General features: G+C 44.5%; 3 protein-coding genes and 1 pseudogene across 3 annotated transcripts in view; 1 reads left to right on the forward strand and 3 right to left on the reverse strand.

Annotated features, from left to right (window-relative positions):
* LOC121573823 (proline dehydrogenase 1, mitochondrial) overlaps window positions 1–9,968 on the reverse strand; it is a 12,902-nt gene extending 2,934 nt beyond the window's left edge. Inside the window, exons 1-10 of the mRNA XM_041886138.2 lie at window positions 9,522–9,968; window positions 8,876–9,084; window positions 6,601–6,635; window positions 3,039–3,188; window positions 2,831–2,895; window positions 2,582–2,698; window positions 1,886–1,965; window positions 1,681–1,762; window positions 1,348–1,440; window positions 258–404 (exon numbers count right to left, since the gene is read on the reverse strand). Of these exons, the coding sequence (XP_041742072.2) occupies window positions 258–404; window positions 1,348–1,440; window positions 1,681–1,762; window positions 1,886–1,965; window positions 2,582–2,698; window positions 2,831–2,895; window positions 3,039–3,188; window positions 6,601–6,635; window positions 8,876–9,084; window positions 9,522–9,869 (1,326 nt within the window). The 5' untranslated portion in view covers window positions 9,870–9,968. The remainder of the gene's footprint in view (window positions 1–257; window positions 405–1,347; window positions 1,441–1,680; window positions 1,763–1,885; window positions 1,966–2,581; window positions 2,699–2,830; window positions 2,896–3,038; window positions 3,189–6,600; window positions 6,636–8,875; window positions 9,085–9,521) is intronic.
* Window positions 9,969–23,236: 13,268 nt separating this feature from the next.
* Window positions 23,237–23,929, reverse strand: LOC121574389 (cytochrome b-c1 complex subunit 9). Its single transcript, XM_041887009.2, has 2 exons — window positions 23,750–23,929; window positions 23,237–23,529 (listed from the first exon to the last, which is right to left on the reverse strand). Exons 1-2 carry the CDS (start codon window positions 23,888–23,890, stop codon window positions 23,482–23,484), a joined length of 189 nt encoding a protein of 62 aa, XP_041742943.1. The 5' UTR covers window positions 23,891–23,929; the 3' UTR covers window positions 23,237–23,481.
* A 390-nt stretch (window positions 23,930–24,319) lies between these two features.
* LOC121574388 lies at window positions 24,320–40,265 on the forward strand (annotated as a pseudogene).
* An 11,445-nt stretch (window positions 40,266–51,710) lies between these two features.
* LOC121573822 (calcium-binding protein 7-like) lies at window positions 51,711–55,565 on the reverse strand. Its single transcript, XM_045219264.1, has 5 exons — window positions 55,550–55,565; window positions 55,284–55,427; window positions 55,036–55,148; window positions 52,236–52,383; window positions 51,711–52,039 (listed from the first exon to the last, which is right to left on the reverse strand). Exons 1-5 carry the CDS (start codon window positions 55,563–55,565, stop codon window positions 51,912–51,914), a joined length of 549 nt encoding a protein of 182 aa, XP_045075199.1. The 3' UTR covers window positions 51,711–51,911.
* Window positions 55,566–72,089: the final 16,524 nt, after the last annotated feature.

The raw sequence follows: 72,089 nt of genomic DNA on the forward strand, positions 1-72,089 counted from the left end.
AATGATTTTTTTGGGTCCCAAAAGTTTTTAGTAATAACAATAAAATAAATATACTTATGTGATCGTGTCTCAATGTAATCAAGGTTTGAATTGATTGTTATTTTCAAATACAAATGCTTTTTGGGCTTAGTTTGGGCTTAGTTGTGGTCACTTTGCAGTGTACAAATTATTATAATTATTTTCCGGTCCCCGACCATTCGCTCCGACAAAAATCTAGTTGCCTACCCCTGGTGTAGAGGGCAGTGTCGAGGCCTCACCTTGAGATAGCACTGGTAGGTGTTGAAGATGATGGGCTTCTCTCTGTTGAAGATCCTCTGCATCTCCAGGGTCAGTCTGCTGATGGCCGGCTGGAAGTACGTCTGCTCAGCATCCACCATCAGCCTCACCCCGTTCTCCACTGCATGCTGGGATAGAGGGAAGAACAAAAGCTTTCTGTTAACTTCTGACAGTTAGCACCAACACCCGGTTAGCTCCAGAAAAGTGTGCAGAAAATGTTCTTGATAATCTGAAACCCTTCAGTGATCTTGCTCCTACCTAGGCTATAGAAATGTATGAGTCTAAGCCTTCTATTTCAGAGCATGTTACATTTGACATTTTATTCATTTAGCAGACTATCCAGAGCCACTTACATTTAGCGCATTCATCTTAAGATAGCTAGGTGAGAGAACCACATATCACAGTCATAGTCGTAGCATGTTGAGGTCTTTGGCCATTTGGCCACAGGCATCTTGTGTTGCCATGTAGTCCAGCCATGCTAATGCAATCTCTAGGGACCAAGGTATTCCTTTTATCTATAGAGACTCACTTAAGAGCAAACAGACTTTGGATACAACATGTCACAGTAGACTCTTGGTCCTGTTGGCGCAGTGCAACTACAATTCAAACAGAGTGGGCTGAAACCTTTCCCAACAATGATGACACATTGCTGAAGTAAATCTGAAAATTTGTAACAAGAACAAACAAAACTATTGCCAAAAGGTTTATTTCCAATAAACTCATGTAGTCCCCTGCAGCTCAGTTGGTAGAGCATGGTGCTTGCAACGCCAGGGTTGTGGGTTCGTTTCCCACGGGGGGCCAGTATGAAAAATGTATTTACTCACTAACTGTAAGTCGCTCTGGATAAGAGCGTCTGCTAAATGACTAAAATGTAAATGTAAAATGTAGGGCCTGCTCACTGAGGCAGGGCTGAGAGTAAGAGAATATTCTTGTAAAATCTGAGATATACTACATCCCATGATTCAATTAATATGTGAATAGCTGGGTTAATATACTGTTGTTAACCAATTGTTAAATTGTAAAGCCATGCTAGTTAACAGTGCCCCATATTGCACTCTAAAATCACCCTACCTTAGCCAGAACATCCACTCTCTGCAGCATCCTCTTCATCTGTTTCTCCTCTTCAACGGTGAACTTCCTCAACAGAGGCTCCAGCTGACCAGTCTAGAAGATCAGAGGAAACACACATTTCATTTAGAGTCAACCCTGACCTAAACTACAAAATGGATGTATATACTGTATGTACATGCTGCATAGATGGATGAATTTGTGCTGGTACATAATGCACTTCATGAGTTTCTATGTACAAACACATTCAGGTAGATATCATACAGTAGTATGCCCGTGTGTTAAATATTACAAGGATATGTAAATAAATGTGTGTGTAATATGTGGCTAGCTCGCCTCAAAGTTGGGAATGACGAGCAGGTTTGAGATCGATGTTCTGCCGTTGATCAAGCTATTCCAGTCCAGAAGGTCTATCGTTCTTGGGAACATAACGTAAATGACAGATTCAAAGTCAAATCCAGTCCTGTACACACATCCTATCCATTGAATATTCTATCGTTTGTGTGCTCATGATGCATTCCAAGTGAGTTCAGCCTCTTACCCTGATGAGCCCAGTTTCTCTCCAGTAAACCAGTTCTCAATGTCGTCTTTATTTCCAACACCCAGCTTAGTCAAACTCTCCTGTAGCAAACAAAAGTACAGTATTATATAGAGCCATTATTGCATGGAACTCCCATCTCATATTGCTGAAATGAACAGCAAACCTGGTTTAAAAAACAGATAAAGCAACACCTAACGGCACAACGCCTCACCCCTATTTGACCTAGATATTTTGTGTGTCTGTATTGATATATAGGCTACGTGTGCCGTTTAAAAATGTACAGTATGTAGTTCTGTCCATGAGCTGTTCTTGTCTATTAATGTTCTGTATTATGTCATGTTTCATGTTTTGTGTGGACCCTAGGAAGAGTAGCTGCTGCTTGCGCAACAGCTAATGGGGATCCTAATAAAATACCAAAATAGGTTTGAATTTTTTTAAAGAATACCAATAACTATTAACGATGAGACATTAAAGATAACGGTAATCACTAGCAGGGAAAACAATTAATAAATGTTTCATAATTTTGCTATAGTGTTTGGTGTTTTCGTCTCAAAGGAACTATAGGGCTCCCACAGAAATTAAGTCTGTTAGGGAGTCTTCTTACCAGCAGAGAGACGGTTTAGGTGATTTTTAGCTGGGAAACTGCTTGACCTCATTCACATCTCCACTTTGAGTGTTGCTCTAGGCGACACGCACCTTCAGTTGTTCCAGTTCCAGTTTCTGCTCCAGTGCGTCCATGCCAGACTTCCCCTGCTGAGCTGCCAGCAGGTTAAAGAACCTCCTCCATTTCACCAGCACCTCTGAGAACTGGAGCTGGAGACGGGAGGAGACAGGTCATAACGCCAACAAACAAACAAACTAAAAAGCTGCCCTGTCACGATCACTGCCAATGTTAAATCAAGGGCTAAAAGAGAGAGTCTAACAGGCAGAGGGTGTCTAACTCACCAGGAACTGTGGGCGGCCCAGGGCAGTCATCTTAACGGCAGAAAATCCATCTACAGAGGCCCCCCCTGAGAGTCAGATACAACATAACATTAAATAGATCATAATAATCATATTATGCATGATATAACAACATCTGCAAAGAGTCTGCAAAAAAGATTTTTGGACTAATTGAATTAATTCAATTCACTGCATTTTATTGTGTTCTCACCTGAGGCTTTGATGCAGTTGAGGAAGGTCTCCATCTGGTTGTCACACTTAGCCTCATCAGCATAGAAGTATGTCCTGGCACTGATCACGCCCCCACGACGGTCCCCAAACTGACGGTGGGCCTGGTACTTCTTCTCACGGTGGTCAACGCCTACAGTCAGAAAACAACATAATGTAACAAGACTTTCCTCTAGACTCGAGTATACCCACACAGAACACTGGGAGAGAAAGACAAGAGAACCCTTTCCATAGGAATGACCCTCACCACCATCACCTAAATAATCTAGATCTAAATTGGCATAGATACCTGGAGATCTGTTTTTCAGAAAATGAACAATTGTGACAGCAGCACACTTTTACATGTACCACATATATTAGCCAGGCATGTGCCTCTTGGTAAGGTAACATATCTGCAGACCCATATATATATATATATATACACACATACATATAAAAAAATATTGATATGTAGGCTATGTGTGCCATTTATAAATGTACAGTATGTAGTTCTGTCCTTGAGCTGTTCTTGTCTATTAATGTTCTGTATTATGTCATGTTTATAAACTGGGTGGGTCGAGCCCTGAATGCTGATTGGCTGACTCGGGGCACCCGAGTGGCGCAGCGGTCTAAGCACTGCATCTCAGCGCTAGAGGCGTCACTACAGACCCTGGTTCGATTCCAGGCTGTATCACAATCCGGCCGTGATTGGGAGTCCCATAGGGCGGCACACAATTGGCCCAGCGTCGTCCAGGTTTGGCCGCGGTAGGCCGTCATTGTAAATAAGAATTTGTTCTTAACTGACTTGCCTAGTTAAATAAAGGTTAAATAAAAAATGTAAACATCAGACCGTATACCACGGGTATGACAAAACATTTATTTTTACTGCTCTAATTACACTGGTAACCAGTTTATAACAGCAATAAGGCACATCAGGGTTTGTGTTATATGGCCAATATACAACTCCGCATTGCGTTGTGCCTAAGAACAGCCCTTAGGCGTGGTATTTTGGTCATATACCACACCCCCTCTGGGCTTATTGCTTAAATATACACACCGTCAAAATAAGTAAAAGAAAATAGATCTCTAGATATCTAGTGCCAGGCTCAGAAAAAAGATATGGGGGAGAGGGTTATGTAAATATCCAGTGCCCCAAAACATGCAACACATGACATGAACCAGGGTTCCAGCTGCTCTTTAACTTAACATGCATACCTGTAGGCTTGGGCGATATACCGTTTATACCTCATACTGGGGTAATTCTAAATACCCCCGGATCATAGCTTTATAAGGGACCATAGCTTTCACCTGGTCAGTCTATCATTGAAGAGCAGGTGTTGTTAATAGTTTGTATACACAGTGTGTATATACTGATATATATATATACTGATATATATATATATATACATATATATACACACACACTACAGTTCAAAAGTTTGGGGTCACATAGAAATGTCCTTGTTTTCCATGAAAACATACATGAAATGAGTTTGAATAGGAAATAGGAAATGTAGTCATTGACAAGGTTAGAAATAATGATTTTTAATTGAAATAATAATTGTGTCCTTCAAACTTTGCTTTCGTCAAAGAATCCTCCATTTGCAGCAACTACAGCCTTGCAGACCTTTGGCATTCTAGTTGTCAATTTGTTGAGGTAATCTGAAGAGATTTCACCCCATGCTTCCTGAAGCACCTCCCACAAGTTGGATTGGCTTGATGGGCACTTCTTACGTACCATACGGTCAAGCTGCTCCCACAACAGCTCAATAGGGTTGAGATACGGTGACTGTGCTGGCCACTCCATTATAGACAGAATACCAGCTGACTGCTTCTTCCCTAAATGTTTCTTGCATAGTTTGGAGCTCTGCTTTGGGTCATTGTCCTATTGTAAGGAGGAAATTGGCTCCAATCAAGCGCCGTCCACAGGCTAAGGCATGGTGTTGCAAAATGGAGTGATAGCCTTCCTTCTTCAAGATCCCTTTTACCCTGTACAAGTCTCCCACTTTACCACCACCAAAGCACCCCTAGACCATCACATTGCCTCCACCATGCTTGACAGATGGCATCAAGCACTCCTCCAGCATCTTTTCATTTGGTCTGCGTCTCACAAATGTTCTTCTTTGTGATCCAAACACCTCAAACTTCGATTCGTCTGTCCATAACACTTTTTTCCAATCTTCCTCTGTCCAGTGTCTGTGTTCTTTTGCCCATCTTTTATTTTTATTGGCCAGTCTGAGATATGGCTTTTTCTTTGCAACTCTGCCTAGAAGGTCAGCATCCCAGAGTCGCCTCTTCACTGTTGACGTTGAGACAGGTGTTTTGCGGGTACTATTTAATGAAGCTGCCAGTTGAGGACCTGTGAGGCGTCGGTTTCTCAAACTAGACACTAATGTATTTGTCCTCTTGCTCAGTTGTGCACCGGGGCCTCCCACTCCTCCTTCTATTCTGGTTAGAGCCAGTTTGCGCTGTTCTGTGAAGGGAGTAGTACACAGCGTTGTACGAGATCTTCAGTTTCTTGGCAATTTCTTGCATGGAATAGCCTTCATTTCTCAGAACAAGAATAGACTGACGCGTTTCAGAAGAAAGTTATTTGTTTCAGGCCATTTTAAGCCTGTAATCGAACCCACAATTGCTGATGCTCCAGATACTCAACTAGTCTCAAGAAGGCCAGTTTTATTGCTTCTTTAATCAGCACAACAGTTTTCAGCTGTGCTAACATAATTGCAAAAGGGTTTTCTAATGATCAATTAGCCTTTTAAAATGATAAACTTGGATTAGCAAACACAACGTGCCATTGGAACACAGGACTGATGGTTGCTGATAATGGGCCTCTGTACGCATATGTAGATATTCAATTTTTTTTAAAATCAGCCGTTTCCAACTACAGTAGCCATTTACAACATTAACAATGTCTACACTGTATTTCTGATCAATTTGATGTTATTTTAATGGACAAAAAATTGCTTTTCTTTCGAAAAAAATGAAATTTCTAAGTGACCCCAAACTTTTGAATGGTAGTATATATATTGTTTTATAAATAACGCCCCTTGTGAGCACAAAATCTGGATACCGCCCAACCCTACACACCTGCCCTCATTAACCCCTCTCCCCCTCCTAGCCTCCAGACTAAATCCAGATCTAACCTGATCCCTCAACCATGCAATCTCATGTAACAGCTCTATATTAACCCTTAAATGACCGCTGGCATAGACCCAGGAAGTTAGCATTCAGGAACACTGCTGAAGCGACAGACATTTTGGCAATGCAACCCCACTGCTTTCACACGCACGGTTAAGTGCCCTGTGTGAAAGGGGTTCCACCCCCCACCTCCACCAACCAGATGGCCTGATACATCAGTAATGAAACATTTATGTCAAGTAACATTACTGTGGTCATGCTCCTGCGTTACGAAGAATTCTGAAGCTGGCACTGCAACAAATTATAAAGTGCATAAATAACCAATCAATTACAACAAAACTCAATCATAACCGAATAAATTAATTGTAAACCAAACTGAAAACTCATTTTGAGTTGTTAATCCGTTTCAGTCAACAAATACACACCTGGACTTTCTTTTTCAGCTTCAGAAACACAGGCGCTGAAAGAGAGGAAACACTGAATTAACATGACATCAACTGAGAGATACTTATATCACTACTACAACCACTACTATACAGGCAAAAAGCCTAATAACTACAAGTGTTCAGGTGTTCAGTACCAAATAAGATGTTCGAAATAATGTTGAAGTAAGTAGATGGGGAGGAAAATGGGGTGAGTGTGGTCGTTTCACAACCACAGAGTGAGTGCCAGTATGTTGACTGTACTATATATATGGTACGCACGACAGGGGGATTGGGGGGAGGGTGCTAACATTATGTAGAAGTGCAAATGTCCTGCTAGTTGATCTCTTGTGCCGTCATGGACTTCTGATCACTGAGAGTGTTGACTGTTTCAAAACCTCAGTGCATCACACATTCAGTAGCCTAGGTTAATCCAGTAAGATCCAGGACTCTAATACCCAAGCTTGAATAACATGAAGGAAATTGATCTCATTAGCACATTGCTGTATTTTTTTATTTACTTTTATTTAACCCTTCATTTACCAGGTAAGTTGACTGAGAACACATTCTCATTTACAGCAACAACCCGGGGATTAGTTACATGGGAGAGGAATGAGCCAATTGAAAGCTGGGGATGATTAGGTGGCCATGATGGTATGAGGGCCAGATTGGGAATTTAGCCAGGACACCGGGGTTAACACCCCTACTGTCACAATAAGTGCCATGGGATCTTTAGTGACCACAGAAAGCCAGGGCACCTGTTTAACATCCCATACGAAAGACGGAACCCTACACAGGGCAAGGTCCCCAATCACTGCCCTGGGGCATTCGCATATTTTTTTAGACCAGAGGAAAGAGTGCCTCCTGCTGGCCCTCCAACACCACCTCAAGCAGCATCTGGTCTCCCATCCAGGGACCGACCAGGATCAACCCTGCTTAGCTTCAGAGGCAAGCTAGCAGTGGGATGCATGGTGGTATGCTGCTGGCATCTTTCTGTGCTGTTGGTTGTTTCAATGATTGCCATGGCTTAATGTTATCAAGGGGTAAATATTTGCACAGGCTAACTGCACAATTTGAATGAAAGTTTTAACATACATTAGTTTGAGTCTCGACGTTTGAAAGTAATAGACTTCAGAAACTCAATCAAAGCATGTACTTTGCCAACCATGATTAAAAAAATTAAAGGTTGATTGCAACTCTGGTACTCCCACAATGATTAATTCACAACATGTTGATAATGTATGGACCGTCATCACTTCAAGGGGGTGTTAAAACCTTACTTGTTTGAACAATTCCAGTGAATATGAGTCCTCTTCCTCTCTGGTACATCCAATAATTAACAAGAGAGGAGAGGATGTTGTGTGATACTCCACTAATGTAGGCTGGCTCCAAAAGTCCTTATTAGTCTCCTCGTGTGGAGAGTTCCACAGCAATGAGGTATGGTCAGAATGTTATCAAGTTGGTCTTTAATGGTGTCACTAACCTTTTCACTGTCAATCCCATCCACCACCCCACCCCTCTTCGTTATTCAGCCTGTTAGTTCAGCTTGAATGTGTGCATAGTCAGTCTATAAGAAAATCCCTAACCAAACAGGGGAAGGCTGTTTCCCAAAACAAATGAAAACATAACACTCCCTGGGCCTCTTTTGAAAGGGTGCATCAAGTTACCCAACAGTGCAGGCTTGTCTTAATCCATCGCATGTAACTGCATTCTCAAAGGGACTGGAATAAACTTGCTTCTTCAGCTCAACAAACTAACCAATGGTGGCCGGGTAGTGCTGGGTAATGTCAGATGCTGAAAGAGATGCATTGTTTACAATCCATTTGAACCCATGAAAAATGGGATGGGCATGTTTTATGGTGAGAAGTTGTAAACACAGGTTTTTATGAATATGAAACATGAGTAGGCCTGTGTGTTTGTGAGAGAGTGTGTTTGAGAAAAGTGCAACATATGGAACTGACCATATGACTTGTTCCCCAATAGTATTGGATCAGATAGGATTATTTTGACTGTAGCCTTTTGCAATAGGTCAATTGCAGAAAACGTTTACATAGTGGGCACTGAGGTAAAAGTATAGGCATCTCACTGTACATCACATAGCTACAAATAATCAATGATTCCTAATCAATAAATTATGAAACTAGAAAATGTGAAAGCTTGTATTTGAATTGTGGATACTGCAAGAGTCCTATATCCTCTATTAGTGTTACTTCAGCTGGGGTTGTGACTAATGAGATACAGACTACTACAGCAGACTAGGAGGGCAGAGACTACTTACTCCATCTCCTTCTTCTCTGCCTCCTCCTGGGTCAGGTCCTCCTCCACACTGTAATCCAGGACTGACCCCACACCGAAGGCCTGGTTCTTATGGATCAGAGGCTTGATTGAGTTGTGGTCCTCCCCGGCCACAAACTGCCCATAGAACGTCATCTTCATCAGCTTCTCAAACAGCCGCTGGCCAAACACCTTCTTGCTAAGGTCCATCAACTGAGGACAGAGCAAATAATCAACTGAGTTAGACCCACAACATGCCAGTTATAGTGTTCCTTATAATTTGATCCACCCAGGAACTGATCTACGAAAACCACCACCATTTGATTTTCATTTTCAGTCACAAGATTAAATACAAATGGTATGATAATATAGTTTAGTTAACACCTGCCTCAGTCACAGCTTGCTGTGTAGTCAGTCAGCCAGGATAATGATAATAGGGCTAAACTACTTGTGCACCTGGAAATGTTAGGCTGTGAAATAAATGGAAGTTGTTCTTCTGCATGCATGTTGAATAATGGCCCTTTTGACAGTCAGAAATGTCCATTATGTTATCTGATATCACTTGTATGACAGTTAGCCTACTAACCACACCTGTAAAAACTAATCAAAGGAATGTAGCAAAAACAATCTAATCAAAATAATGTCCCTACCTCCTTGTTCTTGTCAACGAGGAAGTCGAATGTGCAAAGCTTGAAGACCAACAGACTTCTAAGCAGCTCAATGTTATCTTTACTTTTGTAAGCTTCATGAGTATTGTCAAAGTCGATTGCGATCTTCTGTGTTTGAGCATCGGTTGTATTTTTTGATTGGCTGATGAGGTCCGCTTGAACAGCTTTCACCACGGTGCACTCATCAACTTGCTTCTCTTTCCCTCCTTCAACCTCATCACGTTGCGTGGATGCGACCGTGGAGCGAAGTCTCCCCTGAGACAAGCATATTCTCTTGATGTTGTCGTAACTTGACCTGACTAGAGCTGGTACTACCTTATTGTACGACATTTTTAAAAATGTTATTTACTTTAGTATTTAAAATCGTTTTATTGCGTTTGAGGGCGCGTGCTTCCACCACTCTTCGTTCCAGCTAGACTGAAAGCCAGAATTAGTTGTTGCACAGCGTTTATAACCCAACAACGTCTTGTAGTAGGCACGCCTACTCTGACGCATCTGGCAGGACTCCTGCTTCCAGTAAAACCCGTTTACCCACCGTCGTTGTGTAAAGGATTAGGCTACAACATTTCTTTCATAACGAATAAAGAAATCCAAGGTGAAAAATCGGTATAAGCCCTTGTCAAATTTATGTTTATGAACTAGGAAAATTTCAAATTAAACTGAGAAGTATATTGTTGTAATACCAGTAGAAGATATGCATAATATGAGTTTGCTTTTGGTGTATAAAAACAAAAATTGTGAATGAAATAGATAAAAACATTTTTGAAATATAGCCAGCCTAGCATTATACTATTGCCTCAGTGGGTTAAGCCAATTGGCAAGGTGTGCTAGTGTGTTTGACTTAATGGTATCTCCTGCCTGAAAGAAAGTACAGCAATCAATGGGTTTAATTATCCTACACTTCAATACTGTTGCCTAACATATGCCTAAAAGGCCCGAAGAAATGTTGAACAAGTTGTCATCCATCCGACCATAGACATAGTGTGTGTGCGTGTGTGTACTGTGAGAATGTGCTACTTCCTATTTTCAACAACAGAGGGAGTCATTGACTAAGTGCTGAATCTGCTCTGTAACTGACTACGTTTTCATAGGGTAGTCTGTTTTACTGTGGGGTGGGGGGTTTTCTGCAGTCAGTGGTGATGTAGTTGCTGTGGGGAAATCCCAGAGAGGTTTTCTTTTTCCCATTACTTCTTCATACCGAATTTGCTAATTGTCATTGAAGCACAGACTTTAGGCTAACAGTCTACTGGGACATGAACAGGACATGAACAGCGCCGGAGAAGATGGCTGCCGTTTTACAGCCCTCTAACCATTTGTACTACACTGCTCAAAAAAATAAAGGGAACACTTAAACAACACATCCTAGATCTGAATGAATGAAATAATCTTATTAAATACTTTTTTCTTTACATAGTTGAATGTGCTGACAACAAAATCACACAAAAATTATAAATGGAAATCAAATTTATCAACCAATGGAGGTCTGGATTTGGAGTCACCCTCAAAATTTAAGTGGAAAACCACACTACAGGCTGATCCAACTTTGATGTAATGTCCTTAAAACAAGTCAAAATGAGGCTCAGTAGTGTGTGTGGCCTCCACGTGCCTGTATGACCTCCCTACAACGCCTGGGCATGCTCCTGATGAGGTGGCGGATGGTCTCCTGAAGGATCTCCTCCCAGACCTGGACTAAAGCATCCGCCAACTCCTGGACAGTCTGTGGTGCAACGTGGCATTGGTGGATGGAGCGAGACATGATGTCCCAGATGTGCTCAATTGGATTCAGGTCTGGGGAACGGGCGGGCCAGTCCATAGCATCAATGCCTTCTCTTGCAGGAACTGCTGACACACTCCAGCCACATGAGGTCTAGCATTGTCTTGCATTAGGAGGAACCCAGGGCCAACCGCACCAGCATATGGTCTCACAAGGGGTCTGAGGATCTCATCTTGGTACCTAATGGCAGTCAGGCTACCTCTGGCGAGCACATGGAGGGCTGTGCGGCCCCCCAAAGAAATGCCACCCCACACCATGACTGACCCACCGCCAAACCGGTCATGCTGGAGGATGTTGCAGGCAGCAGAACGTTCTCCACGGTGTCTCCAGACTGTCACATGTGCTCAGTGTGAACCTGCTTTAATCTGTGAAGAGCACAGGGCGCCAGTGGCAAATTTGCCAATCTTGGTATTCTCTGGCAAATGCCAAACGTCCTGCACGGTGTTGGGCTGTAGGCACAACCCCCACCTGTGGACGTCGGGCCCTCATATCACCCTCATGGAGTCTGTTTCTGACCGTTTGAGCAGACACATGCATATTTGTGGCCTGCTGGAGGTCATTTTGCAGGGCTCTGGCAGTGCTCCACCTGCTCCTCCTTGCACAAAGGCGGAGGTAGCGGTCCTGCTGCTGGGTTGTTGCCCTCCTACGGCCTCCTCCACGTCTCCTGATGTACTGGCCTGTCTCCTGGTAGCGCCTCCATGCTCTGGACACTACGCTGACAGACACAGCAAACCTTCTTGCCACAGCTCGCATTGATGTGCCATCCTGGGTGAGCTGCACTACCTGAGCGACTTGTGTGGGTTGTAGACTCCGTCTCATGCTACTACTAGAGTGAAAGCACCGCCAGCATTCAAAAGTGACCAAAACATCAGCCAGGAAGCATAGGAACTGAGAAGTGGTCTGTGGTCACCACCTGCAGAACCACTTCTTTATTGGGGGTGTCTTGCTAATTGCCTATAATTTCCACCTGTTGTCTATTCCATTTGCACAACAGCATGTGAAATGTATTGTCAATCAGTGTTGCTTCCTAAGTGGACAGTTTGATTTCACAGAAGTGTGATTGACTTGGAGTTACATTGTGTTGTATAAGTGTTCCCTTTATTTTTTTGAGCAGTGTATTATGTGTGTTTTTCCGCGTTATTTGTAATTTATTTTGTACATAATGTTTCTGCCATCGTCTCTTATAACCAAAAAGAGCTTCTGGATATCAGGACAGCGATTACTCACCTCGTATTGGACGAAGATTTTTTCTTCAACGAGGCGGCCGCGAAGGATATCATACAGACACCCGACAAGGCCCAAATCCCCGTCATTCGCGTGAGGAAGAGACAGAGATATCGTGGACGTAGATCGGGGTGCCTTGTAAGGATCCGACGGCGAGCGAGTAAACTGCCTCTTCCATCAATACTATTAGCCAATCTTCAATCATTGGATAACAAATTGGATGACCTAAGATTACGGTTATCCTACCAACGGGACATAAAAAACTGTAATATCCTATGTTTCACCGAGTCGTGGATGAACGACGACAATGATAACATACAGCTAGCGGGCTATACGCTACATCGGCAGGATAGAACGGCTGACTCCGGTAAGACAAGGGGTGGCGGTCTGTGTATATTTGTAAACAACAGCTGGTGCACAAAATCAAATACTAAGGAAGTCTCGAGGTTTTGCTCGCCTGAGGTAGAGTATCTTATGATAAGCTGTAGACCACACTATTTACCAAGAGAGTTTTCATCTATATTTTTCATAGCTGTCTATTTACCACCACAAACCAATGCTGGCATTAAGATTGCACTGAATGAGTTGTACAAGGCCATAAATCAACAGGAAAACGCTCATCCAGATGCAGCGCTCCTAGTGGCCGGGGACTTTAATGCAGGGAAACTTAAATCCGTTCTACCTAATTTCTACCAGCATGTTAAATGTGCAACCAGAGGAAAAAAACCTCTAGACCACCTTTACTCCACACACAGAGACGCATACAAAGCTCTCCCTCGCCCTCCATTTGGCAAATCTGACCATAACTCTATCCTCCTGATTCCTGCTTATAAGCAAAAACTAAAGCAGGAAGCACCAGTGACTCGGTTATTAAAAAAGTGGTTAGATGACGCAGATGCTAAGCTACAGGACTGTTTTGCTAGCACAGACTGGAACATGTTCCGGGATTCTTCAGACAGCATTGAGGAGTACACCACATCAGTCACTGGCTTCATCAATAAGTGCATCGATGATGTCGTCCCCACAGTGACCGTACGTACATACCCCAACCAGAAGCCATGGACTACAGGAAACATCCGCACTGAGCTAAAGGGTAGAGCTGCCGCTTTCAAGGAACGGGACTCTAACCCGGACGCTTATAAGAAATCCCGCTATGCCCTCCGACGAACCATCAAACAGGCAAAGAGTCAATACAGGGCTAAGATTGAATCGTACTACACTGGCTCTGACGCTCGTCGGATGTGGCAGGGCTTGAAAACTATTACAGACTACAAGGGGAAGCACAGCCGCGAGCTGCCCAGTGACACAAGCCTACCAGACGAGCTAAACCACTTCTATGCTCGCTTCGAGGCAAGCAACACTGAAGAATGCATGAGAGCACCAGCTGTTCCGGATGACTATGTGATCACGCTCTCCGTAGCCGATGTGAGTAAGACTTTTAAGCAGGTCAAACATTCACAAGGCCGCAGGGCCAGACGGATTACCAGGACGTGTACTCCGAGCATGTGCTGACCAACTGGCAAGTGTCTTCACTGACATTTTCAACATGTCCCTGACTGAGTCTGTAATACCAACATGTTTCAAGCAGACCACCATAGTCCCCGTGCCCAAGGACTCTAAGATAACCTGCCTAAATGACTACCGAACCGTAGCACTGACGTCTGTAGCCATGAAGTGCTTTGAAAGGCTGGTCATGGCTCACATCAACAGCATTATCCCAGAAACCCTAGACCCACTCCAATTTGCATACCGCCCCAACAGATCCACAGATGATGCAATCTCTATTGCACTCCACACTGCCCTTTCCCACCTGGACAAGAGGAACACCTACGTGAGAATGCTATTCATTGACTACAGCTCAGCATTCAACACCATAGTGCCCTCTAAGCTCATCACTAAGCTAAGGATCCTGGGACTAAACACCTCCCTCTGCAACTGGATCCTGGACTTCCTGACGGGCCGCCCCAGGTGGTAAGGGTAGGTAACAACACATCTGCCACACTGATCCTCAACACGGGGGGCCCCTCAGGGGTGCGTGCTCAGTCCCCTCCTGTACTCTCTGTTCACCCATGACTGCATGGCCAGGCACGACTCCAACACCATCATTAAGTTTGCCGACGACACAACAGTGGTAGGCCTGATCACCGACAACGATGAGACAGCCTATAGGGAGGAGGTCAGAGACCTGGCCGTGTGGTGCCAGGACAACAACCTCTCCCTCAACGTGACCAAGACAAAGGAGATGATTGTGGACTACAGGAAAAAAAAGAGGACTGAGCACGCCCCCATTCTCATCGACGGGGCTGTAGTGGAACAGGTTGAGAGCTTCAAGTTCCTTGGTGTCCACATCACCAACAAACTATCATGGTCCAAACACACCAAGACAGTCGTGAAGAGGGCACGACAAAGCCTATTCCCCTCAGGAGACTGAAAAGATTTGGCATGGGTCCTCAGATCCTCAAAAAATTCTACAGCTGCACCATCGAGAGCATCCTGACTGGTTGCATCACCGCCTGGTATGGCAACTGCTTGGCCTCCGACCGCAAGGCACTACAGAGGGTAGTGCGTACGGCCCAGTACATCACTGGGGCCAAGCTTCCTGCCATCCAGGACCTATATACCAGGCGGTGTCAGAGGAAGGCCCTCAAAATTGTCAAAGACTCCAGCCACCCTAGTCATAGACTGTTCTCCCTGCTACCGCACGGCAAGCGGTACCGGAGTGCCAAGTCTAGGTCCAAAAGACTTCTCAACAGCTTCTACCCCCAAGCCATAAGACTCTGAACAGCTAATCATGGCTACCCGGACTATTTGCACTGCCCCCCACCCCATCCTTTTTACGCTGCTGCTACTCTGTTAATTATTTATGCATAGTCACTTTAACTCTACCCACATGTACATATTACTTCAACTATCTCAACTAGCCGGTGCCCCCGCACATTGACTCTGCACCGGTACCCCCCTGTATATATAGCCTCCCTACTGTTATTTTATTTTACTTCTGCTCTTTTTTTCTCAACACTTTTTTTGTTAAAAATAAATGCACTGTTGGTTAAGGGCTGTAAGTAAGCATTTCACTGTAATGTCTGCACCTGTTGTATTCGGCGCATGTGACCAATAAAATTTGATTTCATTTCATTTCATTTCATTTACTAGAGCATACCGCCACCCTCTGGATGGGTAACTTTTTGGACAACACAGAAAAATAATGTATGTGCTTTTTGTGAAGAAAGTCAGACATATTTCCACTGGAAAGCCCTTGGAGGGATGGTGTTCATCACAACATGGAAACAACGAGAAATGTATGTGTAATTGTGCATCTAAATGTCTTCTTTTTTTGGATTTACAGCCAAGAACTAAATCCCAGAGGTAGAAATGTATGCGAGGTAAGTGATTGTGTCCCTGTTTTAAATAAGTTTTAGGCTTGACATTGATGGACAAAACTATTACAGTAGCCTGATTCAAGTCAGTGAAGTTAGATAAACATGCATTCAATTGTTTTAGATATAGTTTTAGATTTTCTGAATACCCAAGCCCTTCTACACACAGATAACCTTTTTCAGATCTCAGCTTATTTAGTCTACTTCTACATGTTTTCTCTGTGACAGTAATTCACTGCACTATGAATGCTATGACCGATTTGCATCTGAACGTGATTAGGATAATGTTCAATATTTCGATTTATTAGTCTATCTGTCGTGATTGAAATGTGATCATAATATTGGTTTGGATGGAAATAGTTAAACGTTAGTTTATATGAATCAAATACATTTGCTTCTCCCTCCCATATCTGACAGGCTCCAATGCTGTAGTGGCTGGGCACAGCAAGGAGATGAGTGCTTAATACGTGAGTAGGTGAACGCCTGTATTATACGAATTAACATCCTGAATCAGATCATTGGGAGTAGACACCACAACCATTTCCTCTTTCATTTCTATAAGCATAACCATTTAATGTGAACCAACTCGCCCAATGGTTTTCCTTCAGCAATTTGTGAGAGTAACTTCACCTGCAAAGAGAATTAAGTGTGCAACCCAATGAATGCCGCTGTCGTCCTGGTTATTTTGGAGCCACTTGTGATACGAGTAAGTACCCTGTTACTACCTCACAGCTATCATTAAAGCGGTAATCAGCAGTTGAAACAATAACAAAACGCTGAGGGATGGGGCTGGAGAAATGTAAACACTCTCCAATTCACTGACAGAGCTATGGATGCATGAACTGAGGCTGTATAGTGTTTGTTTACATGTACTCTGTTTACAAACATTGTGGTCCTCTGTAGCTCAATTGGTAGAGCATGGCGCTTGTAACGCCAGGGTAGTGGGTTGTGATGTGGGAACGGGCCAGTGCCACTGCAACCCCGGGTTGTATGGGAGGAAATGCGGTGCTCAGTGTGCTTGCAACAGCTCTCCGTGTGACCAGCTCACCGGTCGCTGCAAGTGTCGACAGCAGCTGTGGGGTACTCACTGCGAGTGCATGTGCCAGTGTATCCATGGACGCTGTAACCAGGCGGATGGATCGTGCACCTGCAGGCCAGGCTTCAGAGGGAAGTTTTGCAAGGAGCCGTGTCCAGCTGGGTTCTACGGACAGAATTGCAGAAACAGGTGTGTGACAGCTTTGTTGGACAAAGATGACTTACAGTGCCTTGCAAAAGTATTCATCCCACTTGGCGTTTTTTCTATTTTGTTGCATTACAACCTGTAATTTAAATGGATTTTTATTTGGATTTCATGTAATGGACATACACAAAATAGTCCAAATTGGTGAAGTGGAATAAAAAAATTACTTGTTTCAAAACATTCTAAAAAATTAATAATGGAAAAGTGGTGCGTGCATATGTATTCACCCCCTTTGCTATGAAGCCCCTAAATAAGATCTGGTGCAACCAATTACCTTCAGAAGTCACATAATTAGTTAAATAAAGTCCACCTGTGTGCAATCTAAGGGTCACATGATCTCAGTATATATACACCTGTTCTGAAAGGCCCCAGTGTCTGCAACACCACTAAGCAAGGGGCACCACCAAGCAAGCGGCACCATGAAGACCAAGGAGCTCTCCAAACAGGTCAGGGACAAAGTTGTGGAGAAGTACAGATCAGGGTTGGGATATAAAAAAATATCAGAAACTTTGAACATCCCACAGAGCACCATTAAATCCATTATTAAAAAATGGAAAGAATATGGCACCACAACAAACCTGCCAAGAGAGGGCCGCCCACCAAAACTCACGGACGATGCAAGGAGGGCATTAATCAGAGAGGCAACAAAGAGACCAAAGATAACCCTGAAGGAGCTGCAAAGCTCCACAGCGGAAGAGTGGCCAGAAAAAAAGCCATTGCTTAAAGAAGAAAATAAGCAAACACGTTTGGTGTTCGCCAAAAGGCATGTGGGAGACCTCCCAAACATATGGAAGAAGGTACTCTGGTCAGATGAGACTAAAATTGAGCTTTTTGGCCATCAAGGAAAACGCTATGTCTGGCGCAAACCCAACACCTCTCATTACCCCGAGAACACCATCCCCACAGTGAAGCATGGTGGTGTCAGCATCATGCTGTGGGGATGTTTTTCCATCGGCAGGGACTGGGAAACTGGTCAGAATTGAAGGAATGATGGATGGCGCTAAATACAGGGAAATTATTGAGGGAAACCTGTTTCAGTCTTCCAGAGATTTGAGACTGGGACGGAGGTTCACCTTCCAGCAGGACAATGACCCTAAGCATACTGCTAAAGCAACACTCAAGTGGTTTAAGGGGAAACATTTAAATGTCTTGGAATGGCGTAGTCAAAGCCCAGACCTCAATCCAATTGAGAATCTGTGGTATGACTTAAAGATTGCTGTACACCAGCGGAACCCATTCAACTTGAAGGAGCTGGAGCAGTTTTGCCTTGAAGAATGGGCAAAAATCCCAGTGGCTAGATGTGCCAAGCTTATAGAGACATACCCCAAGAGACTTGCAGCTGTAATTGCTGCAAAAGGTGGCTCTACAAAGAATTGACTTTGGGGGGTGAATAGTTATGCACGCTCAAGTTCTGTTTTTTTGTCTTATTTCTTGTCTGTTTCACAAAATAAAATATTTTGCATCTTCAAAGTGGTAGGCATGTTGTGTAAATAAAATGATACAAACCCCCCAAAAATCCATTTTAATTCCAGGTTGTAAGGCAACAAAAGAGGAAAAATACCAAGGGGGGTGGATACTTTCGCAAGCCACTGTATAGTATAGAGAAGTGGTCATTGAACCAATACTCATGAGCTCTTGTTGTTTTTTTATTTGTTTTTGTTTAAATACCAGTTCTACAACAACAAACAGTGGCAGGGCTCATATTGGGGTTGTCCCCCAAGCCAAGGATACAGGAGACGAGGCCTAGGAAAAGAAAGGCTGAGTTGGCCACAGTCCTGACAGCCTCACCCCACTAGAGGTTCCTGGAGGACAAGTCAAAAAAACTAAGAGTGAAGGAAGAAAGCAAAGGGAGAAAGAAACCTGTGACACTGAAGAAAGCTGTGGTGCCACTGAAAAAGGTTGTTCCAGGTTCCAAAACCACAACAAACACCCTAAAAGCAGGGGATGCAGAATGCTTGTTCTGTAACGTGCTCTTCTCTGTTACCAGTGGGGACTGGATACGGTGCGAGCACTGTCAGAGGTGGGCTCACGAGCTATGCTCAAATTTAACTGGGGCGGGATTAATTTGCGACCTCTGTGTCAATTTATAAAAATCAGGGAAAATGCCATTGTGTTAAGTTATTGTTATGAAATGTTTCATGTGTGTGTGTGTAATCAATATTTAATCAGTTATATTCCAATGCATTTCTTCAAAATAAATCTAAATATTACAAACTTTTGAAAACCTTTTGCTCTTGAATTTCATTTTAAAGACTGCTGGGGTTTAAAATCTTGCCTTATTCAAATGAGAATGAGTTGAGTTTAACTGTACACAATGGAGTGTAAGGAAAAGGTAAAAGAAGAAAGAGAATGTATGTGCAGGTGAGGTAAAAAATAGAGGGGGGGTCTTCTGTTAAACTGAGTGAGCTCAGCAGTGAATGGTCCTGGACACCAAAAAAAAGTGTCAAGGGAAGCCAGTTTGGCTTCAGACCAATCACATCACATCAGAAGCCAAACTTCATTGACAGAATAAAACTTGAAATGTTGCGTCTTGTTGTGTTGTTGTCCTCCCTTTCCTAAATCAGCCATGGATGGAGATGGGGATTTGGACTTGTGGTTTTACTTAATTCTCAGTACTGGCCAATGATTATAATGACGATTCTGATCCAACCATAAATGAATACATTGTGCCCATGGTCTGAGAGGATGGAAGTTCAATATGTAGCTAGATATAGTATGCTAATGTTAACTAGCTGGCCTGGTGCATCATTGCCCATGAAAGGAAGTTAGGCTAGCAAGCAAGCATTTTAGCCAGGTAGCCTAGGACAACAAAAACTACAAGTGTGTACTGATGACAGAGTTATAGACCGTTTAGGCAACATGAAAGTGGAAGATGGCATTGGTGTTTCTCTACAAGTAGGGTGAGTCAACATGTTTGTTCTACTTACACACACACACACACAAATCAGTACCATGGACAGCCACATCATATTTAGCTTATGTTGGACTAAATCGTTTTTGGTATATTTTAGACTAAGCATAGGTGATTAGATGATGATGAAATGTTGAAGTTGAAATGGTGCTGGAATAGTGGAGGCAGCGCCTGTTTTCTTTGTGACTTGCTGTAACTTGCCATGGTTCTAAATCAATATTTGTTTAGTAGTCCAAAAATGTCGGAAACATTACCTTGCTTGACCATGCTGTAGGTCATGTAATGGTGTTACATGTAATATGTTTTGTGGATTTCATAGGACAGATGTTGCTCTCTGGTTTTGTAAAGAAAAAAATGTGTGGTTGAATTTATTCTGCCACTGTCTAATTATTGTCTCTGCCTTAAGCCTATATATCACGGTGTCAAGCAGTGGAGGCTCCTCAGAGGACGAAGGGGAGGACCATCTTCCTCAGTGAATTTCATAAAAATTAAAACATTGAAAAAGTTATCCTTTTTAGATAAAACTATACTAAATATATTCACGTCACCAAATAATTGATTAAAACACACTGTTTTGCAATTAAGGTTTACAGTAGCCTCAACTGCACTCTGTAGGGTAGCGCCATGGTGTAGCCAGAGGACAGCTAGTGTCCGTCCTCCTCTGGGTACATTGACTTCAATAAAAAACCTAGGAAGCTCATGGTTCTCACCCCTTTCCATAGACTTACACAGTAAATATGACAACTTCCGGAGGACGTCCTCCAACTTATCAGAGCTCTTGCAGCATGACCTGACATGTTATCCACCCAATCAAGGGATCAAAGAATGAATCTAGTACTGAAAGCATAAGATAGCTAGCTAGCACTGTGGTGCATAAAATGTAGTGAGTAGTTTACATTTACATTACATTTTAGTCATTTAGCAGACGCTCTTATCCAGAGCGACTTACAGAAGCAATTAGGGTTAAGTGCCTTGCTCAAGGGCACATCGACAGATTTTTCACCTAGTCGGCTCGGGGATTAGAACCAGCGACCTTTCGGTTACTGGCACAACGCTCTTACCCACTAAGCTACCTGACTCAAAGAATATGACAATAGTTAAATAGTTTTGAACAAATTAATATTTTCAAAAATGAAAAAGCAAGTGCGAGATATTCTTTTTTTTGCTTTCACTTTCACTTACTTAGCTAGCAAATGCAGCTAGCTAGCTAGCTTAGCCTACTCAAACACCCAGCTCAAACAGAGGGATGCTATGTTAGCTAGCTGGCTATGACTATCCAACACAACACTGGAATCCTTCCAGTTCAAGGTAAGCTTTTGGTTTTACTAATATAAAGCCACCGGGGCCCGCCGGTGTAACTGCTAAACTGCTTATTGAACTGCACACTAACGTTACTGCATGATTGTAGCAGGTTTACTAACGCGTTAGATCTATTAGCTATGTTGACTATGATGTTACTTTAGCTAATATCGTGACAATGGCGGCTTAGAATGTTTTTTTTCCCGCCTGGTCACATACAGCTGATGTGTTGTGAAGTCCACAAGCGAAAGGAAAATGTGAGAGGAGGAGAGCGCATAGATGTGAGAAGGAATACCACGTGACTGCTATGAAAGTGAACTCTGTTTACGTGTGATCAGGGGTGTATTCAATCCGCCGATTCTGATGTAAAACTTTTATTAAACAGAAGGAAATGAAACAGGGATAAACGTACCTGGATTTATCCAATAGAAACTCTCATTTACAACTGTTGGACTACTGATTACGCCCTAGATCAGCTAGATGCAGGCAAGAGTGCGCAAGGCGGTATTGAATGTGTCACTGTCTGTCACCTCAAATTTCTCTCGACCTGTGTGCACCTACGTTGTAAACTTTCATTCATAGGCTAGGTTGTAGCAACCTCATGATGGGAAAAGGGAAAATTAGAGGATCATGTAGTAGCCTAAATCTATCGATGTTACATTGAACTGGGTAAATGGAATATGAATGAGTCATCCAATAAATATGCTGTAATTGAAATAAGGCCATGCTCATGAGACAACAAAAAAATAGTCCTCATCTTAAAATGGCACCGACCGCCACTGGTGTCAAGACATATGAATTAACAGGTTATAGAGCAAACAGCAATTATCACATAGGTTGTAATATGGCTTTTTGGGGGGGGCTTGCCTCCCCGGTGATTTTACCCACGCACCGCTACTGCCCACCTTGGATGTGGGATATAAAGCATTACAAACAGGACATGGATAGAATGATGCTGGATGGACTCTCCATACAGAGGAAATGTCTCCATCTTGTGTTTCCAATAAAGAGCAGGACCTGGCTGTCACACCTGTGACCATAGACATTAATGCAGTGTTCAAAACAATTGGGAACTCAGAAATCTCTGACTTCCGAGCGTTCAAAAGAGCTGGGAACTCTGAAAAAACGAGCTCCTACTGGAAAAATCGATTTGAACGTGTCATCCAACTCGAAATTCAAAATCGGGAACTCTGGCCTCTTTCTAGAGCTCTGACGTCATGATTCCACCTCGTATTTTTCATAGTTCCCAGTTGTTTTGAACGCGGCATCAATGCATAGACAGAGATACTATCCCTCAGATTACACAGACCCACAAAGAATTAGAAAACAAATGTAATGTTTACGGTTCATTTTTTTGTTGATCTATTTCACTTGCTTTGGCAATGTTAACATGTCTCCCATGCCAATAAAGCCCATTGAATTGATACTGTATATAATGAGATGATCTTGTCTCTGTCCCAACAATGGGAGTTGTTATCCCAATGGCGGGAAGGCAGGCGGTCTGCTAACCGTGGACAGATTGACGAGTGAACCCTCTCGCCTCTTCCCCTCTGCCATAGACCACTTCTCCCAGTGAGGGGAACGTAAGACAGCAATGCCTTGTCAGAGAAGGGCTACTGCTAGCTTCTATTGAGTATTCTGGTAGAAAACCCTTTGTTCCTACTGGGACTGACTGAAGGGCAGTGCCCACTTTTGACCATAACTGTATTATTGATACTTGTGGATTGGTGCCATTTTTCAAATTTGAGTTCTTCCTCAAGTTATACTATATCAAAGTACTATAGTGAGTTATTTTCTACACTGCAATGCCACTATAGCGCCATCAGTCATACCAGGGAGTACTATTAACCAACAACAGAACGTCAAGAAATGTCAGGTTTACGTTTAATTTATTAACAGTTTTAACTTATCAGTACATTTACAAATGGTGAGGAACAGGAGGGCATGACAATGACAGTTGATAGGAAACACTTCCATGATGTTCTGACAAGTCTAACGCCCATAGAGTTTCTGGTAGCCAGTAGTCAGCCTCGTCGTGCCAGATCAATGTCCATGAAGACCGACTCAGGGTAATGGTACGTAAGTGTGGCGTTGGCGTCTTTTGCGCCGGAACACTTCTATTCCTCCTCAGTTTCGTATTGGTGTTTGATGTGTTTCCAGAGTTTCTACGAACAAAACACAACATTGAAAGTTGAATTATACGTTTAACGACCCATGCTGTATACTTCCTATGAAGAAGAGTTAACTGAACTCGCTAGTTAGCCAACTAGCTAATGGACAGAAACAACTAGCTAGCTAGATTAGCTAAAAGCCGAGGCAGGCGGTTGTTTGTCCTTAATAGCAAGGTCAGACGTATGTTGCGGGAAGATCTGTCAGTAGACTTACCCCCCGATTCAACTGCTCGAATATGGCATCGCCTCCCTGGTCAAACATTCGTTCAAAAAACACTGCTCCGACCATGATGGTAACGGCAAAAGTAGATGTTCTCCTGAAGAGCAAATTGTAGACACCTTTCGCGAGCGACATGTTAACTGATGGAGATTTCGAGAAGGAGGAAATTACGACATGTTATTTAAACCGAAGTATGACGGGAAATGTAGTTCTAAACATGTGCGTCATATCCTTGTGCGCCAAAGTAAACGTAAAAACAAAATACTTACGTGGTCTTTGAGATAAACACTTACTTACTTATCATACAAATATAATGATGCTAAACTGGAAAGATAGCAAACCCGCTAGAGGAGATCCAAACCTGTAGTTGCAGTTACTAGCTGTTCGAGGTCGTCACTAATGACCTCAGCCACAAAGCGATACATATGGCTAAACCCCGCCCATTTCTACAATTTATCTTGTTAAAATCTGATTTTAAACCTAACCTTAACCCCAACCACACTGCTAAATTTATGCCTAACCCTTACCTTAAATTAATTATATAATTTTCACGATACAGCCAATTTTGACTTTGTGGTTGTGGTAACTAGTGACATCCGTTAGAGAGCGACAAAGAACATGGATTGGGGTGTTTCGGATATGGAGGACGAGGACCGGAGGTGAGTCATGGGTTGCATACATGGGGTGTGTTCAGTTCTCTTGAACGTTTGTTACGTTGCGGAACGGTTTGTACTGAACGACACATTTCCCGAAAACTTTGTTGTACGTTCTTGAAGAGACTTTGAGGTGCGTTTGCTCCCGTTTGGTGGATGTGAGGAGCAATTAGTTACTTTTTTAGAGGGCAGTGGCATGCTGACAGTGTTCCCCAACTCACAGTCCAGCCATGGTTATCAACTGTACTTCAGAAATAGAATGTTAATCACATAAAATAGATGTTGTGGTGGCAGAAGAGTTACAAGGCGTGTTGAAGGATAGTGTCCCATCCTCCCATGCTGCTGGCCTGGTAGAAGGATTACTTTTATACTATTCCAGGTATTCCTTAAAGAGGTAGGGTTTCAAGTGTCTCCAGAAGGTGGTCAGTGACTCCGCTGTCCTGGTGTCGTGGGGGAGCTTGTTCCACCATTGGGGTGCCAGAGCAGCGAATAGTTTTGACTGGGCTGAGCGGGAACTGTGCTTCTGTAGAGGTAGGGGGGCTAGCAGGCCAGAGGTGGATGAACGTAGGGCCCTCATTTGGGTGTAGGGTCTGATCAGAGCCTGAAGGTAAGGAGGTGCCGTTCCCCTCACAGCTCTGTAGAAAAGCACCATGGTTTTGTAGTAGATGCGAGCTTCAACTGGAAGCCAGTGGAGTGTGCGGAGGAGCGGGGTGACATGAGAGAACTTGGGAAGGTTGAACACCAGACGGGCTGCAGCGTTCTGGATAAATTGTAGGGGTTTAATGGCACAGGCAGGGAGAGCAGCCAACAGCGAGTTGCAGTAATCCAGATGGGAGATGACAAGTGCCTGGATTAGGATCTGTGCCGCTTTCTGTGTAAGGTAGGGTCGTACTCTGCGAATGTTGTAGAGCATGAACCTGCAGGATCGGGTCACCGCTTTGATGTTAGCGGAGACCGACAGGGTGTTGTCCAGGGTCACGCCAAGGTTCCTTGCACTCTGGGAGGAGGACACAATGGAGTTGTCAACTGTGATGGCGAGATCATGGAGCGGGCAGTCCTTCCCCGGGAGGAAGAGCAGCTCCGTCTTGCCGAGGTTCAGCTTGAGGTGGTGATCCGACATCCACACTGATATGTCCGCCAGACATGCAGAGATGCGATTTGCCACCTGGTTATCAGAAGGGGGAAAGGAGAAAATGTATTGTGTGTCGTCTGCGTAGCAATGATAGGAGAGACCATGTGAGGATATGACAGAGCCAAGTGACTTGGTGTATAGAGAGAATAGGAGAGGGCCTAGAACTGAGCCCTGGGGGACACCAGTGGTGAGAGCACGTGGTGCGGAGACAGATTCTCGCCACGCCACCTGGTAGGAGCGACCTGTCAGGTAGGATGCAATCCAAGAGTGAGCAGCGCCGGAGATGCCCAACTCGGAGAGGGTGGAGAGGAGGATCTGATGGTTCACAGTATCAAAGGCAGCAGATAGGTCTAGAAGGATAAGAGCAGAGGAGAGAGAGTTAGCTTTAGCAGTGTGGAGAGCCTCCATGACACAGAGAAGAGCAGTCTCAGTTGAATGACCAGTCTTGAAACCTGACTGGTTTGGATCAAGAAGGTCATTGTGAGAGCGATAGCAGGAGAGTTGGCTAGAGACAGCACGCTCAAGAGTTTTGGAGAGAAAATAAAGAAGGGATACTGGTCTGTAGTTGTTGACATCGGAGGGATCGAGTGTAGGTTTTTTGAGGAGGGGTGCAACTCTCGCTCTCTTGAAGACGGAAGGGACATAGCCAGTGGTCAAGGATGAGTTGATGAGCGAGGTGAGGTAAGAGAGAAGGTCTCCGGAAATGTCTGGAGGGGATAGGGTCAAGCGGGCAGGTTGTTGGGCGGCCGGCCGTTACAAGTCGCAAGATTTCATCTGGAGAGAGAGGGGAGAAAGAAGTCAAAGCATAGGGTAGGGCAGTGTGAGCAGCACCAGCGGTGTCATTTGACTTAATTAATGAGGATCGGATGTCGTCAACCTTCTTTTCAAAATGGTTGACAAAGTCATCCACAGAGAGGGAGGAGGGAGGGGGAGGAGGAGGATTCAGCAGGAAGGAGAAGGTGGCAAAGAGCTTCCTAGGGTTAGAGGCAGAGGCTTGAAATTTAGAGTGGTAGAAAGTGGCTTTAGCAGCATAAACAGAGGAAGAAAATGTAGAGAGGAGGGAGTGAAAAGATGACAGGTCCGCAGGGAGTCTAGTTTTCCTCCATTTCCGCTCGGCTGCCCGGAGCCCTGTTCTGTGAGCTCGCAATGAGTTGTCAAGCCACGGAGCAGGAGGGGAGGACCGAGCCGGCCGGGAGGATAGGGGACATAGAGAGTCAAAAGATGCAGAAAGGGAGGAGAGGAGGGTTGAGGAGGCAGAATCAGGAGATCGGAGGGAGACGGATTTAGCAGAGGGAAGAGATGATAGGATGGAAGAGGAGAGAGTAGCGGGAGAGAGAGAGCGAAGGTTGCGACTGCACATTACCATCTGAGTAGGGGCAGAGTGAGTGGTGTTGGAGGAGAGCGAGAGAGAAAAGGATACAAAGTAGTGGTTGGAGACTTGGAGGGGAGTTGCAGTGAGATTAGTAGAAGAACAGCATCTAGTAAAGATGAGGTCAAGCGTATTGCCTGCCTTGCGAGTAGGGGGGGACAGTGAGAGGGTGAGGTCAAAAGAGGAAAGGAGTGGAAAGAAGGAGGCAGAGAGAAATTAGTCAAAGGCAGACGTAGGGAGGTTAAAGTCACCCAGAACTGTGAGGGGTGAGCCATCCTCAGGAAAGGAACTCATCAAGGTGTCAAGCTCATTGATGAACTCTCCAAGGGAACCTGGAGGGCGATAAATGATAAGGATGTTAAGCTTGAATGAGATAGTGACTGTGACAGCATGGAATTCAAATGAGGAGATAGACAGATGGGTCAGGGGGAAAAGAGAGAATGTCCACTTGGGAGAGATGAGAATTCCTGTGCCACCGCCGCGCTGACCAGATGCTCTCGGGGTATGCGAGAACAGATGATCAGACGAGGAAAGAGCAGTAGGAGTAGCAGTGTTTTCTGTGGTAATCCATGTTTCCGTCAGCGCCAAGAAGTCAAGTGACTGGAGGGTAGCATAGGCTGAGATGAACTCTGCCTTGTTGGCCGCAGAACGGCAGTTCCAGAGGCTGCCGGAGACCTGGAACTCCACGTGGGTCGTGCGAACAGGGACCACCAGATTACAGTGGCAGCAGCCACGCAGTGTGAAGCGTTTGTATGGCCTGTGCAGAGAGGAGAACAGGGATAGACAGACACATAGTTGACAGGCTACAGAAAAGGCTACAATAATGCAAAGGAGATCGGAATGAAATTAACTAAACATCTGGGAAAGCGAGACGTTTCACTGAAACACTCAAATATAACTCTCCCAACTTCCACTTTATAAATTATAATTGTTGTAAACTACAGCGGCTCAATGTTTTCTAGGAATAGACTCTAACTTAGTTTATTCAGCTAGCTAACTTGGTACAGTATTTTTCAGTGTAAACCGCCCAGGGCACCGTATCCTATGACGCCATAGCTAACTAGCATGCTAGCTTCCAATAACACACGGTTTAGCACCAATACTCGGTTACAACAAACTACCAATAGTGTGTTAACACGCTAAACAGATCATTCGTATCCGTGTCTAACGTTGTGTAAAGTTTTAGGGTTAGTTTTGACAGTTTGAGTGAGTACGTCGTCAACTTATTCAGCCAGTTAGTTAGCTAGCTAGAATAGTTAGCATATTAGCTAGCCATTGCTCTCTGTCAACGAACCAACCCCTCCTCCCACGGTATGAAACACACAGAGAGAGCCAAGCTAACGTTAACTAGTCACCCATGTCTTGAATAGTCACTTTAACTCTACCCACAATTACCTCGACTAACCAGTGCCCCCGCACATTGACTCTGTACCGGTACCCCCTGTATATAGCCTCCCTACTGTTATTTTATTTTACTGCTGCTCTTTAATTATTAGCTATTTTTATTTTTTACTTATCTATTTTATACTTAACACTTTTTATTTTTTTATTTTGTATTTCTTTTTATAACCTTTTTTATTTCTTTTTTATTTCTATTATATTTTTGTTTTCCTTATTTTTTGCTGCATTGTTGGTTAAGGGCTTGTAAGTAAACATTTCACTGTAATGTCTACACCTGTTGTATTCGGCGCATGTGGCAAATAACATTTGATTTGATTTGATATACTGACAAGATACTTGTCTTTCAATGGGAGTAGTTGTCCACAAAGCACCATGGTGGGCTGTCTTGCTCCCTCCTATCCTTTCTTTGGATTGGTGGATACATCTAATTATTTTAATACTTTTTGAATATTCCATGAGGGTTGTTCACGTCAACTGGCTGTATTCAATGGAGAGATGCTATGCTACTAGCCTCATAACATGAAAATGCATAGCCATCTCGAGACATCTATGATATAAAGTGTTTTTTCTCAAAGTTGCAGGGATGTCACGTTTCCTACTTATATCAGTACACTGGTAACAACCTAAGCATTACGAAACTTCTATTCAATCAAATAAACCTAATGTAGCAAATAAGCCATTCATTTTTTTGTTGACCTCCATACAAACACTCTTTGCTTGGTGGGCGAAAAAACACCACCTGCTTGAGGGAGACAGATTTTCCGCTGAGTTGGGCCTCTCTCTTTACCTCTTCCTCTCTGATAGAGGCCTTGACCTGCCTCACACTCCAGTACAGTAGGTAGTGGTGTATGCACCTCTCGGTTGCGATCCGCCAATAAAAATGTAAAGAAGAAGAACATCACGCGATATGATATAGCTACTACCGGAATACATTATACATTTGGACAGCGACAATCTTTGCTGAAGGCTGTTGGGGGAGGAAGTTGATGGTGGTTGGAAGAGCGCGCTTGTTTGAAATGGTAAAGGTTCTTGGTAGCTACTGACAAAGAAGAACATCAAGACGAAGCAGCTGCTTACAAGTGGGATGCACTGTTGAGCGCTACATTCCGAGGGGTTTGTGCTGATCATACAGTGATTGTGACAGCTGGTTAAATGGCGGCCCTAGAGAGGGCAAGAACAAGATGTATGTCAGGAGGAGTGCAGTATTATCATAAGGAGATGTATACTTGTAATACAGAGGAGGAATGGAGGGAAAAAGAAAGGCAAAGGAGGTCGAAGAGAGAGAGGGAGGAAGACGGTGAGCTTGAGTTGGTTAAAAATGGCAGGAAAAAGGGAGATGATTTGTTAAAGAAGAATGGTAGAAAGTGTAAGCAGAGTGAACTGTAAGCCGGATCAAAGACAGGAGGAGAAATGGAAGTGAATGAGGGCGAAGTATCAGAGGTGGTAGGTGTGGTGAAGTTCTCGGAGCCCGAGGCTTGCACCGAGGGTCAGGATAAAGATGAGTCTGTGACAGTAGGAGTGACATTTTTTGAAAAAATGGATCCTTGCCTTTTGGCTGACCTATTTGTGGTTTCAGGGTGAGTGAAAACAGAGTTGGGTGCTGTGGAATTGGTGAAGGTAACCAGAAGTGGTCTTGTGATAATTGTTTGTGTTTCTGCTGGACAGAGGGAGCAGACCCTCCACGTTAAACGAATGGGGACAAGAAAGGTTCATTGTTATGTAGCACTATATTGTATCACTCCAATATGGTATCCTTCCACTCAGCAGGATACATTCTGAGTAAGAATTTCAGATTAATTCTGTGTACCGGGTAGTGCTGCGGCTGACGCCCTTAAATAGCTGCCGCCGCACTACTCCCATCGCTTCCTTTTCTCGGCTCATTCCAGAGAGGATGTGCCTTTTAAGAGCTCTATGTTGAAGTCTGTAAGCGCAGAAGTATACCCGCAGCTATTCAATAGCTTGGAGCAGCTAGGTAGCTAGCCTCTTGTGGGAAATTATTATCTTATATTTTAGATGTGCTGTTAGCTTAATAAGAAAGCATTAATGATTAAACATAAAAGGTTTGTACTGTAATGATATAAATTGTTTAACCTAACAAGCTGTGATTAATGTGAGGAACGTTAGGGGGTAGGATGAGATAAGACTTGTGTCTCACTTACACAAACACAGCCTCTTTGTTAGAATGCTCAAGGACATGTGTTCTGCTACAAAGATGTCTGGGGTTGCTGACTCGGGACAAGTTGTGGAGAAAACAACTGACACCTGGCAACAGTGAAGCGCCAAGGGGCTGGGACAAGCCTGTGCGCCAACGAGAGGCTGACTAAACCACGCTCAGTCTCTACTCTGATAGGCCAGCAGGGAGCGGGAACTATCTCTGTCAGAGTATTTAAAGAAGAACTTATAACAATGGACCAGTTCTCTGACTACCCTGCGCGGCTGGTCCCAGCCCCTTGGCGCTCCACTGTTGCACACTGTTGCCAGGCATAAGTTGTTATAACAACCTGTAGAGTCAGCGCCCATAGACACCGTTCCACTGTACTGTAAGTACCTACGTTCAAGGACGGTTCACAGACAACGGTTCACAGACAACAAAGAGGCAGTGTTCGTATCTGTAAGAAATACAAGTCTTATCTGTAAGAAATACAAGTCTTATCTCATCCTACCCCCTAACGTTCCTCACATGAATCACAGCTTGTTATGTGAAACAATTCATATCAGTACAGTACAAACCTTTTATGCTTTAATCACCTATGCATTCCTTCTAAGCTATTCATCCCTCCAGTTATGAGAAAATAGATCCCCACAACGCGGAGGGGTGAACATCTCCTGCTCTGACTGCAGCTGGGAGGGACTGCTGCGCGAGGACTGGGCCGCCTGTGAGCGCTTTGGGACTGGGGTGGGGCCCGGGTGGGGTCCACGGCAGCACCCGCTGCTCATTGAGAAGAGTAAGAGCAATACGTGCTTTCACGTCAGAGTCTCCAAAAGTCTCCAATAACACCAGAAAAAGTCGCTAGATTTGTCGTTAGTCGCTTTTTTGAAAATGTGTCACTAGAGGGGTCTGAAAACTCGCTAAATATAGCGACAAAGTCGCTAAATTGGCAACGCTGACTAGGTCTGTAGTATCTGACTGTTACAGTATTGCGCAGTATATACTATAGACACACAGTAATATCACACTGTTGGCTTCACTTTCACAGAGAAACTACAGTGGCTTGCGAAAGTATTCACCCCCCTTGGCATTTTTCCTATTTTGTTGCCTTACAACCTGGAATTAAAATTGAGTTTTTGGGGGTTTGTATCATTTGATTTACACAACATGCCTACCACTTTGAAGATGCAAAATATTTTTTGTGTGAAACAGACGAGAATAAAAACCAGAAAACAGAAAACTTGAGCGTGCATAACTATTCCCCCCCCCCCAACAAAGTCAATACTTTGTAGAGTCTCTTGGGGTATGTCTCTATAAGCTTGGCACATCTAGCCACTGGGATTTTTGCCCATTCTTCAAGGCAAAACTGCTCCAGCTCCTTCAAGTTGGATGGGTTCCGCTGGTGTACAGCAATCTTTAAGTCATACCACAGATTCTCAATTGGATTGAGGTCTGGTGTTGGGATTTGTTTTCTCATAATTTGATCTGTATGTGATGAATAGCTTAGAAGGAATGCATTAATGATAAGCATAGAAGGTTTGTACTATACTGATATAAATTGTTTCACATAACAGGCTGTGATTCATGTAAGGAACGTTAGGGGGTAGGACAGATAAGAACTTTTGTCTCACAGCCTGAACACTCTATACCCGAATACCCGAACACTCTCTCTTTGTGATCTGTGAACCGTCCAAGGACGTGTACTGCAAAAGTGCTGACTTTCTGGATAAGTTGCAAAACAACTAGACACCTGGCAACAGGGATGCGCCAAGGGGCTGGGACCAGCCCGTGCGCCAACGGATTGGCTGAGTAAGTCTAAACCACGCTCAGTCTACTCTGATTGGCCAGCAGAGAGGTGGGAACTCTCTCTCTGTCAGAGTATTTGAGGAAGAACCTGTTACAATAGATCAGTTCTCTGTCTGCCCTGCGTGGTATTTCAGTGAGCCCGTATACGAACCAACATACTTATCATACATACATTTTGCATATAATAAATTTAGCTTGGATTGAATATCCCTTGATTATGTTTTCTCTTATTCCAATACCAGATTTGAATTACGCAATTTCTAACAGTCTGGGCTTTGACTAGGCCATTCCAAGACATGTAAATGTTTCCCCTTAAACCACTCGAGTGTTGCTTTAGCAGTATGCTTAGGGTCATTGTCCTGCTGGAAGGTGAACCACAGTCTCAAATCTCTGGAAGACTGAAACAGGTTTCCCTCAAGAATTTCCCTGTATTTAGCGCCATCCATCATTCCTTCAATTCTGACCAGTTTCCCAGTCCCTGCCGATGGAAAAACATCCCCACAGCATGATGCTGCCACCACCATGCTTCAATGTGGGGATGGTGTTCTCGGGGTGATGAGATGTGTTGGATTTGCGCAAGACATAGCGTTTTCCTTGATGGCCAAAAAGTTCAATTGTAGTCTCATCTGACCAGAGTACCTTCTTCCATATGTTTGGGGAGTCTCCCACATGCCTTTTGGCGAACACCAAACGTGTTTGCTTATTTTTTTCTTTAAGCAATTACTTTTTTCTGGCCACTCTTCCGTAAAGCCCAGCTCTGTGGAGTGTACGACTTAAAGTGGTCCTATGGACAGATACTCCAATCTCCGCTGTGGAGCTTTGCAGCTCCTTCAGGGTTATCTTTGGTCTTTTTATTGCCTCTCTGATTAATGCCCTCATTGCCTGGTCCGTGAGTTTTGGTGGGCGGCCCTCACTTGGCAGGTTTGTTGTGCTGCCATATTCTTTCCATTTTTTAATAATGGATTTAATGGTGCTCCGTGGGATGTTCAAAGTTTCTGATATTTTTTATAACCCAACCCTGATCTGTACTTCTCCACAACTTTGTCCCTGACCTGTTTGGAGAGCTCCTTGGTCTTCATGGTGCCGCTTGCTTGGTGGTGCCCCTTGCTTAGTGGTGTTGCAGACTCTGGGGCCTTTCAGAACAGGTGTATATATACTGAGATCATGTGACAGATCATGTGACACTTAGATTGCACACAGGTGGACTTTATTTAAGTAATTATGTGACTTCTGAAGGTAATTGGTTGCACCAGATCTTATTTAGGGGCTTCATAGCAAATGGGGTGAATACATATGCACGCACCACTTTTCCGTTATAATTTCTTTAGAAGTGTTTTCATTTCACTTCACCAATTTGGACTATTTTGTGTATGTCAATTACATGAAATCCAAATAAAAATCTATTTAAATTACAGGTTGTAATGCAACAAAATTGGAAAAACGCTGCTTCAGTGTTCCAAGCACATCAGGGATCGACCCAGTCCACATCGCCATCTGTAGCTGGGAGCACCGCTACGGAGGCACCCCTGGTGGTGATGGAAGCAACACAGGAGCTTTTAGTGAGAGCGACTATCGCTCTTGATATCAAGCTGGGGGTGGTGACAAGCTTCTAAAGGAGGCCACAGAGGTGTCAAGGCTTCTCACTATGCTCCAGACAGACATGGCACGTGCCAACGGCAAGGCTTTGGCTTCAGTGGTGACTTCACATCGCCATCTTTGGCTGGCACAGTCTAAACTGCCACAGCCAGTTCAGAAAACATTATCGGAGCTCCCCTTCACGCCAGGTTCCACCTTTGGGCCAGGGGTCGACAACATCATACAGCAGACTACAAGACTACGCAAAGACAGAGACTTTGCAGGAGGTCTTGGCAACTGCGCGCCCTACCGCCGCCCCTCAGAGGAGCTGGAAGACAGGGCAGGATGTCTCGAGGGCGCTCCAGCAACATCTTGGCCCCCTTACTCCCCCGCCGAGATGGCAGGGAAATGGGAACCCACGTTTTACACTCCGACAGCACAAGGACATGCGTCATGACAACCCTTACAAGCAGAGGCATGCGGCTAAGTAGGATGGGCCCCGGCAGTCCTCCTGAAGTGCTGGCGGTCGGCCGCGTACATTCACAAAGTGCATGGACGCAGTCCTAGCGCCTATCATGTCCAAGGGCATTCTAGTGCAGAACTACCTGGACGACTGGCTGGTGTGTGCTCAATCAAGAGAGCAAGCTACAGCAGACTCAAGGATAATCTTGAAGCACATTCAAGACCTGGGCCTCACCCTAAACAGAGAGAAGAGCAACCTGACTCCCTCACAGACGGTGGTCTTCCTGGGGATGTTGATCGACTCAACTCTTATGAGTTCACGTCTCCCTCAGGTGAGATTGGAGAAGATACAGGCCTACCTAGACAGTTTCCGGCTTGGACGAGCCGTGTACGTCTTACTCGGCCTACTCACGTCGGTTTCTCTGTTGATTCCACTGGACCTTCTTCACCTCAGGCCACTCCAGCGATGGTTCAACTCCACACCAGGGACGACACAGAAATAGTCAGCAATTGATGACAAATGCATGTGTGAGGACTCTGTTGAAACGGCACTCTCACTCCTTCCTGTTGGAGGGAGTGATACTGAACAGAGTCCACCGCAGGGAGCTAGTGTGCACCGATGCCTCGCTAGCGGGTTGGGGGGCAGTGTTCAGAGGCATGGCATCGAGCAGACAGTTTCTGCTCTACTTGGAGGAGAAGCATGTCCTGGTCAGATCAGACAACACCACAGTAGTGGCGTATATCAATCACCAGGGGGGACTGAGATCACCGCACCTCCACGAAATGGCTCGGGAGCTCTTGCTGTGGGCTCAGACCTGCTTAGCGTCACTGCGAGCAGCGCACATCCCCGGGGTCTTGAACCGGGCAGCGGACATGCTTTCGAGAAATGGCCCACCGGAGGGGGACTCGCGTCTACACCCTCAGGGGATGTTACAGCTGTGGGAAAGGTTTATGAGAGCACAGGTGGACCTGTTTGCATCTCAGGAGAACACTCATTGTCCCAACTGGTTCTCGATGTCGGACCCTCCAGGCCCTCTGGGTTTGGACGCCCTCGCTCATGATTGGCAGGCAGCGACATTTTATGCATTCCCACCATTTCCTCTGATCACAGCTAGGCTAGACATGGTCAGTTTGAAGGGCCACTGGCTGCTCCTGATAGCCCCATACTGGCCGAGATGACTATGGTTCAGCCTCCTGTTGGCCCTCCTCTCTGGGACCCCATGGCAGATGCCACTGAGGCCCGATCTGCTCTCTCAGGCTCGGGGGAGGCTCTGGCATCTAGACCCACGTCACCTTCAGCTTTTGGCTTGGCCCCTGAGAGGCGTAAATGGGCAAGTCTAGGCATTCAGGACAATGTGGGGAACACGTTGCAGAACGCCAGGGCTTCCTCCACCAACGCGTTATATCAAATGCGGTGGGGCATATTCTGTACTTGCTGTGTGGGTCATAATGTTGCCCCCGAGTCGTGTGATGTACAAACGGTTTTACACTTTTTACAATCACTGCTTGATGCGGGCCGAGCGGCATCTACTTTCAATGTATTTGGCCGCAATTTCGGCGTGCCATGACGATGGCCCGGAGGGACCCATTGCTCTCCAAGTTTATGAAGGGAGTTAGACGTCTGCGTCCAGTGAAGTCCTGTTCGGTGCCAAACTGGGACCTTGACGTGGTGCTGTCAGCACTTCCTAAGCCACCCTTCGAGCCCCTCTTTGAAGCACCTATCCATGAAGGTGGCATTCCTGTTGGTTATAACCTCTACTAAGAGGGTTAGTGAACTTCATGCTTTTTCAGTGAGCGCTGAATGTTTCCAAATGGGTGCAGACAAGGGGAGTTTAATCATCCGGCCTCACCCCTATTTCTTGCCGAAGGTCCTGTCTGACAGACATGTCAACTGGCCCTTACATTTATCCACATACGCACCTCCCATGGCTGCGAGTGGGCTGGATTTTTCCCCAAGTGTGCTGTGCCCGGTGAGGGCACTAGACACTTACGTTACACGGACTAAGACAATACAGCTGTCGGATCAACTGTTTGTGTGTTATGGTCAGAGAGTTCTGGGGAAGATCCTATCGAAACAGAGACTCTCACAGTGGATTGTGGACACTATTACTACAGCATATCAGCTGGCCGGCCGGCCTTTGCGGTCTGCTTTGGTGGCACATTCTACTAGAGGAGTAGCTACATCGTGGGCCCTGCTCTGAGGAGTTTCCCTTGATGAAATTTGTGCCTAGGCCGGGCGTCGTCTAGCACTTTTGCTAGGTACTATTGAGTCAATGTTGCTGCCACCAACCAGGTCAGGATGGCAGTGTTGGGTGTTGCCTCCACTTCCCTGGAGGGGGATGGAGGGACACAGCAACCATGACTGCCATGGTCTCAGTCCTACAGGATTTTACTCTTGTCTGGACATGCCTAGTTCACCGATTAATCTGGTATTGTGATACCATATTGGAGTGATCCAATATAGTGCTACATAACAAAGATTACATATGTAACCACAGTTATTTGAGCTATTGGATCACTCCAATCCTCTTGTCGGTGATCTACAGCGCCTCGAAAAGAACACGAGGTGGGAGTAGTGCGGTGGCAGCTATTTAAGGGGGTCAGCTGCAGCACTACCCGGTACACGGGACTAATCTGAAATTCCTACTCGGGAATGTATCCTGCCAAGCGGAAGGATACCATATTGGAGTGATCCAATAGCTTACATAAGTAACTTTCGTTTTGCTCTCAAGGAAAGGGCGCCATTGAGAGGAGGCATTACTGGATAGGAGTAAATGTGAAAGTTGACCAATTGAAGGGGAAGATTCCCGATGTTTTTGATGCTTGTCATTTGGTGCGACGCAGACAGGGTGGCGTGAGTGGTGACAGGGTGGCGTGAGAGTCGTTGTCTGTCCTTTTGAGTTTTGATGTTTAATCTTTGCCCGACAAAGTGATGTTAGGATATATAAGTTATCCCGTATGAGCTTTTGAGCCAAGTACATTACGTTGTTACAGGTGTCAAGCTTGTGGGCATGTGGCAGCAGTGTGTAGGAGGGAGGTTCCTAGGTGTGAGAAGTGTGCAGAAGGGCATGAGACAAAGGAATGTGTAGCACTGGAGAAAGTTGTAGTATGTGTTAATTGTTGGGGCTGGGGGCTGGGGATCAGAAATATACTGAATACTTTTACTGAGTGTCCCAATCCTCATATAAAAAGGTTAGTATTGCTTATTTCTTTATAGCTAATAGCGTTAGACAAGGCTGGTCAGGTCATTGGTCAACCATGGTGGCTGGAGTGAACGTAGGTTCTAGACCGAGTTTGTATCACGGCTGTATGGCCTTGGGTTCTCGAGAGCTACCCTTTCTCTGGCCCTGATTCAGCTAACTAAAGTCTTGATGAGCAGGGGGTTGGGGGATTAGTAGCCTATGAAATCAGGTGTGTAGAAAGTAATGTTGGAGCAAAAGCCTGCGTACCCAGTAGCTCTATACAAGAAGAGTTGGCCAACCCTTGACTCACTGCATGGTAAGCACTTCAAGGTCTTGGCACTTCGATTGGGGCCTGTAATGTGATGGTAATTTTTTCAATCATTGGGCTTGTTCGACATTGCATTTAACAGTGCAGTCGACTGCCAACTGACTGATCTACAAATCACCTTGCATCATAAATAACAACTCATTATTATTTGTAGATTAGTTAGTCTGTCACAATTTATGATACATCACGGTTTTGATGCTCTTGAACACAGCCATTGTGTTTGGTTTCAGAGATATGAGGTGACTCTATAGCTGACTGAACTGAGGACAGAATCTCAACCATGGGGGAGCGGTATTACTGTGACCGGTCCTTTCAGGACAACATGCATAACAGGAAAAAACACCTGTACGGTGTTCAACACTACAGATCTAAAAAGGCCTGGTTTGACCATTTCAGAGGTAAGTAATTTCATTTCCCAAGAGTTTCAGTCCAACATAGTTGGGGCCTGGGTCTGAAGAAACATTGTGTTGGTGCGCTCAAGTTGGTAAAAACTATACGTTCATGGAGACTTGGGTTGTATATGGACTGGCAGAAAAAACAAAGGGGATGATGGCCATCGCTTGGTAAACAAAACATTATCGTGGGGCTTACTTTTCCCATCAATTCACTTTTGAAGAACAGATGAAGGAACTTCTTGATTTAAAAAGGCTTTTAATTACTTGGCATTTTGATAGACAAGCAGGACCAACGGCAAGTCGCCAATGTGTTTTCAGAATCACGTTTATTGTCCTACAATAGGAAAATCTTGGCACAGCTCACACATTGCATACACAAAACATATAGATAACGAACCAGGAAACTAACAGTCAGACATGAATAGTACTCCCCCACCTGCCCATAGGAGGAAGCTACATGGAATGTGTTTAGGCTTGGTTTCCTTCATCAGATCAGGGCATAAAGGTTTGACACAGTAACCAATCAGAAGACGTAATATAATTACAAAATAACAGCATAAAGAGATGGTTGGGGTTAAATTCAGAATGATGTGATCAAATACAATTCAGTTCAAGCCCTTTTCTAAAAAGAGTTGACAGTGACCCTATCTCTGCAGTCCATTGTTTTTATCATCTGACACATACTTGTGGTAATAGGCTGTAGATTTTAGTGTACATTTACATCATTTAGCAGACGCTCTTATCCAGAGCAACTTACAGTTAGTGAGTGCATACATTATTATTTTATTTTTTTCATACCCCCCGTGGGAATCGAACCCACAACCCTGGCGTTGCAAACACCATGCTCTACCAACTGAGCTACATCCCTGCCAGCCATTCCCTCCCCTACCCTGGACGACGCTGGGCCAATTGTGCGCCGCCCCATGGGTCTCCCGGTCGCGGCCGGCTACGACAGAGCCTGGATTCGAACCAGGATCTCTAGTGGCACAGCTAACACTGCAATGCAGTGCCTTAGACCACTGCGCCACTCGGGAGGCCAGTGTACACATTATGACACCTCTTCTCTCATCACAGATACAGCAGCCATCCTGTATGATGAACAGACTAAGAAACCCTGCAGGAAGTTTCAAAAGATGAGTAAAGACTACAATTAAAGATACAAGGAACATGTCATGAATGAATTAAAGACCCTTACAATTTATCTGTGTGTAATGCTTATATTTTTGTCCTTTGCGTCAGGCCAGTGTGTGTTTGGCAACAAATGCAGATTCTCTCACATGTCAGAGGGACATGGAGAACCTAAAAATGCAGATTGAAGGTGACTTGTTTCCACAAGATGGCACTGTCTGCCATGGACATGGTCCTCATATGGAGGGTATTCATTTATGAGCAATGGTGTCGTCGTCGTTTTAGTTATACCTTGCATGATGATAAAACATTTTTAAAGTACAATTTACATCATTATGGTGGCAAGTTACTTTGGTGTTTGAATTATGAACACACAATGCCACTCTGTTCATTTAGGTGGTTCAATGAAATCCCTCATAGTAAGCATCTTTACTAATTTCGCTCAGAATTCAAAGTTACCATGGTGATTGTGTTAATTAGATCCATATTAAGGGGTGCAGTCTAATCTCTAGATGAAAGACGGAGCAGAGAGGACCTGGAGCACAGAGCATCCCCTGAGCAGAGCATAGAGGAGTGGCTCACTAGGAGGGAGAAGAAGAGGGCCGCCCTCATCAGTGGAAGGTACAGAATGAATCAATGGTCAAAGGCTGTCAGTACTTACATACAGTGCATGCTAGTGCTAAAGTGTTATTTTCCCTTGCACAGAGTCAGATTTCATACAGTCAGTGTGAAGATGGCTTTTCCTCTTTTTCCTTTTCCTAAAATTGTTAATCTATTTTACTCCCTTAAGTGTTTTGAAAGAGGAAGATGATGAGAATCAACCAGAGAATGATATACCGCCACATTTCCTCACCATTCCTGACCTCCGTCCCTCACTTTTGTCGCCTCCCCCTAGTGGATAGAAAGTCAGTCAGAACTGAATGGGGTTAATTAAAGCAGGTTCACCATTTTTTTCTCAAAGTTCCATGTGGTGATGCAAGAACTGATCATTTCTTTTTAATAGACCTCAAACTTTTACTTGATAAAAGTGAGTGAATTTTTTATCTTCATATTTTAATTGAGTTTCTTCATTACAGACTACATTAGTCTTATGAGTTATGTGCATGCAGACTTGTTGAGTAAGTCCTTGCATTCAAGAAAATGTATTATGAATTAGAAATTTGCAGAATGTGAGGTTGTAATGCTTTTTAAATGATGACCTCAGGAAAGCGGCAGAACTGGAATGGCTACCATTTATACATTTTGAAAAACACTTTTTGTTATCAAGGGGAATGTGATTTCCTTCCCTCTACATATTCTTTATGAGGGTAAAGTGGTTTGTGTATGTTGGGAAGATTTATTTCGAATGGATGGATGTTGCAGCTTTACCTCGTCACTGAGGATGGGGGCCATTTTTGTAAAAACATGGTTTTTGTGTTCCTATCTTCAGGTAATAAAATAGTGTTTTAACTGGACTTTGTTTCCCCACTTTTCATTTTTTATGGGATAATAGAACAAGTGGTATTCAGGACCTTACTTCAGTGTGTTAATGGAGCCCTGTCAGTATGTGCCACACAACTGAGGGCCAGACCAGACCGTGTCTTGGCAGGATGTCACATCACCATGTGACAGGGACCCTTTGCCAGCAGCATCTGCCTTTCCTGTGGCAGTGACACAGATTGAAACCCAAACCGCTACACCCTAGAATAACATTTTCAATTGGTTTCAGATTGCCTCTGAGGGAGATGCCAGGGCAGGGATCCTTACCTGGTTGGTTGGCCAGCAGTGTGAGTACCTCCTCTACTCTGATGAATATTATGGCCATGCTGGCTGTATTACATCTCTGGGCTCTGTGATAAAAACTCACAGGGCCAATTTTGGAGCAGGACTACAGTTAATGACTTGTCTCAAGGCCTTAGTGTCTGCCTACCTGCCACCGAGAGCCCTGATAAGTTTCCCTGGCCCTGAGATTTCCAGGCATAAAATAACTCCACATAACTAAGTTATGACATTTTACTGTGGATAACTTGCATCAACACTTGTAGTTTTGCATGTATTCAAACTATTCACCAAAGTAGTCATTGTACCCAAACAAAATTCTAAGTAGAAAAGTTTGTAGCTATTAATAGTAGCTTTTTGCTACCATCCAACCATTAGTATTCAGCTTGCATTGGTTGCTTAATTGCCGGTACACTGTGCTCTTTATATCTGCTCTGCTTCCCTTTACCATCCTCACTGCTCTTTAACACCTTAACCTCCTCCAATGAGAAGTTGCTTTGCTGAATACTGAGTACATTCCCCGCTGAAATGTGACATATTAACAACGGTCTCTCTTGGCTCCGCAAGAGAATTACAAGCAGAGTCCCAATGTACATTGAGGCTGTCTTACTTGAATACGTGATAAAAACCTACAGTAAGGGAAAAAAGTATTTGATCGTTTGCCCACTGACAAAGACATGATCAGTCTATTATTTTAATGGTAGGTTTATTTGAACAGTGAGAGACAGAATAACAACAAAAAAATCCAGAAAAACACATGTCAAAAATGTTATAAATTGATTTGCATTTTAATGAGGGAAATAAGTATTTGACCCCTCTGCAAAACATGACTTAGTACTTGGTGGCAAAACCCTTGTTGGCAATCACAGAGGTCAGACGTTTCTTGTAGTTGGCCACCAGGTTTGCACACATCTCAGGAGGGATTTTGTCCCACTCCTCTTTGCAGATCTTGTCCAAGTCATTAAGGTTTCGAGGCTGATGTTTGGCAACTCGAACCTTCAGCTCCCTCCACAGATTTTCTATGGGATTAAGGTCTGGAGACTGGCTAGGCCACTCCAGGACCTTAATGTGCTTCTTCTTGAGCCACTCCTTGTTGCCTTGGCCGTGTGTTTTGGTTCATTGTCATGCTGGAATACCCATCCACGACCCATTTTCAATGCCCTAGCTGAGGGAAGGAGGTTCTCACCCAAGATTTGACGGTACATGGCCCCGTCCATCGTCCCTTTGATGCGGTGAAGTTGTCCTGTCCCCTTAGCAGAAAAACACCCCCAAAGCATAATGTTTCCACCTCCATGTTTGACGGTGGGGATGGTGTTCTTGGGGTCATAGGCAGCATTCCTCCTCCTCCAAACACGTCGAGTTGAGTTGATGCCAAAGAGCTCAATTTTGGTCTCATCTGACCACAACACTTTCACCCAGTCCTCCTCTGAATCATTCAGATGTTCATTGGCAAACTTCAGACGGGCCTGTATATGTGCTTTCTTGAGCAGGGGGACCTTGCGGGCACTGCAGGATTTCAGTCCTTCACGGTGTGGTGTGTTACCAATTGTTTTCTTGGTGCCTATGGTCCCAGCTGCCTTGAGATCATTGACAAGATCCTCCCATGTAGTTCTGGGCTGATTCCTCACCGTTCTCATGATCATTGCCACTCCACGAGGTGAGATCTTGCATGGAGCCCCAGGCCGAGGGAGATTGACAGTTATTTTGTGTTTCTTCCATTATTTTGTGTTTCTTCCATTTGCGAATAATCGCACCAACTGTTGTCACCTTCTCACCAAGCTGCTTGGCGATGGTCTTGTAGCCCATTCCAGCCTTGTGTAGGTCTACAATCTTGTCCCTGACATCCTTGGAGAGCTCTTTGGTCTTGGCCATGGTGGAGAGTTGGGAATCTGATTGATTGATTGCTTCTGTGGACAGGTGTATTTTATACAGGTAACAAGCTGAGATTAGGAGCAAGAGTGTGCTCCTATTCTCAGCTCGTTACCTGTATAAAAGACACCTGGGAGCCAGAAATCTTTCTGATTGAGAGGGGGTCAAATACTTATTTCCCTAATTAAAATGCAAATCAATTTATAACATTTTTTACATGCGTTTTTCTGGATTTATTTGTTATTCTGTCTCTCACTCTTCAAATAAACCTACCATTACAATTATAGACTGATCATTTCTTTGTCAGTGGGCAAACGTACAAAATCAGCAGGGGATCAAAAACTTTTTTCCCTCACTGTAAGTCACCTGTCTTGGAAATATCTCAGTAGGCTATTTTGTAACAGGTTGATGTTAGTGTAATTGCATTTTACACAGGTGTCACTGAAAGCAGTTTGTATTTTTTGTTATTCTACAACAGTCCCCCTCCCTACCGATGTTCCGTTATTAACTATGTGCTGTAGGCACCTGGCAGTAGCAGAGGTCCTTCACTGTGAGTCGGTTTGTTTTTCACAGTCCGGTCATTCAAACATTGAATTTGGCTTTCATGGGCTTGAGGTTAAATGCAGAGTAAAATCCCCAAACAGCAAATCAACACTACAATTTAACTTTTGATTTGCAACATGCAGTTGTAAGAGAAATGGCTCTTCAGCTTCTATGCTGAAAGCAAATGCACCAGGAACTGATGAGATTCAGTTGTTGCCAGCGCATGCCAGCCAGGTCAAACCTCATTTCACTGATTGGTCATTAATCATTGTCATATTTTTATTGATATTTAATAGATATCACCCTAGTAGATAGCTTGGAATTAGGGTCAACATATGGAATTATCATGATTGCTTCCTACAGTATGCGTCATGTAGATCATTATCCAGTTCAAGAAAACGGCAACGTAAAGCAACTGGAAATGAATATTTGGCTGATAAGTATCTAATAAAAATTGTTTGGAATTGAAAGGTTGATTGAAAATAAATGGAAAAGGAAGGTTGATTTTTGCATTATGCAGCAATAATGGTTGTAAAGATGCAGTGAGGTAATTGATAATATATTCATAGTGTATGCAGCTGCTAGTTGGACCTGTCATTGGTATGCAGTCCGAGATGCATTAATGAATGAATTATTATTGAGGCTTGGCACATTCTCCCGTTCCCGAGACAAGCACCAAAAGTCGTAACATTTAATTAAGACAAGCAAGGTTCTGCATTGCCTTTTGGGGAACGAGTGCCAGGCTTACCCCCAATTGCTCTGAGTAATTCAGCAACTGCAGGCACTATTCCAAACTTAGATCCTGTTTTAAAACCATCCCACCATTTTAGCTTTCTATTCTAACAAATAAATTTAAGTAAATACTTAAAACAGCTTGACAAATCTCAGGAGAATAACATGTTGTATGAATGTTTAAAACTTAACTGTTGAGTCTTACTCTAGCCACACAATATTCTAAACAAAATGTGTCCCAGTTATATATTTTTGTCGTAGTCTGGAAAGCGGCCTAGATGTTTTCAAAGGGATGTAGATATTATTAGATTTTGTGGTCCCTAGAATATTATTTATTTAGACTCTTTGCTGAGGTGGTATGTGTTACAGTCTATGAAGGGCAATGTGGAGTTAGGATACCGGATATGCAAAATAAAAAAGATGGAAAAGGAATAAAGGCATAGATTACCATCATTCAGTTTTAATTATTTTCTGCATATCTGCACTGCTCAAAGAAACCCATTTCAAACAGCACCATTTTTTATTTAGATCCATTGCATAATAATTTCAGTTGATTGTATTCTTTGGCTATTTACCATCATTCAGAAAATTAAATTCCTATGAAAAATGTACAAATTAATTTCTTTCCTTCTCCCAGGGGATAAACTATACAGTCGTCAATATGATCCGAAGTTGGTCTGAATTGTCCTTCTCCCAGGGGACAAACTATACAGTCGTCAATATGATCCAAAGTCATGTCTCGTCATCTTTGGATCTTTCCCTTAGAGCCATTAGTCCTTTGAGAGATCTTTGGCCAGCTGAAGCAAGCAACTAGTGTCTGCCAAAGTCCCCTTAGAGGAATGTTATAGACAGTCTACCAGACTCTTGTGAGATGGAGGACCTCGAGGGAGAAAGGAAGTGCCTTCCCTGGGTGTGAGTCAAAGAACTGTCACTGTCAGAGGGGTGAAGAGAAGACATGCCTTGTTTGGGACTAAACTTCAGTGAGTGCCTCCATGTCAGATCCTCTCAGGCCATCAGCTTGTCAAGACACGATATCATCAAACAGGAGTCTGACATGTAAACAACGAGAGATATGGGAACCCTTAGGTCAGTAGCTTTGTTGCATGATTTCATGGAAAATCAAGCTGTGTGATCAAATGGATCCTTGCCATTACTGTGTATGGATTAGACTATTGATGTTACATTCATGCTGATGTAATATTAGTGCTCTGAAAAGTTGGCTGTCAGCTTTTAATATCATCCCTTGAAGATATATTTTCATACAACAGCATAGCCATATGTTGTATTGCTGATTCTCTTCTGATAACACGTCACTTTATCAATCCCCACTTGAGTACTCACTGTCTTTTATTATTTGATTCCTGTTAGTAAACAGTGCAGAAAGAACTACCATTATGTATTTGTCAGACCCCAGAGGCTATGGATGGGAATTTCAGGCAGGATTGCTGGTATGTTGCCATATCAATAATTTATGAACAATTATATAGTCACGTAAAACAGAACTTCCAATTCACTCTCCTCTATGGTAATTTGGAGGATATTGATGGTCCTAAAATGGACTTCCCATGGGATTATTCTGGTAGGCTCAGAAGAAAGTGAAATGGGCCAAGAACATTGAGATTCCGATTTCCAACTCCATTCTTTTTCAACTGTCTGTCTCCTTTTCCACCTCTGTCTGGTTTACTGAACATTTTGACCTCTCTAGTGATGTCTGCTACTGCTCTGTATCTAAAGTTTTCCTGTCTACTCATGCTGGGATTTGAGTCCCAGGGACCCAGAGCTACTGATGTCTGTCAGAAGGGAGGGCCACTGGCCTGTTGGGATTCCACCATAGAGCTTCAGCCACAACACTAATGGTGCTACATAAATCAGCTGAAAGAGTCATATTCAAACTTAATTAGAAAGCAGCTACACATTTCTGTATCATTTCCTTATTTCTATCACATTCTAGTAAATTCCCTGAGTAGATTTTGAGGCAGTCTTATATGAATGTGTGTATCACCTGTTGGCTCACAACATAACACACCAATAATCACTAGCCTTGACTTACACACACTACATCTTAAAACATTACAATACTTATGTCTGTTCCCTTAAAAAGCTACAGTATCCGAACGATAGGAATAAAAACATTTGACAAGGCTATTTAGGTTTGTGTTTATTGGACAACATGCATCCAGACATCACTTTTATAAATGTATATTTGATGTGGTGATGGGTACATACTGTATGTGCATTTACATTTTAGTCATATAGCAGACGCTCTTATCCAGAGCGACTTACAGGAGCAATTAGGGTTAAGTGCCTTGCTCAAGGTCACATCGACAGAATTTTCACATAGTCGGCTCAGGGATTCAAACCACTTACTGGCCCAACGCTCTTAACCGCTAGGCTACCTGCCGCCTCTGCGTCTACAGTGCATAGGAAGAGTTTACTGATGCTGAAAGAAGGCAACATTAGACAGTGCTAGGACACTTAAAGGTTCACATGAGGGATAATTTCCATTCACCATTTACCTGTATATTGCATTAATTTATATTTGCAAGACATTAATTTCTGACCCAAAATGTTTCTTTTTCTATCAAGAATAGTTGGTCCATAAAACATTTTATTCTGAAATGATCGATATGTGGATTTCCTCCTGTGTTTGACACAAAGTGCACTATGTTTGACTTGATGACAATCACAATCACAAAACTGCTACATGACACATTGAAGGATAAGAGTAAAACATCAGATCAGCTCTCAACAAACTACATGAACAGATTCTCCTCATTTATTAAATGTAACATTGTTCATATGCAATATCATTGCTTTAATATTTTTGTATGTATTGTCTATTACACTGGCTATTTCACATTTGCACAAATGCATGTAGTCATATAGTTAATTCTAATATACACTGAGTGTACAAAACATTAAGAACACCTCTCTTTCCATGACATAGACTGACCAGGTCAATCCAGGTGAAAACTATGATCCCTTATTGATGTCACTTGTTAAATCCACTTCAATCAGTGTAGATAAAGGGGGGGGGGGACAGGTTAAAGAAGGATTTTTAAGCCTTGAGACAATTGAGAAATGAATTATGTAAGTGTGCCACTCAGAGTGTGAATGGGCAAGACAAAAGATTGAAGTGCCTTTGAACGCCAGGCGCACTGATTTGTGTCAAGAACTGTAACGCTGCTGGGTTTTTCCCTGTAGCTCAGTTGGTAGAGCATGGCGCTTGCAACGCCAGGGTTGTGGGTTCGTTTCCCACGGGGGGCCAGTATGAAAATGTATGCACTCACTAACTGTAAGTCGCTCTGGATAAGAGCGTCTGCTAAATGACTAAAATGTAAAAAAAAATGTAATGTTTTTCACGCTTAACAGTTTCCCGTGTGTGTCAAGAACAGTCCACCACCCAAAGGACATCCAGCCAACTTGACACAACTATGGGAAGCGTTAGAGTCAACATGGGCCAGCATTCCTGTGGAACGCTTTGGACACCTTGTAGAGTCCATGCCCTGACGAATTGAGGTTGTTCTAAGGGCAAAAGGGGGGTGCAACTCAATATTAGGAAGGTGACCTCAATGTTTTGTACACTCTGTCAATATGAACAGATAACAAAGCAACATTTTGTCATCCTCAGCAGGGTAGAGGGCAATTCCACATTAACAGACCGATGCTGAGACTCAGATATTTCACTTTAAAATGTATGTCAAACAAAAACCAATGATTGCAAAGTTAAACAAACCATACAACTTCATGCTCAAGGATTACTTTTAACAAGTCTGAAAAGTCTCAGCATCACTCTTGTACCTTGGAATTGCCCTAGACTATTACAAGCCCCATTCTTTTTCACTTTACTTTATATATTATTATCTGGTATGTTATAGTCTTAATACAAAATATACAGCATTTCATCAAAACGATAATTCAATTCTTAATATATGATAAACACAGATTCTTAAAAATAAATATGACAAAAGAGCAATACATAAAATGTAAGTACATGGCCATTAACATATTAATTGTGTTAGAATAATATTTCAGTTTCAGTAAACCTGGAAATCATACATTAGAACCCTGGTTATCATATGTTTACATTATTGATATCATCATCTGTAATATATCGTCTCTTCTTCCATTAAGAAAATATAACCATGTCAAAATCGAAACAATAGCTGAATGTTGTTTTTGGTGGACCATGTCAACAGCCAAACAAAACAACATTGTCTTCCATGATATGTTTCAATGTCCTTCACCGCATACTGTAAAACTTGTTACTCACTGAATATAAATATTTACAGAAAACGGTCATGTACAATGTACCTTTTTGCAATAATAACTATAATTTGCATAATCATTTTAATAAATACATCTGACTTTGAAGTTAAACGCCACAGAGGAAGTACACAAATTGTATTACTTGGTATTATTTACATGTACTGTACATGTGCTGTATGTTTAGAAGGAGAACTGGGGTGAGCCAGCAGTCGGAACAGTGGCTCAAAAGCTAGGATTGGCAGATCCCATCTTAGGTTTGATGATGACAATTAATATATTACCTGTGCCTAAGAAATTCACCAAAATCATATCTCCACATTTCCAATCTCATTCACTACTTGTCACATTTTCTTTAACGACTGCCATTGGCTACATGCTTTGCAATGGCAGGATGTAACGCCACATAATATATACTAGTAATGTCAATATGTTCCAGACAACATGGTTACTAATAGAGCACAGACACTACGGCTTCACACATTTATCTCATAGGAAATAGGAGGCTAATAAATTCCCCTTTCTTTCCATTGTGAATGGTATAGGGCAAAATGATGGTGAGGTGAATCAAAGAGATGGTACAACTGCTTAGTATTTGTGTATGATACAAAGCGTTTGGTGGTAGCCTTCAGAACATCTGAAACTAATGGTAAACAGTAAACAAGACATTTTGTGCCTCAGGTTTCTGGCCCACACTTGTCATACTTGAGTAAAAGTAAAGATACCTTTAATAGAAAATGACCCAAGTAAACGTGAAAGTCACCCAGTAAAATACTACTTGAGTAAAAGTCTAAAAGTATCTGGTTTTAAATATACTTAAGTATCAAAAGTAAAAGTAAATGCTTTAAAACTTTTCAAATTCCTTATAATAAGCAAACCATATGGTAATTTTTTTTATTTATATATTTTTACAGACAGCCAGGGGCACACTCCAACACTCAGACATCATTCACAAACAAAGCTTTTGTGTTTATAATAATAATAATATGCCATTTAGCAGACGCTTTTATCCAAAGCGACTTACAGTCATGTGTGCATACATTTTTACGTATGGGTGGTCCCGGGGATCGAATCCACTACCCTGGCGTTACAAGCGCCATGCTCTACCAATTGAGCTACAGAGGACCACATTGAGTCCGCCAGATCAGAGGTAGTAGGGATGGCCGCGTGTTCTCTTGATAAGTGCATGAATTAGACAATGTTCCTGACCTGCTAAGCATTCAAAATGTAACAAGTACTTTAGGGTTTTCAGGGAAAATGTAGTGGAGTAAAAGTAAAAGTTGTCAAAAATATAAATAGTAAAGTACAGATACCCCCCCAAAATACTTAAGTAGTACTTCAAAGTATTTTTACTTATACTGAACAAAAATATGAACGCAACATGTAAAGTGTTGGTCCCATGTTTCATGAGCCAAAATAAAATATCCCAGCAATGTTCCATACGCACAAAAAGTTTATTTCAATCAACTTTTGTGCACAAATTTGTTTATATCCCTGTTAGTGAGCATTTCTCCTTTGCCAAGATAATCCATCCACCTGACAGGTGTGGCATATCAAGAAGCTGATTAAACAACATGAACATTACACAGGTGCACCTTGTGCTGGGGACAATACTGATACCACTCTAAAATGTGCAGTTTTGTCACACAATGCCACAGATGTCTCAAGTTTTGAGGGAGCGTGCAATTGGCATGCTGACTGCAGGAATGTCCACCAGAGATGTTGCCAGAGAATTTAATGTTCATTTCTCTACCATAAGCCGCCTCGAACGTCGTTTTAGAGAACATGGCAGTACGTCCAACTGGCCTCACAACCGCAGACCACATGTAACCATGACAGCCTAGGACCTCCACATCCGGCTTCTTCACCTGCGGGATCGTCGGAGACCAGCCACCTGGACAGCTGATGAAACTGAGGAGTATTTCTGTCTGTAATAAAGCCCTTTTGTAATAAAGCCCACCCATGGCTGCACCCCTGCCCAGTCATGTGAAATCCATAGATTAGGGCTTAATTTATTTATTTAAATTTACTGATTTCCTTATATGAACTGTAACTCAGTAGAATCGTTAAAATTGTTGCATGTTGCATTTATATTTTTGTTCAGTATAGTTCCACATCATCCAGCGGGACTGCAGTAGCGAGAGTCAGCAGTTTTAAGTTCCTCGGCATCCATATCACCGAGGACTTGACATGGACCAACAACACCACCACAACAGTGCCTCTACTTCCTAAGGCGGCTGAAGAAATTCGGCATGCCACCCTGGGTCCTCTCCACATACTTCTGCTGCACCATTGAGAGTGCCCTGACTGGTTGCATCACGGTCTGGTACAGGAATTGCTCCATCCACGACCGCAAGTCACTCCAGCAGGTGGTGAAGACGTCCCAGTACATCACTGGGACCGTGCTCCCACCCATCCAGGACATCTACTTGAAATCTACTTGCCTGAGGAAATCTCGCAGCATCATCAAGGACCCCACCCATCCCAGCCACGATCTGTTCACTCCCTTACCGTCGGGCAGAGTATGAGGACTGATACCAACAGGCTCAGTGGCAGTTTCTATCCACAAGCCATCAAACTGCCGAACAGTTTAACTGGACTGACCACCTGCACTGACTCTCCGCACCTTAGCACACACACACACAGTACATTCATGCTACACACACATCACAACTACTGCTACCAGGCTCTTATTTACTATTGCTAATATTGCACAATTGAAACACTTGCCCCCAATCATCCCTTCCTCTGATACACGTGTAAATATTGGACTATAAATTGTGCCTTCCTGTATTATACTTATGCAACAAACAAAAAAATATTCTACTGCCATTTACTTTATTGTTCGTATTCTTATCTTTTATTATTTCTTATTGTTGTTGCATTGTCGAGAAGGAAACTGCAAGTAAGCATTTAGTTGGACGGTGTATACCATGTGTATCCTGTACATACGACTAATAAAATGTGAAACTTAAAACTAGTTACTTTACATCACTGAATGCCCATTCGTCCAGTTGACAGTTTTAGTAACAGGGGGTTCGGTCTGTGCTGGATCTCAGGACAGAATGGTAATTGAATGTACAAAACATTAAGGACACCTGCTCTTTCCATGACATGGATTGACCAGGTGAATCCAGGTGAAAGCTATAATCCCTTATTGATGTCACTTGTTAAATCCATTTCAATCAGTGTAGATGAAGGGGAGGACACAGGTTAAAGAAGGATTTTTAATCCTTGAGACAATTGATGAAGGTGTTCTTAATGTTTTGTAGACTCAGTTTATGTCTCTGGATCAAAAAAGACATGTCATTTTGGTTCCTTTTTGTCAGTTTAATTTGTCACTGGATTGAGTGTGAAAGGACAACGAAGAAAACTATTTTCCCCTCTGGTAGTGGAGGACAGGGCTTTCTACTTCATACCTCTACGGAGCATCTGGTTAGCTGCAATAAGCATTACGCTGATGATAAATGCGAAGGCGAAAGCACAAATCAGACTCTTCCGCACACAAGTGTGCTTCACCTGTTGTGTTGGGCTCGCTGTGAAGAGAGAGAGAAAAATAGAGAGAAAATGACAGAGAGAGAAATCTATCAGCAAAACAATACACAATACATTGTACTTCATCGATTACAAGACTTCGTAAGACAGTAGCATGAATTTTGCTCATAAGAAATATTGCATAGCTGTATTTATCAACAATGTGTAAACAAGACTGGGCTGGTTGAAAGCTCTTACTGTCAATGTCCACTTGGCACACTTGGTTGTCCAGGTGGCTCTCTTCGGTCATGATGATGTTCTCAATGTCTTTCATGGTGAGGTGGTCACAGAAGGTGTCATACAGCAGCCTCTTCAGCTCATCTACTGTTAGCTTCGACATGTCACACTGGGGGATAGTACCAGACACAAACTAGCTAGGTTTCCCTCCATCTGGCGACAGATTTGAATGTGAATATTCTAAAATACACATTAAGAAAATATGCCAATTTTCCCACCAGTGGTGTGTTCCCACCAAACGGACTTGTTGTGGATAAAAATTAGCATGTGATGACGCACTGCACACAAAAATAAATGTTTTCCTTAAGTTTTCATGTACCGAATAAAAATCTAAAGTTCAATGTGTTTCCATCGCATTTTCCACTCTACCAATAGTTTTGTCACAAAAACGGTTGCGTTAAATAGCAAATGTGCCTACTCTGGTCTTGGCACATGTGCTCTAGCCAACAACGGATACAGTGCGGGTAGGCTAGTCTACATGATGAGATTATTATGGATAAGAGCGACAATATTATTTTTTGGTCAAACATCAGTCAAGCATCGATCATCATGTCACCAGAATAAGACCCTTGATATTTATTGGAAAGGAGCATTAAGCTCATCACCTTGCACTTTCACCACCCTGTGAAGTTCATCATAACTTATTTAATCTGTAGCCTAATAAACTGCATCCTTTCCTGATGAGTTGTAGTGGGAGGACCACACAACATGTCAACATGTGACTCCAAGTTTACTTTGATATGATGGTTATTATATCCATATTTGCGCATATAAGCGTTTCCCACTGACATTTCTCGCACAATCAACTTTACAGACACAAAAAGATTCCACCTTGTCTAGTGTATTTTGTTTTGATGACATTTGGACATTTCCTGACAAATTTTCTGTTTCCATTAGGCCTGTTGTGACATTTTTATTTCGCCATGTACTTTACTCTCATAAAAAAGTTGGATGGAAACTTGGTTACTGACCACGAGTACAGGTGTCTGTCTGCATATCAATCTTTGAGCAAGGTTACACGGGAGCATTTCTATGTTAGACAATTATAAGAGGTGCAAGGGTTTCTATCTCAACACAGACACATGGATGTAAATCAGAGGAGGCTGGTGGGAGGAGCTATAGGAGTACAGGCTCATTGTAATGTCTGGAATGGGAATGAATGGATCGGTATCAACTACATCAAACATATGGAAACCACATGTTTGATTCTGTTCCATATATTCCATTCCAGCCATTACAATGAGCCCGTCCTCCTATAGCTCATCCTCCAGCCTCCTCTGATGTGAATTATTTGTACTGTTATAAAGTTTAAAATCATGAACAGCTCCCTGACTATTATGACATCCAATGTCATGATCTATGCATCACAGAGTGATGAAGAATTTAAACGATAAAGCGACTAATAAAGTTGTTGTATTAATTGTCAGAACATTGCTCTGGAATACTCTCTCTCTCATGGAGAAATTTAATAGAAATTTGAATCTCTGGGGAACGATTGCAACGCCAATTAGGAATATAATACGTGATGTCACAACGACAGTGGAATTGGCCTTTCTTTAATGACTCATTTAGCTCCTATCATGTTTTTATGGTAATTCTAATTAGACTGACTGTGGTTTATTATCACAAAAGCTTTAAAAGCCCTCAGGAAAATCATCTCACTCTGATTAGGAAATATTAAGCCATAATTAACTCTGATAAAGAAAGAAGTGGTAGGCCTGGTCACCGACAACGATGAGACAGCCTATAGGGAGGAGGTCAGAGACTTGGCCGTGTGGTGCCAGGATAACAACCTCTCCCTCAACGTGATCAACACAAAGGAGATGATTATGGACTACAGGAGGACCGAACACGCCCTCATTCTCATCGACGGGGCTGTAGTGGAGCAGGTTGAGAGCTTCAAGTTCCTTGGTGTCCACATCACCAAAAAACTATCATGGTCCAAACACACCAAGACAGTTGTGAAGAGGGCACGACAAAGCCTATCCCCCCTCAGGAGACTGAAAAGATTTGGCATGGGTCCTCAGATCTTCAAAAAGTTATACAGCTGCACCATCGAGAGCATCCTGACTGGTTGCATCACTGCCTGATATGGCAACTGCTCGGCCTCCGACCGCAAGGCACTACAGAGGGTAGTGCGTACGGCCCAGTACATCACTTGGGCCAAGCTTCCTGCCATCCAGGACCTCTATACCAGGCGGTGTCAGAGGAAGGCCCTAAAAATTGTCAAAGACTCCAGCCACTCTAGTCATTGACTGTTCTCTCTGCTACCACACGGCAAGCGGTACCGGAGTGCCAAGTCTAGCTCCAAAAGGCTACCCACAAGCCATAAGACTCCTGAACAGCTAATCAAATGGCTACCCAGACTATTTGCATTGCTACTCTGTTTATTATCTATGCATAGTCACTTTAACTCTACCAACATGTACATATTACCTCAATTACCGCGACTAACCTGTGCCCCCGTACATTGACTCTGTACCGGTACCCCCTGTATATAGCCTCACTCCTGTTATCTTACTGCTGCTCTTTAATTATTTGTTATTTCATTTGTATTTTTTATTTTCTACTTATCTATTTTTTACTTAACACTTATTTTTCTTAAAACTGCATTGTTGGTTAAGAGCTTGTAAGTAAGCATTTCACTGTAAGGTCTACACCTGTTGTATTCGGGGCATGTGACAAATACAATTTGATTTGATTTTAAGAGAATGAGACTCCATAGATGAGGCTTCTGATAGTGATACTAGTGATACTTTACCTTCCAAAATACAGAGTCAAAGTTCGCCCCATGGAACTTATCAGGCATCCCAGCAGCAATAAGTTTTGGTCCAAGCAGTGCAACAAATTCGTCAAAGTCAACCTGGCCATCACCTGCAGGAACAGGAGAGTGGATATTTCGTAAATCGTTTTGTCAGCCAGACACTTTTACACATGTAATGGGGCCAATGATTTTTCTGGAATTATCTCAGTGAACCACATTTAAAATTGCTTGTGTTTGGGACTCACCATCCATGTCCAGCCTTTGGATAATAATCTCCAGCTCCACCTCATTGGGCATGTATCCCAGCGACCGCATGGCCACCCCCAACTCCTGCTTTGAGATGTACCCGTTTCCATCTCGGTCAAACACCTTGAAAGCTTCACGGATCTCTGTGGGGAAATGGAGGGACAAAACTCAGATAGGAGGATTGTGACTAGTCTGATATTCTATTTCTAATGCACTGATCATTTCTAGTTCACATTTCCCCACCACACAACAGAGCTGTCCTGACCTCTCAAACCACTCATAGAGAACTGTTAATAATGCTCAGACTCAGAGTTATGTGGCGTTATGTTCACGTTAATAATGCTGACTTAGAAATATGTGGCGTCATGTTCATATCTTATTGCAGCTAGTTGGCTGATATTTGTATCGCTCAGCTGAATTTGTAGAGCTTTAAATCTCAGAGTGTTTGTTTGCATCAAACAGCAGAGGGACTGACATTTTACATCTGTGATGCCAACTGTACCTTATTCACTTCAAACAGAATACTATAGCACAAGAGGAGCCTAATAGCAGTAGCTAGGGGTTACGGAATAGTTTCCATACCAGATCTGGAGGGTTGCAAATAAACAAAATGCTCATCAATATGGTAAGGGAGTTTGTAGATTTGTTTGGATAAGGCTTGTAATATCCTTGACCTGGAGTGTACTTAGATACAGTATATCACCACTGAGGTTTTGAGCCATCTGGCCAGGCTCAGTAAAAGACAACAGCTAAGAAGGCGAGGGCCTATCAGAATCAGCTAGTACAAAGTGAGCATATTATGCATACAGTCATATAAGATTTCAGCACGTCAAACTTCAACAATACTGTGCTCAAATGAGGTATACCACTTTCCTTTCACCTCAAATTAATTTCAAACGCTAAACTCAACCCACGCATAATCCATGCAAATGCCACTTTAAATCCACATTTGGTGGTGAATAGTCTTTCTAGTGCCAAAGAGGCTTTAAATATTGTAGTTACCAAATTGTAACAAGACTCAAGGGGTTTGAAAATGACAAACTAAGTGGATAATGTGTTTCGAGGAACTGGTTTTTATATTCCCATGCTGAATGTATAATCCAGGGAGGCTGTTACTTAAACAGTAGAACAATTGAATGGATCCTAAATCAGTCGTAACTGAGGCCATTTATATTTAGTGAGTTGAGACAAAGTCCAAAGGATTTGCACATTTCACTATGGCTTGTGTGTACTCACATCACATACAAAATGATCCAATACATATTTGATTGCTATATGTATCTCTCCAGATTAAATCTTGCGATTTGTGACGGCCGGCCGCCCAACAACCTGCCCGCTTGACCGATCCCCTCCTCTCTTCTCCAGACCATTTCCGGAGGCCTTCTCCCTTACCTCACCTCGCTCATCAACTCATCCTTGACCACTGGCTATGTCCCTTCCGTCTTCAAGAGAGCAAGAGTTGCACCCCTCCTCAAAAAACCTACACTCGATCCCTCCGATGTCAACAACTACAGACCAGTAACCCTTCTTTCTTTTCTCTCCAAAACTCTTAAGCGTGCCGTCTCTAGCCAACTCTCCTGCTATCTCTCTCAGAATTACCTTCTTGATCCAAACCAGTCAGGTTTCAAGACTGGTCATTCAACTGAGACTGCTCTTCTCTGTGTCACGGAGGCTCTCTTCACTGCTAAAGCTAACTCTCTCTCCTCTGCTCTTATCCTTCTAGACCTATCTGCTGCCTTTGATACTGTGAACCATCAGATCCTCCTCTCCACCCTCTCCGAGTTGGGCATCTCCGGCGCTGCTCACTCTTGGATTGCGTCCTACCTGACAGGTCGCTCCTACCAGGTGGCGTGGCGAGAATCTGTCTCCGCACCACGTGCTCTCACCACTGGTGTCCCCCAGGGCTCAGTTCTAGGCCCTCTCCTATTCTCTCTATACACCAAGTCACTTGGCTCTGTCATATCCTCACATGGTCTCTCCTATCATTGCTACGCAGACGACACACAATGCATTTTCTCCTTTCCCCCTTCTGATAACCAGGTGGCGAATCACATCTCTGCATGTCTGGCGGACATATCAGTGTGGATGTCGGATCACCACCTCAAGCTGAACCTCGGCAAGACGGAGCTGCTCTTCTTCCCGGGGAAGGACTGCCCGCTCCATGATCTCGCCATCACGGTTGACAACTCCATTGTGTCCTCCTCCCAGAGTGCAAGGAACCTTGGCGTGACCCTGGACAACACCCTGTCGTTCTCCACTAACATCAAAGCGGTGACCCGATCCTGCAGGTTCATGCTCTACAACATTCGCAGAGTACGACCCTACCTTACACAGAAAGCGGCACAGGTCCTAATCCAGGCACTTGTCATCTCCCGTCTGGATTACTGCAACTTGCTGTTGGCTGGGCTCCCTGCCTGTGCCATTAAACCCCTACAACTTATCCAGAACGCTGCAGCCCGTCTGGGGTTCAACCTTCCCAAGTTCTCTCATGTCACCCCGCTCCTCCGCACACTCCACTGGCTTCCAGTTGAAGCTCGCATCTACTACAAAACCATGGTGCTTGCCTACGGAGCTGTGAGGGGAACGGCACCTCCTTACCTTCAGGCTCTGATCAGACCCTACACCCAAACGAGGGCACTACGTTCATCCACCTCTGGCCTGCTAGCCCCCCTACCTCTACGGTAGCACAGTTCCCGCTCAGCCCAGTTAAAGCTATTCGCTGCTCTGGCACCCCAATGGTGGAACAAGCTCCCCCACGACGCCAGGACAGCAGAGTCACTGACCACCTTCCGGAGACACTTGAAACCCTACCTCTTTAAGGAATACCTGGAATAGTATAACTGTCATGAGCCCTCTCACTCCACCGGGTTACCACCTTAATTGGTTTCCACTATCTTCCACTCTGCTCACCTCCCTCTCTCTACTCAGCCTAACTAGCTCCACCTGTCCCTGCTCTGCTCGGCTCTTATTACTCTGCCAGCTGCGCTGCATTACCCACTAACCTCTCCCAGTATTTAAGGCCCTGTCTTTCAGCTCTCCGGTGTCAGATCGTCTGCAAAGCTCACACCCGGAACCTGTTTGCTCGCGCTTCTGGCTCACCCTGGTTTTGTGACCCCGGACCTGCCTGTTTATTGGATACTCTTCTGCCTTAGGAGATCCAGACCTGCTTCTGCCATTACGACTCCTGACTACTCTTCAATCCCGGTAACTCTGACCAGCCTTCTGCCTTGCTACTACGTATTTTGGATTCCCTTGAACTGTACTGCTGCCTGGTTTCATTCCGCCCTGTTGTGTCTGTGTCTCCCCCCAGGACTTCTGGACCACCCACCACCGGCTTCATAGGACGCATCGCTGCCACTGGGGGGCACAGACCCAGCGCATTGGACGGGATCCCTGTTACCCCTGGAGCCTTCATTCACTCCCTACTTCCCTTTTCCCTTAAGTTTAATAAACTTTCTGGTGTGACGCAATTGTGGTCCTCTGGTCGTCTGTCTGAATCGTGACAGTACGATCTGACCATTATGGACTCAGCGCACACTTTCCCCGACATGGAAACCGATGAGCATGAGCAGCAGTTCCAGCAGCAGCAACAACAACTCGCCATGCTCATTCAACTCCTCACCAACCTTACCCCAGCCAGTCTGCCCACCAGCCCAGCCCCCGAGTTACCTGCCCCGGTCATTGCAGCCGCTGCTCGGAACCCAAGATTGGAAACCCCGAGCGGTTCAACGGCGATTCAACCCAGGTCCGGCCATTCCTGACTAGCTGCCGACTTCAGTTCTCCTTGCAGCCAAGGACCTTCGCCACGGAGGGGGCTAAAGTTGGGTATGCCATCACTCACCTGACGGGCCGAGCTCGACTCTGGGGAACAGCAGAGTTCGAACGTCAAACCCCCGCATGTGCAACCTTCGACCTGTTTGCTGAGGAGATGCTGAAGGTGTTTGACCTGGATTCACCCACCGCAGAGGCGTCTCGTGAACTGTTCAGTATTCGACAAGGCAGACGTACAGTCGCAGACCATTCCATCGACTTCCGAATCCTGGCTAGACGAAGTTCTTGGAACACACCACCGTTGGTGGACGCGTTCTTCCATAGTTTGGCTGACTATATCAAGGACGAGTTGGTCTCCCATGAACTGCCTTCCACTCTTGATGAAGCCATCGCACTGACTGTCAGGATCGACAGAAGGATACAGACCCGCTGCCGTGAGAGGGGGCGCCAAGGTCCACCTACTACCGGCATTCGGAGAGATCCGACTGGGCTCCTGTCATCTACTGCCACTCACCCAGGTCAGCTTGATCAGTCTGAGCCTATGGAGATTGGGCGAGCCTCCCTCACTCCTGCAGAGCGCCAGCGCCGCTTCACCTCAAACCTCTGCCTCTATTGTGGAGGTGATGGACATCGTGTGGTAACCTGCCCTTTAAAGGGCCGAAGCTCACCGGGCGTAGGGGGGAGTCCGGTCGAGTTCTATGACCATCCAGTCCTCCGACCGCAAACCCCTGCTGCAAGTTCACCTCCGCCTCTCTGACTCAACTCACACCCTGGCTGCTCTGGTGGATTCTGGCGCCGAAGCCAACATAATGGACGTCAAGCTGGCACGCCAACTGGGACTGGAGAACCTCCGTTTGACACCTCCTATTCCTGCCCGGGCACTGGACGGACACTTACTCGGATCGGTCACTCATGTCACGGCCCGGTCTCGATGGGTCTGTCCGAAACCATCAAGAAACTATCCAGTTTCACCTGCTCCCCTCTCCAGGCCAACCCCTCATCCTGGGTTACCCATGGCTCCGCCGGCACAACCCTCAGCTCGACTGGGTGACCGGGGTGATCAGGGAGTGGGGAGAGGACTGCCACCGAACCTGCCTGCTTGCTGCCGCACTACCCCTCGGCCAGTACCTACTAACTCCGCTCCGGACCTCTCCAATGTCCCAGAATGCTACCATGGTCTCAGAGAGGTGTTTAACAAAGCAAGAGCCACATCTCTGCCCCCTCACCCGACCAGTGACGACTGTGCCATCGACCTCCTCCCTGGAACAGCTCCTCCTAGGGTCGTCTTTATTCGTTGTCTGCTCCTGAAAGAAAGTCCATGGAGGACTACATCAATGGCTCTCTGTCCGCAGGATTAATCCGTTCATCTTCATCTCCTGCTGGTGCTGGCTTCTTCTTTGTGGGGAAGAAGGACGGATCTCTTCGCCCCTGCATCGACTACAGGGGACTCAACGACATCACAGTGAAAAACCGCTACCCTCTGCCTCTGCTCACCTCTGCTTTTGAGTTGCTCCAGGGAGCCACTGTTTTTACCAAGTTGGATCTCAGAAACGCTTACCACCTAGTGCGGATCCGGGAGGGAGATGAATGGAAAACCGCATTCAATACACCAACAGGCCACTACGAGTATCTGGTTATGCCTTTTGGCCTCACCAATGCTCCTGCTGTGTTCCAGGCTCCTAGTGAATGATGTACTGCGGGACATGTTAAACAAGTTTGTCTTCGTTTACCTGGATGACATCTTAATTTACTCCAGAAACCTGTCTGAACACACCCGCCATGTCCAGCAAGTCCTTCATCGTCTTCTGGAGAATTCCCTCTACGCCAAGGCAGAGAAATGTGAGTTTCACGTCAAGACAGTGGCCTTCCTGGGGTACATAGTGGCAGAAGGAAGTATCCAAATGGATCCTGCCAAAGTATCAGCAGTCACTTCGTGGCCAGTTCCGGAGAACAGAAAGAAGCTGCAACAGTTTCTGGGGTTTGCTAACTTCTATAGGAAGTTTATCCGGAACTACAGTACCGTTGCTGCCCCTCTCACTGCTCTAACCAGCACCAAGCAACCCTTCACCTGGACCCCAGCAGCCGACAAAGCCTTCAGTACCCTCAAGGTGAGGTTCACCTCCGCTCCCATCCTCCAGATGCCTGATGTGGACCGGCAATTCATTGTGGAGGTGGACGCCTCGGATGTGGGAGTTGGTGCTGTGATTTCTCAGTGGGCTGCGGAGGATAGGAAGCTCCATCCCTGTGCCTTTTTCTCACGTCGGTTGTCCCCCTCTGAGTGCAATTACGACATAGGGAACCGTGAGCTGCTGGCTGTGAAGCTTGCCTTGGAGGAGTGGCGTCACTGGCTGGAGGGGTCCACCATTCCATTTCTCGTTTGGACCGATCATAAGAACTTGGAGTACATCCGCACGGCCAAACGGTTGAACTCCAGGCAGTCCCGCTGGGCCCTGTTCTTCACCAGGTTTAATTTCACTCTGTCATACCGGCCTGGATCACGCAACACCAAGCCAGACGCCCTCTCCCGTCAATTCCAGAAGGATGACACCCCTCCAAGGACCCTGTGTCGATTCTGCCAAGTCCCTGCATCGTTGCAGCTCTGACCTGGGCTGTTGAGGAACAGGTGCTGGAGGCTCTCCGTAACCAGCCAGGTCCCAGCACTTGCCCAGCTGACCGCCTTTTTGTCCCCGAAGACCTGAGGTCCCAGGTCATTCAGTGGGGACATGACTCCCGCCTAGCTTGTCACCCTGGCTCCACCCGCACTTACAACCTGCTCGCCCAGAGGTTCTGGTGGCCCTCTCTGAGGAAGGATGTACGGGAATTCGTCCAAGCCTGCCCCATCTGCAACCAACACAAGTCGCCTGCCAGCCCCCAGCCGGATTGCTGCAGCCCCTGCCTGTGCCCAGACGTCCCTGGTCTCACATCGCCCTTGACTTTGTCACGGGGCTGCCCCCCTTCAAGTGGCATGACCGTCATTCTCACCATCGTTGACCGTTTCAGCAAGATGGCACACTTCATTCCCTCCCCAAGCTCCCAACCGCCAAGGAGACCGCCCAGGTGGTCCTGGAACACGTCTTCCGGATCCACGGACTGCCAAGGGATGTTGTTTCTGACCGTGGTCCACAATTCTCCTCCGCTTTTTGGAAGGAGTTCTGTCACCTGCTGGGAGCCACAGTCAGTCTGACTTCCGGATTCCATCCCCAATCCAATGGGCAGTCAGAGCGGGCTAATCAGGGAGCTCGAGAAGGCACTGCGATGCATGACTTCACGCAACCCCCACTCCTGGTCGCAGCAATTGACATGGGTGGAGTACGCACACAATTCTCTGACCTGCTCTGCCATCGGTATGTCCCCTTTCCAATGTGTTTATGGATACCAGCCTCCTCTATTTGCCAGCCAGGAGGAGGAGGTTACTTGCCCATCTGCACTTGCTTTTGCCCGTCGATGTCGCCGCACCTGGTCACAAGCCCGAGCCACACTCCTCAGGTCCGTTGCCAGCTACACTACCGGGGCCAACCGTCGGAGAATTCCTGCTCCCACCTACCATGTTGGTCAAAGGGTGTGGTTGTCATCGAAGAACCTGCCACTCAGGGTGGAGTCGCAGAAGCTGGCACCTCGGTTCATTGGCCCATTCCCTATCATAAGAGTGATTAGCCCAACTGCTGTCCGGCTCCAACTGCCTAATTCCCTGAGGGTGCACCCCACTTTCCATGTGTCTAAGATTAAGCCCATCCATGAGAGTCCGCTGGTCCCTGCTGCGCCTGGTCCTCCTCCTCCACGGCTCGTCGATGGTGGTCTGGTTTACACCGTCCGCCGCCTGCTTCGGTCCAGACGGAGGGGTAGGGGTCTCCAGTACCTCATTGACTGGGAGGGCTATGGACCTGAGGAAAGGACCTGGGTGCCAGCTAGTCGGATTGTGGATAGGACTCTCATCACCGCTTTCCACCAACGGCATCCTGATCAACCTGCAATCCGTAGGGGCCGCCCCAGAGGGGTCCCTAACCGTCCGGCCCGCTCGGCTTCCTGTCCTGTGCCTGATCCTGTCTCGGGACCTGTCCCATCTCCCGACCACGGCCCTCCGGCTTCCTCCGAGGATGAGGACGTTCACTCGGACCGTTCGGAGGAGTTCTAGCCCTCCTCCGGCTCCCCTCCTCCCGCCCGGCGTGGTGTTGCTCTTGGGACTTCTGGGGCCGTCCCTTGGGGGGTTCTGTCATGAGCCCTCTCACTCCACCGGGTTACCACCTTAATTGGTTTCCACTATCTTCCACTCTGCTCACTCCCTCTCTCTACTCAGCCTAACTAGCTCCACCTGTCCCTGCTCTGCTCGGCTCTTATTACTCTGCCAGCTGCGCTGCATTACCCACTAACCTCTCCCAGTATTTAAGGCCCTGTCTTTCAGCTCTCCGGTGTCAGATCGTCTGCAAAGCTCACACCCGGAACCTGTTTGCTCGCGCTTCTGGCTCACCCTGGTTTTGTGACCCCGGACCTGCCTGTTTATTGGATACTCTTCTGCCTTAGGAGATCCAGACCTGCTTCTGCCATTACGACTCCTGACTACTCTTCAATCCCGGTAACTCTGACCAGCCTTCTGCCTTGCTACTACGTATTTTGGATTCCCTTGAACTGTACTGCTGCCTGGTTTCATTCCGCCCTGTTGTGTCTGTGTCTCCCCCCAGGACTTCTGGACCACCCACCACCGGCTTCATAGGACGCATCGCTGCCACTGGGGGGGCACAGACCCAGCGCATTGGACGGGATCCCTGTTACCCCTGGAGCCTTCATTCACTCCCTACTTCCCTTTTCCCTTAAGTTTAATAAACTTTCTGGTGTGACGCAATTGTGGTCCTCTGGTCGTCTGTCTGAATCGTGACAATAACAGTAATCCTTCTACACCCTCCCCCCTCCCCCAGTGGTGGTTGTCCCACTGGCTATCCTGAGTTGAATGCACCAATTTGTAAGTCGCTCTGGATAAGTGCATCTGCTAAATGACTTAAATGTAAATGTAAATGTATGGGATCCGAATTACAATATGCTATTGAAGTAATTATCTGTCAAAAACCACAACTTCATTTTTTGACAGGAGAATTGTAACAGAAATAGCATGCAAACCAATTAGCCTACACTCCCATTACCTTTGTTGTGATTAATAATTTGAGCACTTGTGTGCATGTGTTAACCTTCTGTTAAATGCAAAAAAGGCATATCGGAACCTCTTTGGTGTACTGAGGGCTGAAAAGAGACGTGTCCCTGTCTGCGGCAAGGGTCAGACTGACCCTACTGCTCTGGGACACAACAGCAGGATCAAGACAAATCTTCTGCTGCAATAGCCAATCCGTGACTAGGACCAACGAGTTGTGCATTCCGAGATGTGTTCTGCACACTACTGTTGTACTGCATCATTATTTGCCTGTTTGTGGCACGCCTGTTAGCTTGCACGAATCTTGCCATTCTCCTTCAAAGTCTCTCATCAACTAGCTGTTTTTGACGACACGACTGCCGCTGACTTGATGTTTTTTGTTTGTCGCACCATTCTCGGTAAACCCTAGACACTGTCATGCGTGAAAAGCCCAGGAGGCCGGCCATTTCTGAGTTACTGGAACTGGCGCGCCTGGCACCAACGATCATACCATGCTCAAAGTCGCTTAGGTCATTCATTCTGCCCATTCTAACGTTCAATCGAACAGTAACTGAATGCCTCAATGCCTGTCTGCCTGCTTTATAAAGCAAGCCATGACCATGTGACTCACTGTCTGTAGGAGCGAACCATTTTCGTGAACGGGGTGGTGTACCTAATAAACTAGCCACTGAGTATATGATACCATCAGGCTGATAAATGCAATGCCCCTTGGAGTGTTGTGGCTGTAGAGACAGTCACCAGTGACTGAGCGTTATTGGGACAGTGATTAATCACTTTTTCACCTATTTGTTTTCTCTTTCAACACAGACATATTTTATATACAGTGAGGGAAAAAAGTATTTGAGCCCCTGCTGATTTTGTACGTTTGCCGACTGACAAAGAAATGATCAGTCTATAATTTTAATGGTAGGTTTATTTGAACAGTGAGAGACAGAATAACAACAACAAAATCCAGAAAAACGAATGTCAAAAATTTTATAAATTGATTTGCATTTTAATTAGGGAAATAAGTATTTGACCCCCTCTCAATCAGAAAGATTTCTGGCTCCCAGGTGTCTTTTATACAGGTGCGAGCTGAGATTAGGAGCACACTCTTAAGGGAGTGCTCCTAATCTCAGCTTGTTACCTGTATAAAAGACACCTGTCCACAGAAGCAATCAATCAATCAGATTCCAAACTCTCCACCATGGCCAAGACCAAAGAGCTCTCCAAGGATGTCAGGGACAAGATTGTAGACCGGGACAAGATTGTAGACCTACACAAGGCTGGAATGGGCTACAAGACCATCGCCAAGCAGCTTGGTGAGAAGGTGACAACAGTTGGTGCGATTATTCGCAAATGGAAGAAACACAAAAGAACTGTCAATCTCCCTTGGCCTGGGGCTCCATGCAAGATCTCACCTCGTGGAGTTGCAATGATCATGAGAATGGTGAGGAATCAGCCCAGAACTACACGGGAGGATCTTGTCAATGATTTCAAGGCAGCTGGGACCATAGTCACCAAGAAAACAATTGGTAACACACTACGCCGTGAAGGACTGAAATCCTGCAGCTCCCGCAAGGTCCCCCTGCTCAAGAAAGCACATATACATGCCCGTCTGAAGTTTGCCAATTAACATCTGAATGATTCAGAGGAGAACTGGGTGAAAGTGTTGTGGCCAGATGAGACCAAAATGGAGCTCTTTGGCATCAACTCAACTTGCCGTGTTTGGAGGAGGAGGAATGCTGCCTATGACCCCAAGAACACCATCCCCACCGTCAAACATGGAGGTGGAAACATTATGCTTTGGGGCTGTTTTTCTGCTAAGGGGACAGGACAACTTCACCGCATCAAAAGGACGATGGACGGGGTCATGTACCGTCAAATCTTGGGTGAGAACCTCCTTCCCTCAGCCAGGGCATTGAAAATGGGTCGTGGATGGGTATTCCAGCATGACATTGACCCAAAACACACGGCCAAGGCAACAAAGGAGTGGCTCAAGAAGAAGCACATTAAGGTCCTGGAATGGCCTAGCCAGTCTCCAGACCTTAATCCCATAGAAAATCTGTGGAGGGAGCTGAAGGTTCGAGTTGCCAAATGTCAGGCTCGAAACCTTAATGACTTGGAGAAGATCTGCAAAGAGGAGTGGGACAAAATCCCTCCTGAGATGTGTGCAAACCTGGTGGCCAACTACAAGAAACATCTGACCTCTGTGATTGCCAACAAGGGTTTTGCCACCAAGTACTAAGTCATGTTTTGCAGAGGGGTCAAATACTTATTTCCCTCATTAAAATGCATCTCAATTTATAACATTTTTGACATGCGTTTTTCTGGATTTTTTTGTTGTTAATCTGTCTCTCACTGTTCAAATAAACCTACCATTAAAATTATAGACTGGTCATTTCTTCGTCAGTGGGCAAAGGTACAAAATCAGCAGGGGATCAAATACTTTTTTCCCTCACTGTAGATGTTATGATATGTTCATTGACAAATGCTGAATATTACGATTCAGCTCCAAGTATATCTTGGCTCTCTGAAAGATATGATTAATATGAGTGAGAGATGTTGAGGGTCATAGATTCTTGACTAGGACCACATTCTTTGGAAAACTAGTTGTCACACCCTGATCTGTTTCACCTGTTTTTTGTGCTTGTCTCCACCCCACTCCAGGTGTCGCCCATCTTCCCCATTATCCCCAGTGTATTTATACCTGTGTTCTCTGTTTTTCTGTTGCCAGTTCGTCTTGCCTCGTCAAGTCTACCAGCGGTTTTCCTGTACTCATGTTTTTTTCTCCTAGTTTTCCCGGTTTTGAACTCTGCCTGCCCTGAGCCTGCCTGCTGTTCTGTACCTTTTGGACTCTGTTCTGGATTACTGACCTCTGCCTGCCCTTGACCTGTCGTTTGCCTGCCCCCCTGTTTTTGTAATAAGCTTTTGTTACTTCGAAACTGTCTGCATCTGGGTCTTCTCCTGAGCCGTGATACTAGTTGTAGTTTTGAGTCTTAGTCCTTGATTAAATGTCAAGGTTATGGTCACCAAATTGCTCCTATTCCAAGAATAACTTAGCTCCCTTGGCATACAGTGGGGAAAAAAAGTATTTAGTCAGCCACCAATTGTGCAAGTTCTCCCACTTAAAAAGATGAGAGAGGCCTTTAATTTTTATCATAGGTACACGTCAACTATGACAGAAAAAAAAAAAAAAAAAATCCAGAAAATCACATTGTAGGATTTTTTATGAATTTATTTGCAAATTATGGTGGAAAATAAGTATTTGGTCAATAACAAAAGTTTCTCAATACTTTGTTATATATCCTTTGTTGGCAATGACACAGGTCAAACGTTTTCTGTAAGTCTTCACAAGGTTTTCACACACTATTTTGGCCCATTCCTCCATGCAGATCTCCTCTAGAGCAGTGATGTTTTGGGGCTGTCGCTGGGCAACACGGACTTTCAACTCCCTCAAAGATTTTCTATGGGGTTGAGATCTGGAGACTGGCTAGGCCACTCCAGGACCTTGAAATGCTTCTTACGAAGCCACTCCTTCGTTGCCCGGGCAGTGTGTTTGGGATCATTGTCATGCTGAAAGACCCAGCCACGTTTCATCTTCAATGCCCTTGCTGATGGAAGGAGGTTTTCACTCAAAATCTCACGATACATGGCCCCATTCATTCTTTCCTTTACACGGATCAGTCGTCCTGGTCCCTTTGCAGAAAAACAGCCCCAAAGCATGATGTTTCCACCCCCATGCTTCACAGTAGGTATGGTGTTCTTTGGATGCAACTCAGCATTCTTTGTCCTCCAAACACGACGAGTTGAGTTTTACCAAAAAGTTATATTTTGGTTTCATCTGACCATATGACATTCTCCCAATCCTCTTCTGGATCATCCAAATGCACTCTAGCAAACTTCAGACGGGCCTGGACATGTACTGGCTTAAGCAGGGGGACACGTCTGGAACTGCAGGATTTGAGTCCCTGGCGGCGTAGTGTGTTACTGATGGTAGGCTTTGTTACTTTGGTCCCAGCTCTATGCAGGTCATTCACTAGGTCCCCCCTGTGTGGTTCTGGGATTTTGCTCACCGTTCTTGTGATAATTTTGACCCCACGGGGTGAGATCTTGCGTGGAGCCCCAGATCGAGGGAGATTATCAGTGGACTTGTATGTCTTCCATTTCCTAATAATTGCTCCCACAGTTGATTTCTTCAAACCAAGCTGCTCACCTATTGCAGATTCAGTCTTCCCAGCCTGGTGCAGATATACAATTTTGTTTCTGGTGTCCTTTGACAGCTCTTTGGTCTTGGCCATAGTGGAGTTTGGAGTGTGACTGTTTGAGGTTGTGGACAGGTGTCTTTTATACTGATAACAAGTTCAAACAGGTGCTATTAATACAGGTAACGAGTGGAGGACAGAGGAGCCTCTTAAAGAAGAAGTTACAGGTCTGTGAGAGCCAGAAATCTTGCTTGTTTGTAGGTGACCAAATACTTATTTTCCACCATAATTTGCAAATAAATTCATTAAAAATCCTACAGTGTGATTTTCTGGATTATTTTTTCTTAATTTGTCTGTCATAGTTGACGTGTACCTATGATGAAAATTACAGGTCTCTCTCATCTTTTTAAGTGGGAGAACCTGCACAATTGGTGGCTGACTAAATACTTTTTTTCCCCACTGTATCATTTATTTTACTTGTTCAGAACTTCTTCAAAGTCAGTCAAAACTTTACTTTCCCACAGTTAGTTTATAAATCCACAGTTAGTTTAAAAATGAGTTAAATTCATGGTCTGTTGCTCCGAGAATTGAATACTACAAAGCCTAGCTCGTCTCCTGCGCCTGTCCATTTTCTTCAAAGTAATTGCACAACTGCAGATCTTTGACTGGAGTTGAAGTCTCACGTCGACTATCATTATTTATGCTCACAATACATGTCTGATCTATAGAATTGCTGACATTCCTGAGCGGCGGCAGTACCCTGAATACACACCAAACCACGTTCCATTATTGAAGATATAAGTCAATTATTCCATTTCCACCTGGTAGTCACTTTAAAAGATTCCAATCTAGATGTGTCTTAAAATCTCCTCAGTCAATCTGCTCTGTATTGAATAGGAGCAGAAAGAAACCATCTCTGGTGTAGGAGCCCAGCCCTGAAAGGGGATCTCCACAGGGGTCTGTCTGCACTGTTCCCCCTGAACAAAAGGTCACCTATGAGCCTGAGCCCTATTCCTCCCCAGTGCCTCAGGACCATAGTTTCCCTCTCTGAGGGAGGACAGTCTCACTCTGCTTGTAGGTCTTGTATGGGTGATATAGCTCTATTCTGCACAGTCCCAATGCTTTCCCAACAAATCAAACCAAAATGAAAAACCACAAGACTGTGTGGTTCCAACTGACTGGCAATTGTATTTGCTGAAGCTGGTGTCAGATATTCAATATTAAGCGGCCTGCTCATCCATTTCATGAGAATTCTCTCTCTTTCAAAAGGCTTGACTTTTTATCATAATATAGCTGAACTTCGCACTGTGTCATTTGTTCTGCATTCAGTGAGACTGAGGATGAGAGAGAGAGAGAGAGAGAGAGAGAGATCTCCTCTTCAGATAGCTTACTGTGAGCCTGGAGCTCTCAAGAAATTATCACAATCTCCAGTCATGACTTGATCTTTGTTATGACATTTTCAATAATTCAGCTTGAACAAATAACTAATCCCGGGTTATCTCTTCAGCTTTACAGATACTTCAAGAAACTCTGCTTCTGCTGATGTGCAAAGGGAATTGCAGTACAAGCTGTCTGCTAGATTAGGAACTTAATTTGACCTACAGTGGGGGAAAAAAGTATTTAGTCAGCCACCAATTGTGCAAGTTCTCCCACTTAAAAAGATAGAGAGAGGCCTGTAATTTTCATCATAGGTATACGTCAACTATGACAGACAAATTGAGAGAGAAAAATCCAGAAAATCACATTGTAGGATTTTTAATGAATTTATTTGCAAATTATGGTGGAAAATAAGTATTTGGTCACCTACAAACACGCAAGATTTCTGGCTCTCACAGACCTGTAACTTCTTCTTTAAGAGGTCCTCTGCTCCTCCACTCGTTACCTGTATTAATGGCACCTGTTTGAACTTGTTATCAGTATAAAGACACCTGTCCACAACCTCAAACAGTCACACTCCAAACTCCACTATGGCCAAGACCAAAGAGCTGTCAAAGGACACCAGAAACAAAATTGTAGGCCTGCACCAGGCTGGGAAGACTGCATCTGCAATAGGTAAGCAGCTTGGTTTGAAGAAATCAACTGTGGAGCAATTATTAGGGAAATGGAAGACATACAAGACCACTGATAATCTCCCTCGATCTGGGGCTCACGCAAGATCTCACCCCGTGGGATCAAAATGATCACAAGAACTGTGAGCAAAACCCCAGAATCCACAGGGGGACCTAGTGAATGACCTGCAGAGAGCTGGGACCAAAGTAACAAAGCCTACCATCAGTAACACACACGCACGCTGGGGACTCAAATCCTGCAGTGCTAGACGGTCCCCCTGCTTAAGCCAGTACATGTCCAGGCCCGTCTGAAGTTTGCTAGAGGCATTTGGAGGATCCAGAAGAGGATTGGGAGAATGTCATATGGTCAGATGAAACCAAAATAGAACTTTTTGGTAAAAACTCAACTCGTCGTGTTTGGAGGACAAAGAATGCTGAGTTGCATCCAAAGAACACCATACCTACTGTGAAGCATGGGGGTGGAAACATCATGCTTTGGGGCTGTTTTTCTGCAAAGGGACCAGGACGACTGATCCGTGTAAAGGAAAGAATGAATGGGGCCATGTATCGTGAGATTTTGAGTGAAAACCTCCTTCCATCAGCAAGGGCATTGAAGATGAAACGTGGCTGGGTCTTTCAGCATGACAATGATCCCAAACACACCGCCCGGGCAATGAAGGAGTGGCTTCGTAAGAAGCATTTCAAGGTCCTGGAGTGGCCTAGCCAGTCTCCAGATCTCAACCTCATAGAAAATCTTTGGAGGGGAGTTGAAAGTCCGTGTTGCCCAGCGACAGCCCCAAAACATCATGCTCTGAGGAAATCTGCATGAGGAATGGGCCAAAATACCAGCAACAGTGTGTGAAAACCTTGTGAAGACTTACAGAAAACGTTTGACCTGTGTCAATGCCAACAAAGGGTATATAACAAAGTATTGAGAAACTTTTGTTATTGACCAAATACTTATTTTCCACCATAATTTGCAAATATGTGGATTGGAAGTAATACAGCGCTTAGAAGTATTTACTTTGTCTTTTGTAAGCCTCCTCTTATATGGCCTATTCTTCCGGCAGGCGAGGTGAGTAGTCATGCTGTACTTCCGCTCCGCATGGGTAATATGACACATTACATTACAATGGAACGATTTGATTAGTGTAATGTTGGCTAGCTACATAGTTGTATTTGTATCAAAGATAAAGGTGTAGTATAGAGTAACTATCGAGGTTAGCTAGCCAGCTACATTCGTTTCGCAGCGACGCCCGTTTTCAAACAAAGTCATCACCGCAGCCATTGCTAGCTAGCCAACGCTACCAGCTAGCAGTACTATAGCAACTCAAATACAATATAATTTTAGCCAGCTACATTCGTTTGCATGCAGCGCCGTTTTCAAACAAAGTCAACACAGCAGCCATTGCTAGCTAGCCAACACTACCAGCTAGCAGTACTGTAGCAGCTAAATACAATATATTTGTGCTAGCTAGCCAACGTTTAATTATTGATGCGTTATGAAAGGAACTAGACACGGACACGAATTATCTGTTTAGTGTGTTAACACACTATTGGTAGTTTGTTGTAACCAAGTATTGGTGCTAAACCGTGTGTTATTGGATGCTAGCATGCTAGTTAGCTATGGCGTCATAGTTAGCTAGCTGAATAAAGTAAGTTGAG

Source organism: Coregonus clupeaformis, unplaced genomic scaffold (genome assembly GCF_020615455.1).
Source record: "Coregonus clupeaformis isolate EN_2021a unplaced genomic scaffold, ASM2061545v1 scaf2204, whole genome shotgun sequence".
Classification (NCBI taxonomy): Eukaryota; Metazoa; Chordata; class Actinopteri; order Salmoniformes; family Salmonidae; genus Coregonus; species Coregonus clupeaformis.

Excerpts from the sequence above, each read along its gene's own strand:
- LOC121573822 (XM_045219264.1), bottom strand. Across the intron at positions 55,149-55,283 it reads CCAAAGGCTGGACATGGATG|GTGATGGCCAGGTTGACTTT; the intron begins GTGAGTCCCAAA and ends CTGTTCCTGCAG. Across the intron at positions 52,384-55,035 it reads TTGACTCTGTATTTTGGAAG|TGTGACATGTCGAAGCTAAC; the intron begins GTAAAGTATCAC and ends ACTATCCCCCAG.
- LOC121574389 (XM_041887009.2), bottom strand. The coding sequence starts at position 23,890 with ATGTCGCTCGCGAAAGGTGTCTACAATTTGCTCTTCAGGAGAACATCT. Across the intron at positions 23,530-23,749 it reads TCGAGCAGTTGAATCGGGGG|AAACTCTGGAAACACATCAA; the intron begins GTAAGTCTACTG and ends TTTTGTTCGTAG.